The sequence below is a fragment of the Vicia villosa genome, linkage group LG2 (genome assembly GCF_029867415.1).
Source record: "Vicia villosa cultivar HV-30 ecotype Madison, WI linkage group LG2, Vvil1.0, whole genome shotgun sequence".
Lineage (NCBI taxonomy): Eukaryota > Viridiplantae > Streptophyta > Magnoliopsida > Fabales > Fabaceae > Vicia > Vicia villosa.
In genome coordinates this window covers 179926808-179985343 of record NC_081181.1, presented here as the reverse complement: position 1 = coordinate 179985343, position 58536 = coordinate 179926808, and the positions used below count along the sequence as shown (strand labels likewise).

The 58536-nt window shown below is 35.9% G+C and overlaps 2 protein-coding genes and 1 pseudogene across 2 annotated transcripts; all 3 read left to right on the top strand.

The window, feature by feature from the left end:
- The first annotated feature begins 22193 nt into the window (after nt 1-22193).
- Nucleotides 22194-27206, top strand: LOC131647574 (single-strand DNA endonuclease 1). Its single transcript, XM_058917456.1, has 14 exons — nt 22194-22377; nt 22495-22646; nt 23842-23903; nt 24044-24171; nt 24441-24492; nt 24628-24700; nt 24839-24912; nt 25060-25119; nt 25220-25313; nt 25408-25507; nt 25585-25667; nt 25820-25920; nt 26149-26279; nt 26418-27206. The coding sequence occupies exons 1-14, from the start codon at nt 22310-22312 to the stop codon at nt 27124-27126; spliced, it is 1887 nt and encodes a 628-aa protein (XP_058773439.1). The 5' UTR covers nt 22194-22309; the 3' UTR covers nt 27127-27206.
- Nucleotides 27207-36250: 9044 nt separating this feature from the next.
- LOC131650770 (uncharacterized) lies at nt 36251-39244 on the top strand. Its single transcript, XM_058920475.1, has 12 exons — nt 36251-36388; nt 36870-37137; nt 37219-37309; nt 37397-37521; nt 37624-37714; nt 37796-37955; nt 38044-38201; nt 38278-38398; nt 38490-38660; nt 38753-38791; nt 38888-38941; nt 39080-39244. The coding sequence occupies exons 1-12, from the start codon at nt 36251-36253 to the stop codon at nt 39242-39244; spliced, it is 1581 nt and encodes a 526-aa protein (XP_058776458.1).
- A 1229-nt stretch (nt 39245-40473) lies between these two features.
- On the top strand, nt 40474-52737 carry LOC131650769 (uncharacterized; annotated as a pseudogene).
- Nucleotides 52738-58536: the final 5799 nt, after the last annotated feature.

Sequence of the window (58536 nt, the reverse complement as noted above, 5' to 3'; positions counted from 1 at the left end):
ACTTTAACCATCATCAAATGACAAAGCTAAACACTTCAAGCTTTGCTAAAGCTGAAACGCAAAGTTAATTGGGCATAGGATCGAAGAACATCACGAAGATGGGGTTGGGAACAAATAAACTTTGAGCCTTTATCCTTTGTTTCTTAAACCGTGAACCAAGCCACGTTACAACCCTTGAAAGTCCTAACTGAAGCATGGTTAATTCGAAAGCATACTGTCACAACAAAGGTATCCTGACTCCTTAAGGTTCACCACAAATGCCGAGCTGATATTTCGTTTTTACAAACATCACGTTGTTACAAACATCACGTTTTTACAAATATCACACTTTTACATCTCTCGTTTTAATGTTTTTCAAAAACTCAAGACAAACGTATGCATTGCATCTCATGAAGTCATTATTAAACATATTCTGCTACATAATTTCAAAAGTTAGCATCAGAATGAATTTGCACAGGGTATGACTAATGACTCAAAGTTATCCCGACCAATAAGCAATGTCTCCTACGTATACAAGGGGCATGACACGTTTTGCCCAAATCAATCTGGAGCAATCAAGTCAAGATTCGAAGAATCTCTCAAATGCCAAAAAGGCATACATCCCAAGTGGATTTCAAACTATCTCCCAATCAATATGGGGCAATCCAGTCAAGATTCGAAGAATCTCTCAAAAAGCCAACCAGTCAGGGGCATCATCCTAAGTTTACGATTACCAGGGGCATGTCGCCGATAGTACACACTTCATAAAGTCCTCGCGAGGTGAATCTCTTCAAGTTCCTACTAGCTGGGGCAAAGTTATACAAGGCATGTTCAACGCTTCGATCAACATTCATTGGTGTTTTCCAATCAATACGAATCCAGGAATGGTAGTTACTATAATACCGAGGGCAACGTTTAGGGCATCCAGGCCTTCCTGACTTCACAAGATCATATCCCCACAGAGCAATCCTCAAGAAGATATCTCCAGATGCTCTCGTCCCGACAAAGACATGGCTCCCCAACAAAGTTTACATCTTCAACACCACTGGTTCTCCAACACTTTGCTCTTCTCCAACATGGGTTACTAATACTTTTGTCCCCAATCAGGGTCCATCAAGTTATTAATCATCCCCAAGCAAGAATCATAAATTCCCAGCCGAGCATCTTCAAACAAGATCAAACGTCAAAATCACAATGATACAGAGATTTATTTTCTCAAGATACTCGAAATAACACAAATCATGTTCATGCATCATGTATCATAGTAAATTCATACATAACATACATACGCCTCATTGCATAGGCATATTACTCTCATTCATTTCAAAATTACAATACATGCATCACGACATTGCATAAAACTAATGTTTCTTTCGCAGTATACTTCTATAATCAAATAAATATCATCTTCTAGATATAGCACAGAGATAATCAAGTCAACGATTTAATTCTGACGCTCATTCTAGATGGAGATTTAGTTCTGATACTTAATTTTGGATATCTTCCAAAGATAGCTCAGAGATAATCAACACATATTCTGATACTTAGTTCCGGATATTCTCCAGAGATAGTTCAGAAATGATCAAGACAAAGATTTAGTTCTGATACTTAATTTTGGATATCTTCCAAAGATAGCTCAGAGATAATCAACACATATTCTGATACTTAGTTCCGGATATTCTCCAGAGATAGTTCAGAAATGATCAAGACAAAGATTTAGTTCTGATACTTAATTTTGGATATCTTCCAAAGATAGCTCAGAGATAATCAACACATATTTTGATACTTAGTTCCGGATATTCTCCAGAGATAGTTCAAAAATGATCAAGACAAAGATTTAGTTCTGACACTTAATTTTGGATATCTTCCAGAGATAGTTCAGAAATGATCAAGACGAAGATTTAGTTCTGACACTTAATTTTGGATATCGTCCAGAGATAGTTCAGAAATGATCAAGACGAAGATTTAGTCCTGACACTTAATTTTGGATATCTTCCAAAGATAGGTCAGAGATAATCAAAAAGAAGATTTAATTTTGACACTTAATTTTGGATATCGTCCAAAGATAGTTCAGAGATAATCAAGACAGAGATTTAATTTTGACAATTATTTCGAAGATAGTTCAGAGATAATCAAGATGATGATTTAGTTCTGATACTTAGTTTCAAGTATCCTCCATGAATAGTTCAAAAGACTTAGATCTAATTCAGTTACTACGAACGGTGCTGACACGATCAATCTCCAAATAAACTTTCTCTCAAGGCCTGGATGGCATCTTTAAGCCCATCTCCGACAAAAGTCCCTACTTCAGCTAGGGCAAATTTCCTGGTATTCTAGTGTTCAATCATCTTCCACCTTCAGATACCGACTGGCACACAAACCACTCTACATCTTCAGGTTTAAGATAATTGAACAGGGGCAGCTGTCATACCCCAAAATTTGCCCACACTTTTCTCCTATTCAAATTCAAATCAATACACAAGGCTCCTAGACACACTCTCCTATACAAGGCTCTAAAACTAGGGTTTGGCTCATTCAAAGGAAAATCAGTGAATCAATGGCTCCAAGACATCTCATATGGCTCAATACATCTCACAAGTATCAAGGCTCATTTCAAAGAATTGGTCACTCAATTGTTCAGAAGGTCAACAGTCGACTAGGTTAACCTAAAAGTCAACTGTGGTCAAAGTAAAGTCAAAACTCCTGATTTTTTTGTCAAGATCCTCATATTAAAGCATCATTCACCATTTGATCAAGAATTGATCATGGTTCATCAAGGAAAGGTCCAAAAATCCAATTACTTCCAAATGGGCCCATATTCTTTTTATCTAATCTTCATATTGAGCCCATGCACGACCCAAAGGACATATTTCCCTATTTTATATTATTTTTGTTAATTATTCTATGATTTTTACTCATCTAAATCATAAATAAATTTCATAAAATAGTAAGATAAATAGGAAATATTATTTGCTTTGATTTTAAATCAATCAAATATATTCTTTAAATTGGCCAAGTGATGATTGGAATGAGAGAATCAATTATTGAACAAAATTAGAGAAATTTGGAATCAATTTTCAAACAAATTTCCAATCAATTTTTCTCATGGCAAATTAGAGATTCACTCAAGATTTTCTCTATTTTTATCAACCCTAAAGCACTCTCCTATAAGAGGACAAACACTGCAGATACAAGGGGGGAATTTTTCGCAAGGTTTTGCAGCCAAAAGCATCAAGAATAAAGCTTGTTGTTCTTCATAAAAACTCACTTCGGTTTCAAAGATTAGGGTGGATTCAACGAGTTTCAAGCATTGATATGTGTTCCTGAGGCGATTCAGAAGCTTCCCCAATCCTTCTCAGAAGCCACACGCATCCAGAACCATCACTATCGCACTCACGGTTTGCAATTTCTTGATTAACTCGATTCCATCCATTCAAGCGTTTTAAACATGATTTGATTATGCAATTTCTCTTGTATTGGTGTTTAGAACATTCATGTATGATTTAATTTGAGTTTCGCTGCGAATTGAGGATGTTTCCATGGCTAGGGTTCCGAATACGTGATTTGGGGCTATGCAATTAGGGACGAAATTGACCGAAATTAGTGGTGCTATTGTGTTCAGGGAATAGCGTTTAGTGGTTCTGGGTAAGTTATCGGAAATTATTTGGGTCGTACAAAGAATTTGACTATTGCAGGGATGTAGTGACGCTCAAGAAACCGTGGCCATAAGTTATACCCACAGTGCAATCCGTAGGTAAAACTCTGGTAAAAAATAAGTCAAAGGTTGAAGACAAGGTCTGGGCGCGTTCTAGTTTTTTAAAAAATTCATTAACGTCATTTGTTGGTTTATTCTAATCAAGGTTAAGTTTAGTATCAGCAAATGCCATGTGCTTCAATGGTAAAAGGCGTGCATGGTGCCCAATCGTAGGGTCCCGAGATCGATCCTCGATGGGGCAAGTTTTTTGCTTTATTTTCTATGTTAAGTCTCACTTACAGATCATGTGCACCTATTCCCACGCGTCTCTATGGTGCACCTTCAAGTCATCACCATCAGATCTTCACGCAGTAAGATCAAACGCCCAAGGAATGATGGCACACCATAGGCACTCATCAGTGTGCCACACATGATCATTCAGCTAAGTTCTAATTTTTCTCTCCTTTTAATAATTAATTACTTTGTATATGTTTGTTTTTTTAAAACTATTTTCTAAACATTTTTAATTTCTATTTGATTTCCTTTTATTTCTTTCTTTTCAAAAGTATATATATAATCAAAAATACTTTTATTATTAATATTGTTATTTGATTTCAATTAATTTAAAATATTTAATTAATTACAAATACTTTTATTAATTGGTTAATTACATATTAGGCTAGGTTATTTAATCAGAACTTTATTGTTCACTGATTTAATTAATTAGGTAGAATACCCATAATTAATCAAATTAGTTGTTTATCCCGTTAATTTTATTGTGTTCGTACCCTAAGTCAGGGTTCACGAAGAATTAGCCGTACACTGAAAAAATATTTCTTTGTGTATTCTTTTCAGGGCTGACTCTTCAAGTACCTTCCGACTACGCGCCACGCCCATTACGAAGCTAAGTCCTGGTTTTACACTTATTTAAATATTTGTTATTTTACCCATTTTTTAGGGTTTACCTTTAAATATAATGGACTCCGCATACACTCAATTCTTTTCCTGTTTGCCTTTGCCCTGCAAATTTTTTCAGGTTTACTCCCGAATTCCCGACCGCCAACCACGTCAGATCAAATGCAAAGCTAAGTGCCCTTTTATCTATCCGTTTTTTTAATTTCTTTATCTTCCTATTTCAGGGTTAATTTCGTTTGCCTCCGAACCGATAATGCACTCACCTTTCTTTGTTTATTCTTTCTTTTCCAGTCTTCAGGGTTTGTCAATTGCCAAAGCTACGAGTATCGGTAACCCTAAACCCTAACTCTAATATTTTCTGTTTTAATTTTTAATTATATCCCGCTGGTTTCAATTCCCCTCTCCTCAGCTGGTTGCAATTTCCCTTCCCCATATTGCTTTAATTATACTGTTTATATTACTGCGTGGTTAGTAATCCTAGGGAGTGCGAATCTTGAACTGAATTAGAATGACTTAAATACAAGATAAAATTTCTGAATTAATCACGTGATTATTGCACCCACGCACACTTTTTGGGTAACCTCTCTGTTGCCTTGTTGCCTGTTGCCTTGTTGCCTTGTTGCCTTGTTGCCTTGTGTTTTTTGCAGAATAGCCATGTCCCTCGAATACGAGGATACCTCAGCCATGTTGCCTCTATAAATAAAGGTCATATGACCCTAATGATGCTGCCTTCGATACGCTAATATGACCTCGACCCTCGGAAGTTGCCTACGAAAGGCTGAGGTATCTTCTGGTTGCCTACGAAAAAGGCTATTCTGATCCTTCCCTTTAGACTACCTGCCTCTCTATGGCATGGGACAGTTTTAAGGCAAACGATAACTCGACGACCCTTCAACCTCCAAATGAAAGGCTTCCTGCCCTCTTATGGCAATGACAGACCCTTTCACCCTGAAAGGCTAAAAGAACATTTTTCATCTAACCAGGTAATTTGCCCTTAATTGCATGCTCTGGTTTAAAATCTTTTTCTACCCTTTTCTCAAAAACTTTCAAAAGGCTACGCTTATTTACAAGCTAAAGTCCTATTTCATTTCTACGCTTTTCTTCTTCTTCTACATTTCTTTAAAAACGAGCAAAGCAATTAAGAGCCCATGGATAACCATGGATGCAAAGGGTGCCTTACACCTTCCCTTTGTATAACTTACCCCCCGAACTCAAAATCTTTTCCAAAGGTATTTTTCTGTTCTTTTAGCCTTTCCTAAAAATTGGATAAAATAAAAGTCGGTGGCGACTCATGCTATCCGCAACATTTCGAATAAAAAAGTCAGTTCACCGTATTACAGTACTGGCGACTCTGCTGGGGATAAAATTTGATAAAAGAGGGGTTACCTTAAAAGTTTAGGAATCACTTAATTGTTTTCCATTGTTTGCTTGGCTTGTTTTATTTTTCAGGGCTGTTTTGGGAAAATTGAAGGACGAATCCTATTCCCGGATTCAAGAACACTTAAGATTAGGAGCGGCATAGTCATGGAGACCCCCTTGTGCATGCTTGGGGTTGGTCAAAATGAAGTTCGCGCTTGAGTTAGGCCTCCACTGGTTATTGTGTACCTCTTTTGCATGAGAGAGGTTTACGCATGTATCTTTGGGTGCGTCGGAGCTCAAGGACCTTTAGTTACCTTTAACCCATCCTGACTTTTAGGAACGTAGTGGGAGGGCTATTCTTGGTGCATGCCAAGTTATGGTCGCTACCCGATACTACAGCTCAGATAGGTTTCTTCCTAAAGTATCATTGCGTGGTATGCATGTACCATGTTCGAGGGTGCTTTAGAGGGGGCTGACAATTTTGAGTCACTTGGTAGAACCCGTTGCTGAAATCTCCTTATCCATAGAAATACCCTTGGCAAGGACACCTGATCAGACTCCATGCAAGCCTTAAGCCAAAAATTGTGTGACTTGTGTGACTTGTTTGTGTTTGCTACTAACCTTCGTTTCCTTGCAGGTTTTGTTAAAAGGACTTGTTCGTCCTTACTATCTCACGCTGTGCCTAATGAACTGCATTCGCATAACATTCATGACATCATGACATCATAAGCATGACATGATCTAACTAACCCTTTCAAGGATCTTAGGGATTTAGGGCGCACAATTTCAGGTACTCTTATCAAGGACCGAATCCCTAACCAAGGGGCAAGAGGATTTATTTTCCTCTGGCCATGTACCTTCCAATTCAGAGACTCAGTACCTGATCAAGAGGCAAGAGGATTTATTTTCCTCTGGCCACGTACCTTCCAGTTCAGAAATATCCCGAATCAGAGGCGATGACCCACTCGATATGGTGAGCTTGGTTCTCAAAGAAAGACGTTCAAAGACAAAATTCAGAATTCTTCAAACGAAGATGCGACCAAATCATTTCTAATGTTGCTAACTAAATTCCCAAAGATCCTTGAAAACATTGCATTTGCATTCATAACATCGCATAACTGGTTTCTTACAATGAGTCTCTCATCAGTCCTCGCTGTTTATTTCAGCATCATGAATCTCGAACAATCAGTTAAGGATCTCCAAGCTCAAAATGCTGAATTCCAAGCCTTGATTCTGAATTTGTCCAAGGGGCAAGATGAGCTGAAATCCCTCCTGACTAAGAAGGAAAAGAAGACCAAGAAACCTAAAGGTGTTCTTAATCTGGGAAGAAGGTTCAAAGGCCCTCTCAAAAAGGTTGAAGAAGCTGAAACTCCCAAAGAGGGTAAGAAGACTGTGGTGAAAAAGCTTAGACCGATCTTGCAACTCAGGGATGCCGAAGCCTCTGAAGACAGTGATGAGGATGAGCAAGATGATGATGCTAGTATCAAAACTGATGCGAAAAGTAACCATGATTCTGCCGAACAGTCTGAAGAAGAAGAGGACTATTACCATGAGAACGAACATCCCGATGACAAATACAAGATGTTAGAAGAGCGACTGGGGAGCGTGGAAATTCAGAAGGTACCTGGGCTGGATTTTGAAGAGCTTGGACTCGTTCCTGGGGTCGTTATTCCTCCAAAATTCAAAACTCCCGCCTTTGCTAAGTATGATGGAGTCTCTTGTCCTAAACTGCACTTGAGGTCTTATGTAAGGAAGATTCAACCTCATACTGCTAATAAGAAGCTCTGGATCCATTTCTTTCAAGAAAGCCTATCTGGAACTCAACTCGAATGGTACTATCAACTGGAGGGTACTAGCATCCGTACTTGGGAAGATTTGGTTGTTGCTTTCTACAAGCAATACCAATATAATTCCGATCTCGCACCAACTCGCATGCAACTACAAAGCATGTCTATGGGCTCTAATGAAAGTTTCAAGGAGTATGCTCAGAAATGGAGAGATCTAGCTGGAAGAGTCAAACCCTCCCTAGCTGACAGAGAATTGGTCGATATATTTATGAGTACACTGACTGGTCCTTTCTATAGTCATTTGCTGGGAAGTTCATCATCTGGATTTACTGAACTCATACTGATTGGGGAACGTGTTGAGAGTGGCATTCGAAGTGGTAAGATTCAAGTGGCTACATCCTCAGGTACTACAAAGAAGCATTTCAATGGGAGGTCAGATTCCAATGTTGTGTATGGGCAGAAAAGGATAAGCCATGATCCATCTATTGGGGCAGTTCTGAGCTCCACACCGGCGCCTCAACAAGGTCGTCAAAACAAACAAGATACACCCAGACGTCAATTCACAAAGATCAATATGTCGCTAGCTCAAGCTTTACAACACCTGCTAAAGGCAAATTTGATCACTCTGAGGGATCCTCCTAAGAACCCTAACACCTCTGCTCCCAGTTACAAGCCTAATGCGAGGTGCGCATATCATTCTAACAGTCCTGGACATGACACAGAAAATTGTTGGCCATTGAAGAATAAGATCCAAGATATGATCGATGCTGGTGAAATTGAGTTCGACCTTCCTGCAACTCCTAATGTGATCACTGCTCCCATGCCTAATCACAACAAGATTGCTAATGCTGTGGATGGCTAGAAAGATAGACTTTTAGATCTTAGATTTACTTTCATTTGCAATTTCTTTCCTGTTTGTTTAAACATTTGACTTATGATAGACATTATTTGCTTTAATAATCATCATCAATGCATTGCATATGTTCGTCTTGAATAAATTATTTCGCTATCACTTATTTTAAATTACGTCTTTACTTTGCATATGTTTTGTGAGATTCAACTCCTGCTAAGCTGTAAGCCTTTTAAGGGAGGATGACGAAAACGATACCGCAACCTCATACAGTATGCTTTTGAACGGACTATGTTGATGATGTACAAGCATTGTTTCAATTCCTAAATAGTGGATATATAAGGATGTTAATCCCTCGTCAACCCCGTTTGAGCCGAAGAAGTAGAAGTTTCTTTCTCACACAAATTAAACCCTTAATCATAACCTGGGGCAGGGTAGTTACTCAGTTAACTCGATTGTACTAGCTGTTGTTTACACAAATAATGATGGGTTCCCGCAACCATTAAGTCAGACAGTCAATGTCCAAAAAAAAAGGAAAGAAAAGAAAAGAGGTTAAGTGAAAACCTATGAAGGAGACTTATCAAAAATAAAAAACATCCCGCTGACTGTAATCTCAAAATAAACAGTTCAGGCAAAAGTTAGGGATAACAAAGTCAAAAAGGAGGTTGCTAAAAACCCTCGACAAAAGAAAACATTTCAAAAGAGGTCACTACAAATCCTCGACAAAAAAGAAAGTATTACAACAAAGGATGACTGCCTGTCCAAATAAACTTCCAGTACTTTAACCATCATCAAATGACAAAGCTAAACACTTCAAGCTTTGCTAAAGCTGAAACGCAAAGTTAATTGGGCATAGGATCGAAGAACATCACGAAGATGGGGTTGGGAACAAATAAACTTTGAGCCTTTATCCTTTGTTTCTTAAACCGTGAACCAAGCCACGTTACAACCCTTGAAAGTCCTAACTGAAGCATGGTTAATTCGAAAGCATACTGTCACAACAAAGGTATCCTGACTCCTTAAGGTTCACCACAAATGCCGAGCTGATATTTCGTTTTTACAAACATCACGTTGTTACAAACATCACGTTTTTACAAATATCACACTTTTACATCTCTCGTTTTAATGTTTTTCAAAAACTCAAGACAAACGTATGCATTGCATCTCATGAAGTCATTATTAAACATATTCTGCTACATAATTTCAAAAGTTAGCATCAGAATGAATTTGCACAGGGTATGACTAATGACTCAAAGTTATCCCGACCAATAAGCAATGTCTCCTACGTATACAAGGGGCATGACACGTTTTGCCCAAATCAATCTGGAGCAATCAAGTCAAGATTCGAAGAATCTCTCAAATGCCAAAAAGGCATACATCCCAAGTGGATTTCAAACTATCTCCCAATCAATATGGGGCAATCCAGTCAAGATTCGAAGAATCTCTCAAAAAGCCAACCAGTCAGGGGCATCATCCTAAGTTTACGATTACCAGGGGCATGTCGCCGATAGTACACACTTCATAAAGTCCTCGCGAGGTGAATCTCTTCAAGTTCCTACTAGCTGGGGCAAAGTTATACAAGGCATGTTCAACGCTTCGATCAACATTCATTGGTGTTTTCCAATCAATACGAATCCAGGAATGGTAGTTACTATAATACCGAGGGCAACGTTTAGGGCATCCAGGCCTTCCTGACTTCACAAGATCATATCCCCACAGAGCAATCCTCAAGAAGATATCTCCAGATGCTCTCGTCCCGACAAAGACATGGCTCCCCAACAAAGTTTACATCTTCAACACCACTGGTTCTCCAACACTTTGCTCTTCTCCAACATGGGTTACTAATACTTTTGTCCCCAATCAGGGTCCATCAAGTTATTAATCATCCCCAAGCAAGAATCATAAATTCCCAGCCGAGCATCTTCAAACAAGATCAAACGTCAAAATCACAATGATACAGAGATTTATTTTCTCAAGATACTCGAAATAACACAAATCATGTTCATGCATCATGTATCATAGTAAATTCATACATAACATACATACGCCTCATTGCATAGGCATATTACTCTCATTCATTTCAAAATTACAATACATGCATCACGACATTGCATAAAACTAATGTTTCTTTCGCAGTATACTTCTATAATCAAATAAATATCATCTTCTAGATATAGCACAGAGATAATCAAGTCAACGATTTAATTCTGACGCTCATTCTAGATGGAGATTTAGTTCTGATACTTAATTTTGGATATCTTCCAAAGATAGCTCAGAGATAATCAACACATATTCTGATACTTAGTTCCGGATATTCTCCAGAGATAGTTCAGAAATGATCAAGACAAAGATTTAGTTCTGATACTTAATTTTGGATATCTTCCAAAGATAGCTCAGAGATAATCAACACATATTCTGATACTTAGTTCCGGATATTCTCCAGAGATAGTTCAGAAATGATCAAGACAAAGATTTAGTTCTGATACTTAATTTTGGATATCTTCCAAAGATAGCTCAGAGATAATCAACACATATTTTGATACTTAGTTCCGGATATTCTCCAGAGATAGTTCAAAAATGATCAAGACAAAGATTTAGTTCTGACACTTAATTTTGGATATCTTCCAGAGATAGTTCAGAAATGATCAAGACGAAGATTTAGTTCTGACACTTAATTTTGGATATCGTCCAGAGATAGTTCAGAAATGATCAAGACGAAGATTTAGTCCTGACACTTAATTTTGGATATCTTCCAAAGATAGGTCAGAGATAATCAAAAAGAAGATTTAATTTTGACACTTAATTTTGGATATCGTCCAAAGATAGTTCAGAGATAATCAAGACAGAGATTTAATTTTGACAATTATTTCGAAGATAGTTCAGAGATAATCAAGATGATGATTTAGTTCTGATACTTAGTTTCAAGTATCCTCCATGAATAGTTCAAAAGACTTAGATCTAATTCAGTTACTACGAACGGTGCTGACACGATCAATCTCCAAATAAACTTTCTCTCAAGGCCTGGATGGCATCTTTAAGCCCATCTCCGACAAAAGTCCCTACTTCAGCTAGGGCAAATTTCCTGGTATTCTAGTGTTCAATCATCTTCCACCTTCAGATACCGACTGGCACACAAACCACTCTACATCTTCAGGTTTAAGATAATTGAACAGGGGCAGCTGTCATACCCCAAAATTTGCCCACACTTTTCTCCTATTCAAATTCAAATCAATACACAAGGCTCCTAGACACACTCTCCTATACAAGGCTCTAAAACTAGGGTTTGGCTCATTCAAAGGAAAATCAGTGAATCAATGGCTCCAAGACATCTCATATGGCTCAATACATCTCACAAGTATCAAGGCTCATTTCAAAGAATTGGTCACTCAATTGTTCAGAAGGTCAACAGTCGACTAGGTTAACCTAAAAGTCAACTGTGGTCAAAGTAAAGTCAAAACTCCTGATTTTTTGTCAAGATCCTCATATTAAAGCATCATTCACCATTTGATCAAGAATTGATCATGGTTCATCAAGGAAAGGTCCAAAAATCCAATTACTTCCAAATGGGCCCATATTCTTTTTATCTAATCTTCATATTGAGCCCATGCACGACCCAAAGGACATATTTCCCTATTTTATATTATTTTTGTTAATTATTCTATGATTTTTACTCATCTAAATCATAAATAAATTTCATAAAATAGTAAGATAAATAGGAAATATTATTTGCTTTGATTTTAAATCAATCAAATATATTCTTTAAATTGGCCAAGTGATGATTGGAATGAGAGAATCAATTATTGAACAAAATTAGAGAAATTTGGAATCAATTTTCAAACAAATTTCCAATCAATTTTTCTCATGGCAAATTAGAGATTCACTCAAGATTTTCTCTATTTTTATCAACCCTAAAGCACTCTCCTATAAGAGGACAAACACTGCAGATACAAGGGGGGAATTTTTCGCAAGGTTTTGCAGCCAAAAGCATCAAGAATAAAGCTTGTTGTTCTTCATAAAAACTCACTTCGGTTTCAAAGATTAGGGTGGATTCAACGAGTTTCAAGCATTGATATGTGTTCCTGAGGCGATTCAGAAGCTTCCCCAATCCTTCTCAGAAGCCACACGCATCCAGAACCATCACTATCGCACTCACGGTTTGCAATTTCTTGATTAACTCGATTCCATCCATTCAAGCGTTTTAAACATGATTTGATTATGCAATTTCTCTTGTATTGGTGTTTAGAACATTCATGTATGATTTAATTTGAGTTTCGCTGCGAATTGAGGATGTTTCCATGGCTAGGGTTCCGAATACGTGATTTGGGGCTATGCAATTAGGGACGAAATTGACCGAAATTAGTGGTGCTATTGTGTTCAGGGAATAGCGTTTAGTGGTTCTGGGTAAGTTATCGGAAATTATTTGGGTCGTACAAAGAATTTGACTATTGCAGGGATGTAGTGACGCTCAAGAAACCGTGGCCATAAGTTATACCCACAGTGCAATCCGTAGGTAAAACTCTAGTAAAAAATAAGTCAAAGGTTGAAGACAAGGTCTGGGCGCGTTCTAGTTTTTTAAAAAATTCATTAACGTCATTTGTTGGTTTATTCTAATCAAGGTTAAGTTTAGTATCAGCAAATGCCATGTGCTTCAATGGTAAAAGGCGTGCATGGTGCCCAATCGTAGGGTCCCGAGATCGATCCTCGATGGGGCAAGTTTTTTGCTTTATTTTCTATATTAAGTCTCACTTACAGATCATGTGCACCTATTCCCACGCGTCTCTATGGTGCACCTTCAAGTCATCACCATCAGATCTTCACGCAGTAAGATCAAACGCCCAAGGAATGATGGCACACCATAGGCACTCATCAGTGTGCCACACATGATCATTCAGCTAAGTTCTAATTTTTCTCTCCTTTTAATAATTAATTACTTTGTATATGTTTGTTTTTTTTAAAACTATTTTCTAAACATTTTTAATTTCTATTTGATTTCCTTTTATTTCTTTCTTTTCAAAAGTATATATATAATCAAAAATACTTTTATTATTAATATTGTTATTTGATTTCAATTAATTTAAAATATTTAATTAATTACAAATACTTTTATTAATTGGTTAATTACATATTAGGCTAGGTTATTTAATCAGAACTTTATTGTTCACTGATTTAATTAATTAGGTAGAATACCCATAATTAATCAAATTAGTTGTTTATCCCGTTAATTTTATTGTGTTCGTACCCTAAGTCAGGGTTCACGAAGAATTAGCCGTACACTGAAAAAATATTTCTTTGTGTATTCTTTTCAGGGCTGACTCTTCAAGTACCTTCCGACTACGCGCCACGCCCATTACGAAGCTAAGTCCTGGTTTTACACTTATTTAAATATTTGTTATTTTACCCATTTTTTAGGGTTTACCTTTAAATATAATGGACTCCGCATACACTCAATTCTTTTCCTGTTTGCCTTTGCCCTGCAAATTTTTTCAGGTTTACTCCCGAATTCCCGACCGCCAACCACGTCAGATCAAATGCAAAGCTAAGTGCCCTTTTATCTATCCGTTTTTTTAATTTCTTTATCTTCCTATTTCAGGGTTAATTTCGTTTGCCTCCGAACCGATAATGCACTCACCTTTCTTTGTTTATTCTTTCTTTTCCAGTCTTCAGGGTTTGTCAATTGCCAAAGCTACGAGTATCGGTAACCCTAAACCCTAACTCTAATATTTTCTGTTTTAATTTTTAATTATATCCCGCTGGTTTCAATTCCCCTCTCCTCAGCTGGTTGCAATTTCCCTTCCCCATATTGCTTTAATTATACTGTTTATATTACTGCGTGGTTAGTAATCCTAGGGAGTGCGAATCTTGAACTGAATTAGAATGACTTAAATACAAGATAAAATTTCTGAATTAATCACGTGATTATTGCACCCACGCACACTTTTTGGGTAACCTCTCTGTTGCCTTGTTGCCTGTTGCCTTGTTGCCTTGTTGCCTTGTTGCCTTGTGTTTTTTGCAGAATAGCCATGTCCCTCGAATACGAGGATACCTCAGCCATGTTGCCTCTATAAATAAAGGTCATATGACCCTAATGATGCTGCCTTCGATACGCTAATATGACCTCGACCCTCGGAAGTTGCCTACGAAAGGCTGAGGTATCTTCTGGTTGCCTACGAAAAAGGCTATTCTGATCCTTCCCTTTAGACTACCTGCCTCTCTATGGCATGGGACAGTTTTAAGGCAAACGATAACTCGACGACCCTTCAACCTCCAAATGAAAGGCTTCCTGCCCTCTTATGGCAATGACAGACCCTTTCACCCTGAAAGGCTAAAAGAACATTTTTCATCTAACCAGGTAATTTGCCCTTAATTGCATGCTCTGGTTTAAAATCTTTTTCTACCCTTTTCTCAAAAACTTTCAAAAGGCTACGCTTATTTACAAGCTAAAGTCCTATTTCATTTCTACGCTTTTCTTCTTCTTCTACATTTCTTTAAAAACGAGCAAAGCAATTAAGAGCCCATGGATAACCATGGATGCAAAGGGTGCCTTACACCTTCCCTTTGTATAACTTACCCCCCGAACTCAAAATCTTTTCCAAAGGTATTTTTCTGTTCTTTTAGCCTTTCCTAAAAATTGGATAAAATAAAAGTCGGTGGCGACTCATGCTATCCGCAACATTTCGAATAAAAAAGTCAGTTCACCGTATTACAGTACTGGCGACTCTGCTGGGGATAAAATTTGATAAAAGAGGGGTTACCTTAAAAGTTTAGGAATCACTTAATTGTTTTCCATTGTTTGCTTTGCTTGTTTTATTTTTCAGGGCTGTTTTGGGAAAATTGAAGGACGAATCCTATTCCCGGATTCAAGAACACTTAAGATTAGGAGCGACATAGTCATGGAGACCCCCTTGTGCATGCTTGGGGTTGGTCAAAATGAAGTTCGCGCTTGAGTTAGGCCTCCACTGGTTATTGTGTACCTCTTTTGCATGAGAGAGGTTTACGCATGTATCTTTGGGTGCGTCGGAGCTCAAGGACCTTTAGTTACCTTTAACCCATCCTGACTTTTAGGAACGTAGTGGGAGGGCTATTCTTGGTGCATGCCAAGTTATGGTCGCTACCCGATACTACAGCTCAGATAGGTTTCTTCCTAAAGTATCATTGCGTGGTATGCATGTACCATGTTCGAGGGTGCTTTAGAGGGGGCTGACAATTTTGAGTCACTTGGTAGAACCCGTTGCTGAAATCTCCTTATCCATAGAAATACCCTTGGCAAGGACACCTGATCAGACTCCATGCAAGCCTTAAGCCAAAAATTGTGTGACTTGTGTGACTTGTTTGTGTTTGCTACTAACCTTCGTTTCCTTGCAGGTTTTGTTAAAAGGACTTGTTCGTCCTTACTATCTCACGCTGTGCCTAATGAACTGCATTCGCATAACATTCATGACATCATGACATCATAAGCATGACATGATCTAACTAACCCTTTCAAGGATCTTAGGGATTTAGGGCGCACAATTTCAGGTACTCTTATCAAGGACCGAATCCCTAACCAAGGGGCAAGAGGATTTATTTTCCTCTGGCCATGTACCTTCCAATTCAGAGACTCAGTACCTGATCAAGAGGCAAGAGGATTTATTTTCCTCTGGCCACGTACCTTCCAGTTCAGAAATATCCCGAATCAGAGGCGATGACCCACTCGATATGGTGAGCTTGGTTCTCAAAGAAAGACGTTCAAAGACAAAATTCAGAATTCTTCAAACGAAGATGCGACCAAATCATTTCTAATGTTGCTAACTAAATTCCCAAAGATCCTTGAAAACATTGCATTTGCATTCATAACATCGCATAACTGGTTTCTTACAATGAGTCTCTCATCAGTCCTCGCTGTTTATTTCAGCATCATGAATCTCGAACAATCAGTTAAGGATCTCCAAGCTCAAAATGCTGAATTCCAAGCCTTGATTCTGAATTTGTCCAAGGGGCAAGATGAGCTGAAATCCCTCCTGACTAAGAAGGAAAAGAAGACCAAGAAACCTAAAGGTGTTCTTAATCTGGGAAGAAGGTTCAAAGGCCCTCTCAAAAAGGTTGAAGAAGCTGAAACTCCCAAAGAGGGTAAGAAGACTGTGGTGAAAAAGCTTAGACCGATCTTGCAACTCAGGGATGCCGAAGCCTCTGAAGACAGTGATGAGGATGAGCAAGATGATGATGCTAGTATCAAAACTGATGCGAAAAGTAACCATGATTCTGCCGAACAGTCTGAAGAAGAAGAGGACTATTACCATGAGAACGAACATCCCGATGACAAATACAAGATGTTAGAAGAGCGACTGGGGAGCGTGGAAATTCAGAAGGTACCTGGGCTGGATTTTGAAGAGCTTGGACTCGTTCCTGGGGTCGTTATTCCTCCAAAATTCAAAACTCCCGCCTTTGCTAAGTATGATGGAGTCTCTTGTCCTAAACTGCACTTGAGGTCTTATGTAAGGAAGATTCAACCTCATACTGCTAATAAGAAGCTCTGGATCCATTTCTTTCAAGAAAGCCTATCTGGAACTCAACTCGAATGGTACTATCAACTGGAGGGTACTAGCATCCGTACTTGGGAAGATTTGGTTGTTGCTTTCTACAAGCAATACCAATATAATTCCGATCTCGCACCAACTCGCATGCAACTACAAAGCATGTCTATGGGCTCTAATGAAAGTTTCAAGGAGTATGCTCAGAAATGGAGAGATCTAGCTGGAAGAGTCAAACCCTCCCTAGCTGACAGAGAATTGGTCGATATATTTATGAGTACACTGACTGGTCCTTTCTATAGTCATTTGCTGGGAAGTTCATCATCTGGATTTACTGAACTCATACTGATTGGGGAACGTGTTGAGAGTGGCATTCGAAGTGGTAAGATTCAAGTGGCTACATCCTCAGGTACTACAAAGAAGCATTTCAATGGGAGGTCAGATTCCAATGTTGTGTATGGGCAGAAAAGGATAAGCCATGATCCATCTATTAGGGCAGTTCTGAGCTCCACACCGGCGCCTCAACAAGGTCGTCAAAACAAACAAGATACACCCAGACGTCAATTCACAAAGATCAATATGTCGCTAGCTCAAGCTTTACAACACCTGCTAAAGGCAAATTTGATCACTCTGAGGGATCCTCCTAAGAACCCTAACACCTCTGCTCCCAGTTACAAGCCTAATGCGAGGTGCGCATATCATTCTAACAGTCCTGGACATGACACAGAAAATTGTTGGCCATTGAAGAATAAGATCCAAGATATGATCGATGCTGGTGAAATTGAGTTCGACCTTCCTGCAACTCCTAATGTGATCACTGCTCCCATGCCTAATCACAACAAGATTGCTAATGCTGTGGATGGCTAGAAAGATAGACTTTTAGATCTTAGATTTACTTTCATTTGCAATTTCTTTCCTGTTTGTTTAAACATTTGACTTATGATAGACATTATTTGCTTTAATAATCAAAACTGATGCGAAAAGTAACCATGATTCTGCCGAACACTCTGAAGAAGAAGAGGACTATTACCATGAGAACGAACATCCCGATGACAAATACAAGATGTTAGAAGAGCGACTAGGGAGCGTGGAAATTCAGAAGGTACCTGGGCTGGATTTTGAAGAGCTTGGACTCGTTCCTGGGGTCGGCTAGTAGCTCAAGTGGTAGCAGGAATTGCTATGAATATGTACTTAACCCCTAGGTACATGGTTCGATTCCCGCGGGAGGCAAAAAAAATATTTCCTGGGCAGCCGATAAGCGGACCTAGGGGGATTATTGATTAAGCCGGTAACATGCTCGGTTGGCCGACACGGTTGATGCGTGCAGCGGATATTGGGGTGTTACACTTCAGAGATGCATCTCCGAATTACTTTTTTCCAGATTATTTTAGAATTCAGAGTTGCATCTCCGAAAACATCAATTTAGGGGTGTTTCCGGAGATGCATCTCCGAAAATACCATTTTCACACTTTTTGGTGTTTCGTAGATGCATCTCCAAAATATGCAGCAAACTATTTTTTTGTTTTCTAAACAATGGTTAGTCTTGTAATTTAAATTAAACGACAATGCTTCCAGTAAACAGTGCTTGATATAAACTAAATATAACACGCAAATTGGAATAAAATACTAACATTATATATACAACTAATATTGTATGTAAATGTCAAAAAAATACAAATCGAATACAATAAAGTCAACAATGAAAAATAAACCGGAACCAACTACTAAGTATGCCTAACCCAAACTTCCTAGGACCTCCTCTGCCTGGTATATGCCGCCGCACCGGCCGCGTCACCGACCATCCTCTCCATGATGGCAACTGCCTCTGGACCGCCGTGCGCAATGATACCTCGGTCCAATGCGTCCCGCCCAAGCATCTCTATCCGCTGGCATATTGGCAGGAGATCAGTGGCATGGTCATCCTCGACCTGCTGGTTCTCCAAGATCTCCTCGGGTGCTAGCCTAGGTGGATCTCCGGGAGCTTCGGGTATCATCAGAGGATGTGACACCCGATAGAACCATGTCACGTACCCCTCTACACAATTCCACTCTTGGGTGGCCTGCATATGTCGATACTCCTCCAGGACCAAATGATGCGCCCAGTCCTCAAATATAGTAGTGAGCTCCACTCGGGTAACTGTGTCGGGAACAGCCTCAAACGGTGACCTCGGTATCATCTGCACACGTGCAAACTGCCTCATACATCGCTCTGGCAGATTCCTCACCATGGTGTTGGCCCCGCATGCCAACCATCCAGAGTATAACGCGATGCGATCGAATCAGACAACAACACGGTAGTCGGTGAACAACGTCCAACAGATGTCATCGTGAGTTGTGCGGTCGAGGTACACACGATATGGTGGCACTGCGTTGTTCCCCGTTTGGAGAATGTATCGGGCGACCCTGGGCAAGGCGTCAGTGTACGCAGGATCAATGGCGAAGCCGTGGATGCGGGGGAAGTACGAGATGATCCAGCCCTGAAACACAAATACGATAATATGTTAAAAATAAATATGAACCATAAATAAATGTGAAATAATTAAAAAGAAACGTACCGTCAGGAGTGTGGATGATCCAGTCAACTGCCTGGTCCTCTAGTTGGAGACTTCATTCAGCTTCTGGTATAGGTATACCAGAATAGCTGACCCCTAGTTCCACTGGTCAATGGAAGTCAGGTCCATAAAGTAGCGAAGATATGTCATGTTGACGTAGGTTGCACTCTTGTCCCCAAAGAGTACAGTGCCTACCAAGAACATGAACCAGCACCGCAGAGCGCAGGCACGGTGATACTCTGTAAAAAGCCCGTCACCTTCCTGCTCGGACTCCGCCGCCATCACCAAGTGGTTCTCATACAACTCTCTCAAGCCGGAGAACCGGATATGGACCCCACTTGTCGCCCGACACTCATAATCAGCCATTTTTGGATCCATACCCAAATAGTCGACCATCCACTCAGTCGCCTCGACCCTCTGTATCCAAGAATGGTGCAGCAGCCTCCCTCTGATCAGTAGGTGGAGCAGACACTGAACATCGTGCAAGGTGATCGTCAACTCCCCAACAGGAAAGTGGAAAGAAGATGTCTCCTTGTGCCACCGCTCCATGAAAGCCCCCTGCATGCCGTGGCTGATAGTGGTACACCCGATCATGTACAACCCGCCGAGCCCGGAACCAGCTACCACATCATTAAACCACTGGGCCTCTGGTTTAAATAGATCAAAAATCTCCTACGTGTGGTTCACAGATTTTATCGTCGGCCTTTCCTGTTACAACAAAAACAAAAACAAAAAAGATTGTTAGTTAGACCGTTAGGACAAAGTGGAATAAAAAAATAAATAAAAAGCGGTTAAATTATAAAGTCGGTTAAATTAAAAGAATACCTCTCCCTCCCAGACACGTCGAGCAACGTAGCCGTGGTAGTAAATCAGCAATGAAGTGTCCCTAGGCCCTCCCGGGTATCCCTCCTCCTCCTCCCCCTCCTCCTCTTTCTCCCCGTGCGGAGGGTCAGCATCAGGTATCTCTTTCTCCTCGTATTTCACCTCCTCATCATCCTTTCGTACCTCCTCATGACGGGAAGAAGACACCTGAGCCAGCCGACTCCTCGATCCAAATGAGGAACCAGCCTCATCCATCTGGACAGGTACTCGTACTCTACCCATCCTTGTGTCGATGTCAACTGTGAAGCCCACTTGCGTCGAGCGGACGCTGTCTAAATCTCTCTGCCCTATCTAAGTCGTGCGAGGTTGCATGCCATTTTCTTGAAAAAATTGAAATCCGTAAGAAGGTGAAACAATCAAGAAAAAAAACAATTATGGGTTCATTTCGGAAGTGCATTTTCAAAACTGGTCATGGAGTTGTTTTCGGAAATGCACTTCCGAAACCCCCATGCAAACTCCATTTTTGCAGAACCTCCACATCTTGCCCTAAGTGCTTCAAAATCAAAATTTTCCAATCTAAACATACACAGTGACATATAATAACTTAAACATACTACATTATACTAATTTCTAACCCCCTAATATCAATTTCAATCCTAGGTTTAAAGTTGTGAGAACTTACAGATTTGAAGTGAAGTTGATGGTGCTTTAGAAGTACTCTTTGAAGGTTTGAGAGCAATTTGGTGTTGTTTTAAAGTAGCCTTTGGAGTGTGTAGGCGCAAATGGTTGAGAAATTTTGAAGTTTTGGTGTTTAGGATAAACTGAAAATGGGGGGAGGCTGTTTTGTTTAAACAGCAAAACGCGTGTTTTTTTGGAAATGCATCTCCGAAATGTTGTTTTCGAAGATGCTTCTCTGAAATTATTTTTTTAAAGTAAAAAAAAAGTGTTTTCGGAGAGGCATCTCCGAAATCACCTTTTTTTTACTTCAGAGACGCACTTCAGAATTATAGGGGCATTTTGGAAATTTCGCTGCAGATATCAAAAAAGTTGGGGCTCTATAAAGAAATTGTCTTTTCGATATCATCATGACTATTTTGGGCTAGGAACCAATCATTCTAACTATAAAACGATTGAAGGCCTAATCGCTTGCCTCTAATTTCTCATTATTCAAAATTCAATTGTTCTTATTATTCCAAACACCCACAACATTGTTGCCACTCTACCTACAATCATCCTATCCTTCTTACTAACATATATTGTAAATATTATAAAAAATATTCTAAAAATTTAATATTTTTTCCTTCCAAAATCTATTAGAAAAACCCAAATTAACTAAGAGATATAAGATTAACTATGAGAACACTTCCAAATGAAAAACTTATTCTAAAAAATAAGAGAAAAGATACGTTTATACCCTCTTTTAACACCTACATCATATTATTATAAAGTTTTGTTTTTCTAAAGTATTTAATCATTATTTTTTTATTTGTTATGATGCAAAGAAACACATAGGCATTTGTATTTGATTGGGGATACATAAATGGTGTAAGGTTTATGGTGTAAGCATAGCCTCCCTTCAAAATAAAATTGAAAAAATCTATCCAAAAAATTGGCGATACTTAACCGACCGTAATTTTGGTCAATAAATATATGTAAAAAAATTATAAATAAAATAACATTGACAAAATTAATTCAAAATTTGAAATCATTTAAAAAAAGACAAAAAAAAAAAAACGATGGCGCATTTCAAAATTACAGAACTTTGAATCAGCTTTTGAATTTTCAAAACTCTGAAACCATCCCTCTCACAGTCATTGTAGAAGAATCTCTCATTCTTCATTCTCATGGGGGTTAGGAATCTATGGGACATTCTCGAATCTTGCAAGAAAACGGTTCCTCTTCACAGTCTCCAGTTAGTTAACACTCGCTCACAATTTTTCATTTTGTTTCAAAAATGCGTTCTTTTCGGTTGATTCGTGTACCCTTTTGGATGAATTAACATGGGTGTGTGTTGGATTTTGAATTGCAGGAACAAAAGGGTGTGTGTTGATCTATCGTGCTGGGTGGTTCAGCTTCATAAAGTGTCGCATGCTTGTTTGAAAGAGAGGGTTTTTCTTAGAGGACTCTTTCATCGTCTTAGAGCTCTTATTTCCCTCAATTGCACCGTCGTTTTCGTTTCAGGTTTGTTACATTCGTGTCCAGTGTCCGTGTCTATGTCCGTGCTTCATAGAAGAGTAATTGATATTGGCAAACATGTGGACACCAGTAATAATATGAGAAAATATAATGATTGAATCTATCCACTTGTTTTGATTTCGGACAGAGACACTCCTTTAATTTGAAGTGTGATTGCTACACAAGTCTCTGTCTTTTGAGAGGGGTGATTTTTCTGTGAGCACCTATTTGGTCTTTACCATTTTAGCTTTAAGTGCAGTGAGGAGTGAGGACATGGTAGTTCAATGGTGTGAAATATGGACAGAGTAAATGACTTCAATTTGTGGCTAAGGTTAAAACCGACCATTTTTTTATGATAGTAGGTATGTTGTGTATAAAATATAGCATACATACGAACAAGAGATGGGTTGTTAGAGTGAATATGCATTCTCATCCCTAGGAAACTCGAGTTCGATTCTGATAGGTCTGTTATTATTGTTAGTTAAAAAGTTAGTTAATGGATCGAGAGAGTCAAATTGTAATTTGAGTGGAATAGGGCCTTTTGATTTTGGGATTTGGGAGGCAAATAGACACTCCAAGGGCCGTCATTGTTTGTAATACAAGGGGATTCTTCCCCCATTTTCTGTAATAATATACTAGTTGGTTCTATTAGATTGGTAAGGTCCTGGTTAGGAGATCTCAAAATATTGAAGATCAATTCTCGTGCGTCTACTCAGTTGAATTGACGGCTCCGGTTCAAAGGTCCAAAGCAATGCCTCAATAGACCTATTGCAAAGTCAAATGCCTCAATTACAGTAGGTTTCCAAAAAGTGATACCTTTCACATCACATTATTCACCAAGCTAGAGGAAAAACTTGGTGAACGGCATGGCCTTATCTGCCCCCTGCTATCTTATTAATTGAACATTATGGTATATGTTATTAACCTGAGACATTTTATTTATAGGCAGTGTTGTTAAATAGAAACTATAGCGGCGCTATAGGGCAAATAGTGTAGCAGAATTTGAACAAATTGCTATTGTTTCATTATACACTATTTAGTAAAAAAATTATGTCAAATATCACTGTTGTTATACTTAGTTCATTCTTGTTTATGGTGTTTTTAACTTTTTATAACCATTCATTCGGCTTATTTATCTTTTGAATGTGCTAGCATTTACTTCATTCATTTTCCTAATGAAGTATTCTTTCATTCCTTGTAGATGGGTCAATACCTGCCATCAAAATATCAACTTATAGGCGCCGCTTAAACAATGGAAAGGAGGTTAGCAGACCTTTCATATTTCTTTATCTTTTGCCATTTCCTGTATATACTTTATTCAAATTCTGTGTTTTGACATATTCTATTGACTTTTTCTTACTTTCTTTTGTACTAACTTTCGTCGGTCAATAATCATCCTGCAGGTTGCTCAAAACGAAACTAACTCACAGAATGCGATATCTTTACGAAGAAATTTGGGGTCTGAATTTTCATGCATGGTTAAAGAGGCTAAAGCCTTGGGGATGGCTCTTGGCGTCTCTTGTTTGAATGGGTAATATTTAATAGAAGTTACGGTTTGATGGTGTTTTGCTTTAAAGAATGCTATCATATTTTGCCTGGGAATTGTTGATGTTAAAATTTATTTATGGACTAATAAAAAATAAAAAATTGTTTGTGAGGGCACTAAACATCTATTTAGAAATGATATTATCGAATTTTTATTCCTTTTGATAGTTGATTGAATAAGTTGCATTGCTGGATGCTAAAGAAGATACCGCACTAATTTGAACTGATAGCATCGTGCTCTTTTCGAAAATGCAGGATTGAAGAGGCTGAAGCTCAGTGTGCTTTGTTGAACTCTGAATCATTATGTGTAAGCACTTATCTACTTAGCTGTCTTCAAACTCTACTTTTTCGTACTTTGTAATTCTCCGTTGTTTTTGGGATACTTATGCTATTTCTATTTGCTAAGATCATGGCTGTTGTCATTCATTGATAAAAATTATAGGATGGATGTTTCAGTTCAGATTCAGATATATTTCTCTTTGGTGCAAGGACAGTGTACAGGGAAATTTGCCTTGGTGAGTATATCATTTGGTTTCTTTTTTAAATACTAGTGCCAAATTATTTTTGTAGTAATTGTATTTTCGTATACGTTCTAAGGAATTTTTTGTACTTTCATTTGACTTACAAGGATTTTTTATTTATTAATGAGTTAGGAGATGGTGGGTATGTTGTATGTTATGAGATGGCAGACATTGAAAGTAAACTTGGACTTGGACGCGATTCATTGGTAAATTTCTGACTGATGTTTTAACATACTTAAGAGTCGCAATGCTTTCTTAGACGATCTTTCGTTGTTTGGTGTCAATTCAAAATTCAAGGGTATTGAGTTCTTGTTCTGGTGAATATCAGTAACCAAGTAACCTGTGATCTTCAGATTGCTCTCTCCTTGCTTCTCGGCAGTGACTATCATCAAGGAGTTCATGGTTTAGGTCCGGTAAGTTCTTAAACGCATCCTTCATGATCATATTGCTTTTTGCCTTTTCTACCCTTGTTGCTTGTGCTTTTGCATGATTGTTTCCATGGCTGTATTGTAGGAGTTAGCTTGCCAGATAGTAAAGTCAATTGGGGACAAAGATGTTCTAAAAAAATTTGCTTCTGAAGGACTTGGATGGGTGAAAAAAAGAAAAGGTATACACTTATTATGCTCATTTTCTCTTGAATGTATTGACTGCATCATTCTTTGAACTTTTTTATCGTTGTTTCTATCTTTTTGTTTATGCAGGAGCTAAAAATAATATAGGAAAGGATGATACCATTTTACAAGTGATTGATGCTTATTTGAAGCCAAAATGCCACTCAGCAGATTCCGATTTTGTGCTCAAGTATGTTATTTAATTACATTGTTTCCAGTTCCCATACTATACTCAATATTGATTGGAATTTGCAAAAACTTCTGTAGGGCTCATTCTCAGTTTCCATTTCAACGTACTAAGCTCCATCATATATGTGCTGTATACTTCGAATGGCCTTCAGAGAGAACAGGTACTCTATCTAATTTCAAATGCTTATTCTCATAAGTCAAGAGTTTGTGCTATGAGTCATGTCATTAGTCTTAGTCAAGAATTGGTATATGCTACATCTTGGATGAAAATTTGGAAGTTGTTTGAAACGCTGATTGTTGGTTCATGAAATAGATGGATATATCCTTCCATGTATAGCAGAAAGAGATTTACGACGATTTGCCAATTTGCGATCAACTTCATCTGAACTTGGGTTGAACCTTCCTTTACATGAGGTACTGCTAACTCTATTCACTAAACCTGATTACTATTTTGAAAGTTATCCCTTCAAAATTTCTATCACAAATGTATAACAATGGATCTAGAATTTCAATACCGAGCTAAATCTGTTATTTGTAAAGTTTCTGTAATACCTTAATTTCTAGCGTACTCATGAATATGAATTGTATTTATATCTACAAGTTCTTTCTAATATAACGCATAGTATATATATTGGACCGCAGATCCCTGTGAAATGTCCTGTGTCAGAAATCATTAAGTGTCGAAAAGTGCAAGGGAGAGAGTGCTTTGAGGTTTCTTGGAAAGACATGGATGGACTCGAGACATCAATAGTACCTGCAGATCTTATACAAAGGTAATGTAACTTATCTGATTACTATCAATGTGTATTATACTTCTTTTCAAACACGCACTCATTAAATGGAACACTACATGAATTTTGTCATCTCTGACATTAATATATCATCATTGTTTCACTCTTAATCATCAACAGTGCATGTCCCGAGAAGATTTTGGAATTTGAGGAGAAAAAATTGCTGCGGAAGAAACAAAACGTTCAAAAAAGAAGACCTAAGAAAAAGGAAACTGTGCCTTCTCTGGCCGAGCTTGATCTAAAACTGCAGGGCATGTTGTTAGATGATAATTTGGAGGACAATACCGACAATACCGATCACGATGCCACTGATTCTATCGAGAGGATATTAGAAGAAACAACTTCTTTGGTTGATGCTGTTCTAAACACAGAAAAATCGACGCTGTCACATGACGATTACGATGACATAGAAAACATTGGATGGACTCAGAATATCAGCAATATATCAAGCATGACAAGCAATGATTCTATCGGGAGGATATTAGAAGAAACAACTTCTATGGTTGATGCCGTTCTAAACACGGAAAAATCGATCCTGTCACACGATGACAATGACGTAGAAAACATTGGATGGACTCAAAATATCAGCAACATATCAAGCATGAAAAGCAATGAGTCTGTTTCTAGTACAGACAAAAGTGTGGTCATAGATCTTTTGAGCCCTTCTCCATTTAAGCCATCAAATACTTCAAAATTTCATCCATCAAGTGACCAAAATATTGAAGTGATTAATTTGAGTGATTCAGAAAATGAGGTGTCACCTGAACACAAGCAGAAAGCTAAAGAGTTGAGATTGTTTTTAGCAAGTATTAGAAATGAAATCCATTGAGCTAAAGTGCTTGGATGTGTAATATAGTGTGTACTAAAAAATAACATTTCTTAATGAGAAAAAAAATTAAGAAATATTGCATTTAATTTGATTCATTATCAATGTAATTTTTAAATTTCAAAGCTTTTAAATGATGATTGGAAGTTTTCTATTAATGTCAAGCCATTTCAATATTCACACACTCACAAAAGAGATCATATAAAATCTCATACAAGAGACATTGCAAGAGATGTATCTAATAATAATCTCATACCAGTAAAAAAACAAACACTTACGTCATGATTGAGAGTTTGAAAGGGAAGAGAGAAGAGGACTTTAAAAAATAAGAAGAATTTGGGGAAAGAATAAAAAGATTTTTGTTTAGAGGGTTTTGGAGGGTTTGGTTTTCCTCGTAACATCAAAAACCTCCTAATTTTAGAAACTCAAAATTTGTATTAAAGAAGAGTTTTTGAAGATTTTGGAGGATTTAGACAAAATATTCAAAATTAATTTTTGTTGTAATAGTATTTCAAAAAGTAAAAATATATTGATGATAAACATTATTTTATCATTCTAAACAATATTTTTTTTTTAAAAAATGATAAAAAAATTCTATATTTTATAAAAAAGTTTAATTTTTAAAGCTCTCCCTTCCCCACCCCTCCATACTCCCAAACATAATAGCATTTTTGTGTTGATTATCGTACTTTGTATGCAATCACAACTAAAATTAAGATTCATATTCCAAGTATAAATCATTATAATGTTTTAGCTATAATTTGATTCATTATAGCTAATATAGCGTGTACTAAAAAATAACATTTCTTATAAATCAATTTTAGCTATAATGTTTTATCAAGAATCGTGAGTTCTGCAACATTTTTTATTAAATTCGATCGACAGAAAAACATTTTTACACTTTTGATTGGTATTATGAATTTTTTTTGGTTATGTCTGTAACATTTAAAATTTATTTCAAAATTATTTGATTTAAACCGATTTATAGCTAAGTTATTTAAGTATGTTTATTTTTTTGGAATTTCTTTACATACCCTTATGTTTTTTTAGAGGTTCTTGGTAAAAATTCAAAAATACCCCTAGCATTCATATATGCATATCTGAACTCACCACATTACATATTTAGAGGAGGGGGTATTCAGATTAGGGATGCCAACGGGGCAGGGAATGCTCGGAGGATACTTCCTCGCTCCCCACCCACCCTCCAATTTATTCTCTATCCCTTCCCAAATCTCCGCCACAGGGGAATATTCTCTCCTATCCTCATCCCCACAGATCCCCCCAGATCCCCACGGAGATAAAATCTTAAGAAAATTTCTATATCTTTTGATCAAAATTATGACACTAGTATTTCGTTATTACCATATATTTAAATAGTATTTACCATAAGCACAATGAACAAAGATATTTGTTGTTGTGGTGATGATGAAGAGAACGAAGAAGATGATGAATGGAGGAGACAAAGATAATTGAGAAAAGAAAATGAGGAGACGATGTGTATATTTTATGTATTGGGTGCACTTTCTAGAGTTAGGAACTTGGATAGTGAAACGATACATTATACAATAACTGTAATACAGTGGGAGAACTGACTTTTTGTTTTGTTTTTCGCAAAACATGTTGCGGTTAGCAAGAGTCGCCACCGACTTTTATTTTATCCAATTTTATTAGGAAATGCTTAAAAGAACATGAAAGACCTTTAAAAGATTTTGAGTTCGGGGGGTAGGTTATACAAAGGGAAGGTGTTAGCACCATTTGTATCCATGGTTATCCATGTGCTCTTAATTGCTTAGCTCACTTTATTTTGACTTGTGTGTGTGTGTTTGAAAATATTTTGTAAAAGAGTTAACTTTGTAATGATTACTGATATATCAGCAGATCTAGTTGATTGAGAAGGAGGCTTTGGACTTAGGGATCATTGATAGGCGGTGGCCATGATAGAGAGGATGGTTAGGGAGGCATCGAGTGCGGTGGGATACAGGAGACATAAGAGGTGTCAGGGGCTTAAGATTAGGCATACGCAGTAGGTTATGCCTTTTTTATTTACCGATGTAATCATTTTATATTCCGTAATTTCTAAACAATTTATGTATTATTTTTCGGTATTTCTGAACAATTCATTGTTATGTTCCTTTCATTTTCTGTTTGCATGTTTATAAATGTTTTAAGCAAATTACATATCAAATCTTTGTGTTTATTACGTTCAGACATTGATGTTTTTTTATAAAAAAATGCCACACACAAATCTGTGTTTTTGGCAACCATTATGCCTAGTGTTTTAAATATACATATATAAAACACCTATTCTCGTGTCTTTAGGGTGCTTTCGGAGATGCATCACTGAAGCAATTTTTTTAAACCACTTTATGATGCATTCGAATATGCTTCTCCAAAAGGAAAATTGGGATTTTCAGAGGATTGGTTCAATCATATAAGGATGTATTAAGAAATCCTCTTTTTTTTTTTGTTGATATTGTTAACCATTTGGGTCATGTGATACCAACTAGGCATTGAACCTGATTCTAAAAAAGTTCAAGTCATTTTAGATTGGAAGGTGCCACATATACTTTGAGGATTTTTAGGAATATTTTAAAAGGTAATAGTGATAAATGCAACAAATAAAATTACAATTTTTATTTGTGATGGATCCTTAGATATATTGGTCATGCGTAAGATATTAATTGATTACTTTTTGAAGTGCATAATCTTTTATCTTTGAAACAAATCGATCACAAATGTAACACGAACAACACCGCTTATGCTCAGTCCATACTAGTAGAATCGACAACGAGGGATTCTTCCGCCTACAATGCTAGTTGTGAACAAACATAAGTATTAGATAGAAAATGAATTTAGAATCCTAGAGCATCTAGGGTTTTGAAAATGCATGAATGTGAAACTATCAATTTAGTATACAGTGTCTATTTATAAAATCACTTATTACGCATTACAACTTACAATGTACTGTGTTTCTCTAATTAGCATCACAATACCACCAAATCATAAATGAATCTTATTTATTTATTTAATTTCTCGTCTATCATTCCTTATATATGACCCCATAAATTCTCGTAACGTTGACAATAATATTAAATCACTTATTAAATATTATAAATAAAGAGTAGTGTCGAACAACACGCTACTATTTTGAAACAAACATAATAAGAAATATCCATTTATTATAAATAATTAACATGATACAATTTAAGTTCAACCATTAAATCATTGACTTCTAGAGCTTACACCAACAATCTCCCGTTAGCACTAGAGTCAATCAAGTATATACCTAATATCTATAGGTCTAGTATGACCATCATGAAGGTAGAGAAAAACACAAGAAGGGGGGGGGGGGGGGGGGGGGGGGGGGGGGGCGTTTCAAATTGGATTTTTTAAAAATATTTTTCTTTTAGAAAAACTATTCACAAATGTTAATGAGACGTTAAAAGGGTGAAGTAAAAGAACACGTTTGGTTATACAAGTTTACCTCAGAAAAGGCTAATCTTGTCCACCCGCAAATGTGAGTTTGCCTTAGAAAAGAACTTAATCTACTAATCTTGAAAGATTACAAACAACCTCTAAGAGTCTAGAAAGACATCTTAGCCCTCTCAAGTATACAGACTAATAACCTAGTCACTTGAGGAATACAAATCTCAACAGATTTACAAATGGTAATGTTTACAAGATATTGCTTCTTAATAAGCAGATTGAAACATAAACTATTAAGAACAAATGTTAACACAGTCTAACGAGCAACAACTCTTGTGTTCAAGAGATTCTTAGAAACTAGATTTCTCACAATGGAGTGTCTAGTACAGTTTCTCTAAGATATTTATTTCTTTTTTTCTCTTTGAAGTTAATTTGCTGAGTTTTGAAATATTACTTTTAGCAGCGTTGTTGTTCTCTGTGTGATTAGCTACTTCTTCAAAGGATAGTGTCACATATATATAGTAAAAAAAAGACCGTTTAGAAGGATAAGTTGAAACTTTCCTTGCAACTTGATGTAACGGCTCTAAAAGATCGTGGGGGACAAAGAGCACACCAAAGATAGAATCATACAATACGTCCTGCAATAGTGGAAAAGGTGATGTACTGTTGTACCATATTGCTTATGTTGCAGGTTATCTGATCATTCTTCTTTTGAGATGTACTTCTTATTTGAAGTAGAGAAAATATGGAAGAGATCATGTAACGTAGACGTTCCAAGAGAAAATATTCTTCAGAGCCAGAAAGACGTCTTCAGAGTTGAAAGCAACATCTTATATGAACGACACATTATGTTTTTCTGAGTTGGAAGCAAAAGTTTATCAGAGCTTGAAATCTTGATTTGTTATCTTGAAGAGTAGCTTAGCTTCAGACTCATTTGTAAATCCTTTTTTCTGATGATTCATTCAACATTCTTCAGAACTGCTGATGTCACTTCAAAATTGAGATGAATAGTTCCTATAATGTGTGATGACGCTGATTCTGATGATTTTCTGGACAACAATTGTTAATCAACCAAAATAGTAAATCTGCACACTTAAGAAACTATTAGAGTATAAAATTGTTACATAACAAATATATATATTGTTATCATCAAAACTTAAAGATTGAATGCATAACCAAATTTTGTTCTAACACATCATGCTTATATTGATTAAAAAAGATGTTTTGTGAGTGGGTGCATAACATTATCAAGTGTTAGTACTCTGCATATCAGCACATATCCTCTTTTGATTATCTCTCGAATGAGGTGATAATGCATAAGTGTATGCATATATCACTGGTGAAATTTTTGTTTCTTAACTTGTGCAATGACACAATTTTCATCATAATAAAGGTTGTTGCATCTTAAAAATACGGGGGTTGCTAAAAAACAATAAAGTCACAATCAAAGTTTATTAAAATCTGGAAAATATTGATAAAACCTTTATAAAATAAAAAGGGTTAAGTATTTTTTTGGTCCCTATAAATATCTCAAGTTTTATTTTTAGTCTCTATTAAAAAAATGACATATTTTAGTCTCTATAAAAATTATATGCATGTATTTTTAGTCTTTGCTATTTTTTTAAATTTTAAAAACTGATTACCCTTAAACTTTTACATTTTTAAATAATATTTTTTATACGTGTTTAGAATACTATAAAGTATTTCTTTACCAAATTATAGATTTTTTAAAACGAGAAGATTAAATATGATTTTTTTAAATTTTAAAAGATAATGATAAAAGTAATACAAATTTCGACTTAGAAATCACATTTTGAGTTGTTTTTTTTTTTCGTGAAACTTTTTATAACGTTCTAAACATGTCTGTAAAATAATCATTCAAAAATATACTTCGATTTAACAGTAGAGACTAAAACTACGTGCATAATAATTTTATGGGAACCAAAATATTTCATTTTTTAAAGGGTTATTACCATTTTTGTCCTCTGCCATATAAGCGACTTTTGGTTTACCCCCTGTAATTTTTTTTTTGTAAAACTAACCTTGCCAAATGAAGATTCTGTCGTTTTAGACCTCGCCAGCAAATGGCACATGCCATTTGCTTATGTGGCATGCTGATTGTGTAATTCTTTTATTTTTTTAATTTTTTAAAATTCAAATATGCTGACGTGTAATTATATTTTTTATATTTTATTATTTTTAATTCCACGTAATATTTATTTATTTATTTAACGTAATATTTTTTTTATTTTAACGTAATATATATATATATATATATATATATATATATATATATATATATATATATATATATATATATATTTTAATATTATTAAAATTCAAAACACATAAAATTTTAAAATTTTTGCTTCACATGGGACTTGTACCCACTCTCCTCCACTCAAATTCTAGAGCCTTGACCACTACACTACGACAATTGCCTTGTTAATATTATACATGATACTTATATGTAGTAAACATGTCAATACATTGAATTTATTTGCCTTGTAGTCTAAATACATTTGGATAATTAATATTTTAATTATTTTAATATTAAGAATTATTAAATTTATTTTAATTAATTTCCGGTTTTAAGTGTTTTTTTTATTATAATATATACTATTAAAATGTGTTTTGATGTACAATTATTTTTAAAATAATATGTAAGAATAAATTAAGATAAATTTAGAAATAAATTGAAATAATAAACTATAGTATATATTTTGAAATAATATGAAAAATTAATTCCAGTTTATTTATCCAAATTATACTATATATTATAAATTAATTTCAGTTTATTATTATATGCTATATATTATAAAAAGCACTTAAAACAAAACATTAAAACCGAAAATTAATTAAAATAAATCTAATAGTTGTTAATAATAAAATAATTAAAATATTAATTTTTCAAATGTATTTAAAACATTAATTTCTAAATATTTTTAAAGAGAACATGTGAAATACTATGTATTGACAATGTTTACTACATATAAATATCATGTGAAATTTTAACAAAACAATTGTTATAGTGTAGTGGTAAAGGCTCAAGCATTTGAGTGGAGGGGAGTGCTTAATAATAGTTTCAGTTTATTTATTAGAATAAAATTATATATTTAAGAGAATAATTTATAATTTAAGTTTATATTAGTTTCTATTTATATATATATAATTTAATTATTTAAATTAATATATTTAAATCATTTCAATTAGTTTCAGTTTATTTTATATATATATTATTTCTCTTTAATTATTTTATATATAAATAATTTCAGTTTATTATATTATTAAAGTAAAATTAATAATTAAGTGATAACTAAGTGATAATAATATGTGCATTGTGTGTAAACTTTACAAGTAAATTCATATGGCCTAGTGGTAAGTGCATTGGTGGTAAGGAGTTAAAGGGCATGAGTTTAAGTGTTACTTGTGACAAAGTTTTTTAGACTTTTTTAAAATTTTGAATTTTAACAATAAATTAATAAAAAAAAAAAAAAATTACGGAATTAAAAATAATAAAAAATAAAAATATAATTACACATCAGCATATTTGAATTTTAAAAAATTAAAAAAATAAAAGAATTACACAATCAGCATGCCACATAAGCAAATGGCATGTGTCATTTGCTGGCGAGGTCTAAAACGACAGAATCTTCATTTGGCAAGGTTAGTTTTACAAAAAAAAAAATTATAGGGGGTAAACCAAAAGTCGCCTATATGGCAGGGGCAAAAATGGTAATAACCCTTTTTTAAATAATGACCAAAAATAAAATTTGGTAATTTTATAAGGACCAAAAACTTACTTAACCCAAATAAAAAATATCTTTGAAACTAGAAACCAAATTTTAAGTTTGAGAGTAGATTATGCCTAGAAAATATATTAGCACCTTACGACATCCATTTAAAAAATGGTTACCTATAATGAATTGTGCGAAAATATTATTAACTTTTAATATATTTATTTTCTCCTTACTATTAAATACAAATTAAAATTTAATATAAAACATATCCATATTTACAAAAAAAAATGGAGATTTTTTTATTATTATTGTGCTTGACAAGAGTTGAATCTTGCTTCAAAATATTTTTTGATGCGATGTAGAATCAAAATTACGTAATTTTAAAGTATAAAATATTTGTGCTAGCTTGAAAATATTGATTTCATTGATGTGGATAAAGTGTTGTTCTTGATACGAAAATATCAATTAATTTACTATAACGACTTTTAATGACCTTTACCGATTTGTTATAATTATTTTATAAAGAAAACAAGTTTTAGAACAAGCAAATTTGAGGATAAGAACATCAATTGGACTTCCTTTCTTAACTCGGTCAAGGTAGATGTTGCTTATGCCAGAAATGCTACCCCGAAAGCCGGTTCAAATTCAGTCCTGGACTTACGATTTCTCAAGAGCTTCAATATAAAAGTTAATCCTCCAAAAGCTTGTATAGTTAAGGAGTTCTTGTGGCATCCTCCTATTCTTCATTGGATAAAATGCAATACGGATGGCGCGTCTTCAGGAATGCCCCAACGTGCGGCTTGCGGTGGTATCTACAGAGATCACACGGGAAAGCATCTGGGTAGTTTCTCCAAATCTCATGGCTCAGGTAATGCTTTCATGGCTGAGATATATTGTGCTATTATTGCTATTGAAATTGCAAGGTAGAAAAATTGGGTTAATTTATGGCTTGAAACGGACTCAAAGCTTGTGGTTCTTGCTTTCTCCAAGCCTCACGTTGTCCCTTGGGCTCTATGAAACAGATGGGAAAATGTTATTCATCATACTAAATCTATTAATTTTTTAGTCACTCATATCTTTAGGGAAGGGAATTATTGTGCGGATAGGCTCGCTAACTTAGAATTATATGTACATGATTTTACTTGGTGGGATGTTGTTCACAGAGAGATTCTAATAGAGTTTGCTAAAATTTCTATTGGTCTTCCTTATTATAGAGTAACTCACTAAGAGATTTTGGTATGGTCTCCCCTTTTCTTTCTTTCTCTGTAACATCTTTTTTTCTTATATATTTTGTGGTGGACTCAGTCCACCTTCAGCTTAAAAAAAAATTGTTCAGACTTGTGTCAGAACACTACAACATTTTTATCTTACGATAACACATCATTTTTATAGGTAAAAAGTTATTCTCATAAAGAGTAGTAGACAAAAAACTTTATATTTCTTTATATTACGGTATATATTTTTTTGCAAATTTTATCCAACATTTTCAAAATGGTTATCTATAATATAAGAAGGGAATATGTGCTGGTTAAGACATATTAACCCTGGCTTAATTATGTGACAAATCTCATTTATGGGAGTATTTGTGGTCCAAAGTAACGATTTGTCAGCCCATTAGCCCATTTAGTTTCCATGTTTATGGTCTGTTTCATTAATCCTTGCCTGCAGCTGTATTAAAATATTATTCTTTTTGGATATTGGTTGCATTTGAACCGGATAATGAAGAAAAGGTGAGTCTGGAAAACAGTTGCTCAGTCATGTTGTTCCCAATGACTACACTGTTTGCAGGTTGTAATGTCACTTACCTCTTCTCTTTCTTTCTTTCCTCTTCTCTTTCTTCACTTTTCACAAATAGATTTTGTTTCCGGAACAACCCTAACTACCACCAAACTCTTTCTTCAGTTTTCACAATTACATTTTCTTCACTATACAACCGTTTTTTCTGGTTTTCCGGATTCTAAATGGCTAGACCCTTTGAGTTGGTGAAGAACATTAACGATACGAAGGAGCTTTGGAAAGTTGCTGTTCTTATACATCACAAATGGACCGTTCTCAATAAGAACAAGGAACATTTTGAGTTGGTTGTCGTTGATAAAGATGTAAGCTCTTCTATCTGCCATTTTTTGTTACTACTTATGTTTGGCGTTTTTGTCATGAATCCTTCATTTTTTTATTCTTAATGGTTTTCTAAATCTAAAGCTTTGGCTTAATGAAACTGACGGTTTAATGAAACTTTGCTTTCAATAAAACATAACAAAACATGAAGATCTACGCGCTTCAACCTGGTTGTCAAATTATCTTCTTTTCTTTATCTTGTTACTTTTTTCCTGCATTTTGTGTGAAATCTGGTTTAAAATACAAATGTAGTGGTTGTTTTACCTTTTCTTAAAATTAACTTCTGTTTTAATGGAAACCTGATTTTACCACCACTGATTAGATACTATAAACTTGGTTAATGTGGTTGATCTTTTAAACTTTTACAACTAACATGTTTCCTCTATTAATAGTTTGTTCATATGTTGTTACCTTTTCCATATTCCCTTTCCTCTCTGAAACTCTGCTTTTTCGTCTATTATACAGGGTTGTGACATCCATGTCAACGTTCCACATCCTTTTAAACAGGCTTATGATTCACTTTTAACCGTTGGCAACACTTATACAATCTCAAACTTCCAAGTCTCTCTTAATGATATGCTTTTCAAGCCTTCAGATCACAAATTTATGTTGACATTTACTGGTGGTACATCTGTTACCGACAAGAATAAACATCAAATTCCTGCAAAGCCACTTAAATTCACTTCTTTCACTGATATTATGTCTGGGAATTGGAAAAAGGATGTTCTAATAGGTATGAAAATATTAACTGAGCCTTATTTTATGTGCACAACATGTTTCTCTATTCTATTATGTTTTGTTTCTTTTTTCTCAGATGTCATTGGAATGGTCACAGAAATTGGCTACACCCAACTACAACAGGGGGGCAAGAAACAACAGATCAATCTATCTTTGAAGGATTTGTCGTATGTCTTTAATTATGCAACTCTTTTTTAACAGTTTTTGTTGTTATTTGTCATACTAAGATTCTTCTGTTATTGAATTTTCTTTAGGGGCAATGTTTTGAATTGCACTTTGTGGGAAGGATATGCAGTGCAGTTCCATGAATTCAGTAAAAATAGAAAGGACACAACTCCCCTCATTATTGTTTTGCAATATGCAAAAGTCAAGGAAGAAGGTATCTGATTAATATAGATGCATAACATATTGAACTTATTGTTTATTTAAAGGTTTGCCATACAATAATAATAATAACTCTCATCTGCCTTTTCATTTTTAGGAAAGTATCCATTATGTGTTTCTAACACCTTCAATGTTACAAAGTTGATTCTCAATGATGACTTTCCTCAGATTAAAGAATTTATTGAAAGGTATCAGTTTTTCCACCAGATATCCTCTATGATTGACTTTAATTCTACTGTGTTGTTCATTTGTTTTAATTTTATTTATAGCCTACCAAAAATCAGTGAGGCTGAATCTTCAAGTCAGGCTTTGAGCCTGCAGTCCCAGACACTGTCTCAATACTCAACTTCTTCTCAACACACTCTTTATGATAAACTAATGTATAAAGCAACCGTACGGCCTTTGGTTGAAATTGTAAAACTCAAGGAGGTATTAACTTCTTTTCATCTCAATATTATTCCTTTTACAACTATTATTTCTCTACCCTAATGAAAGAAGGCTATTGTTTCATTGTCAGGAAGCTCAATGTGTTACCGTTGCGACAATAACCAAACTCAAGGCTGCTCAAGGTGGATGGTATTACCAAGCATGTCATCAGTGTCCTAGGGTTGCTAAAGGGAATGAACCACCCTATGAATGTACTCTTCGCCACAAAACAGAAACAGCCATTTATAGGTAACATATCAACCTATTCCATGACATTTCTATGTGCACAACATAATTGCATCCTCATCACCTCAATGTATTACAGGTATAAAATTTTAATTGAAGTTTTTAATGCTGGAACAAAAGCATCATTTGTAATATGGGACCGTGAAGCTTTTCAACTTTTGAAGGTCACTGCTGCTCAGATGCGCACTAATTTACTTGAGGTCTCATCCTGCTACTTTATCTTGAGCTTTAACGTCATGGTCTTCGATTATCTGTAAACCCATTGACTCACATCTTTCATTCTTATAAAAGGCTGGTATTACCGACCCTCTTGAGTTCCCAGTAGCGCTTGATGCTTTAGTTGGAATGACCATGGTTTTCAAGGTCAAATGGCAACCTGATTGGGAAAATGCGTCTGTTATGTCTATATTTGAAGATGACATTGTAAAAAAGGATATACTGCGTTCATTTGGACAGGAATTGGTACGTGTTTTTTGGTGGACTACATTATTATACATATAGTCATATATATACGTTTTAAATTCAGGCATTAACGTTTCTACCTTTTTTATTAGCCTAATTCCCAGAACATGCTAACTCCTAATGTAACACAGGTATGTTCAACCACTTATTTTTATTATTCCCATTTCTGTTTATGGTTTATCCTTCTTTCCTTAATAAATCACTGTTTTTCTTTTATATTGGCTAAGAACAATGAGAGTGTTGCTGAGGTTTCACATTTGGATGATTGGGACATCATTCCGGTAATACCCATTTCCAATTTCGTATTATCTACCTAATACCAGTGACTTCCACTCCTGCTATACCGCTGATATTTTTGTATTATACCAATCAGTTCTACTCCTGCTATATGTTAATGGTTCAGTTGTTCTTCTTATCAGGAACCCGATATTACATCTGATGCATTGCCGGACCCTGTTACACCAACTTCAGGTGCTAAATGGATTGCTCCACATGAATCACATGACATTACTCCTTTATCTCAGATGTCTGAATTACAACAGTCTTCCACAAAGATGAAAAAGCATATCAAACTGGAGAATTAGCATGCTTTCCATTAATATCAAGTGAAAACTATCTTTTTGTAATCTGCCTAAGTCAACAGTTATTAGAATTTTACTCTCCACCTAAAACATCACTACTTTTCAAGGGCAGCAATGGTTGTATAATATTATAATTAATGCTTATTTTGGTTTAAGTAATTCCTCTTCTTTATAACTAATTCTTCATGCTCTTTATATTTTCCAGCTTATTTAATCAAGAAATTATAATTATTTTCCCAATCCATATTACCATCTATGTTTCTTATTAGATCAATTTTTTTTTACAAATTCTATGACTTTAAATGGCTGATGTATAAAATAAGCTATATTGCCAACGACCCCACTCAGTTTGTCAACGACCCAAATTTTAGTAAAGCACAAGATCAGCTTTCAGTTAATTTGGTGATTCAAAACTTTGGTGACTTTATTAACTTTTCTGATTATTAAATAATCATATATATTCTATTAATATTTAATGATACTTTGATATACAAACTTTTCAAAGGGTCCCTACAGTAACGTCAATGATGCCTGATCCCTAAAGCATTAAATGATCCATTTACTTCTCTCACTCTTCACGTCAATTGATGGAAATCTACAGGCTGGTTTTTTCGGACCCCACTCCCGAAATTGTCCTTTTGAGCAAAATCTATTTTCTCTTTACCAAAGCACATCATGGGATCTGCTTAATGTACTCTTTCTATTCCCAATGCAGCAAACTTGAGTATCTAGCAACACACAAAAAGTATAACATGGCCCCACTTTATTCGAATTTTCCAAATTTCAAAGTATCAGACTTTTTGTTTAACAAATATGCTTTTTAAATCAAAACTTTTCACATACATTTTCAATTCCCGCCTCTGTGCCCCACTAAACAATTTACTATGCTTTCAAAAGTTTAAATTTCATATTCTATTTTTGCAAACAACCGCCAACACTGTTACCTTCTTCATGTTGTTCATTCCAACATCACCACCACTATGTATGCATACACTATTTCACACCAGAATAACACAAACAACTTCTGCATTTTTTCCCTTCACAATGACACAAAATATTTGAATAGCTTGCATTGTCACCATTGCCTCCTTTTGATATATTAACATGGATTTAACCGTGTATCATTACAAGGCATTTCTTTCAACCTTATTTTTCATCATCATCTTTTTTTTCCATCTTCTAACAACCTCTTTTCCACATTTTACCATCAACCACTAAGAATCTTGGCATAAATGGAACCTCCACATTTTTCCAAGGAACAAAGCCCGGCTTTCCTGGCTAGAAAGAGAAGAAGACTCAGCTTGATCACAAAGAAAAACAACTCCACCAATGTTAATTCCTCTCAATCCCCTCATCAGCATCTCACACCCATTCCAACTTCTGTGACATTTGAAAATACTGTCAATACACCTCCTACATCAACCCAACACCAATGTCCTATTTCAACTAACCATCGAATGACAAACATCCTTCCTATTCACCTTGCCAATAAGGAAAATGTTTACCCTTATTTCAGCAAAAACCCAACAACTACTCCCATTCCAACTACGCCTTCCATGGAATATACACCTTTTCCCACAACTACATCAAAATCGTCTCACCCAGCTTCTTCAAGTCGTCCTCTGAAAAGAAATAACACTCTTAAGACACCCTGCTTTACTCTTCCACTTAGACAAAATCTTATTAACAGCTTCAATCAAACCATTCTTCCTCATAAACCAATTGTTAATGCACCTTCCAACCTTCATACAACACCCCAAACTATTTTGTCCCAGAGCCCACATTCTGCTTTTTATACAAATTTGGGTTCTGCTGATTACTCAAATGATGATACCTGCAGCCAAACTGATTCGGACAACGCTATGGAGCCCAATTCGGATTCAGATGAAGATCAAACTGAATTTCTTATACTGAATTCCCATGATGAAGGTCAATTTTTTTTAACAGCCACATATCTTTATATTCTTCATGTTACTTTTTTTGTGGATTGCTATTTTTAACAATTTTTCCTTTTCCCCAAATATAGTATACTCTGATATTGGAGATCCTGTATGGGAGTGCACACACTGTGGTGCCTATATGTGGTATCAGGAGCGTAAAGGGAAGTCAATACATACAACTATACCAAAGTTCAGTTTATGTTGTAAGGGAGGAAAAATTGTTGCACCATTATTGGTAACACCACCACCACTTCTCAACACTCTTCTGTTCGATCCCAATTTGAAAGATGCAAATAATTTCCAAAACAACATACGAACCTACAATGCAATGTTTTCGTTTACATCCCCTGGAATGAAGTTTGACACTTCCATCAACGAAGGCGGAGGTCCTCCAACATTACGACTGCACGGACAAACATGCCACAGAATCGGAAGTTTACTTCCTGAACAAGGACAAATACCAAAATATGCTCAACTATATATTTTTGATACGGACAATGAAGTTAACAACAGAATCAAATGTTTCAAGTTTTGTTTTCACCTAACTCATTATTTTTCTTTACATTGCACACTTTTTTTATAGATTAACATGGCATATTTATCATGACAGGGACATCAAAAATGTCGACAGGTCTATTGTAACTAAGTTAAAGTTGATGTTAGATGAATATAATCCTCATGCCAAAGCTTTTAGAATGGCAAGGGACATGATGAAACAAACAGGTTTTCAAGATCTTAAACTGAAACTTATTTCGGAAAGATCTTCCGACGGTCGTGTCTATAACCATCCAACTGTGTCGGAAGTTGCTGCTCTTATCGTTGGTGACGTGGACACTGCATCTAAGAGAGACATCATTGTTCAACATCGTGATGGTCATCTCCAACGGATAGATGAGTTTCATTCAGCTTATCTATCGTATCAATATCCGATGATATTTCCATACGGAGAAGATGGATACAGAGATGATATACTACATAAGTTTAAACATGAAAAGCAGGTTACCAAGCAAAATCGTCAAACTATCAAAGATTGGCTATGTTTCCGATTGCAAGAACGCAAAAATGAGGCGAGGACACTTCTGCACTCAAGGAGACTATTTCAACAGTTTTTAGTGGATGGATATACAATGATGGAATCAGAACGACTTAACTGGTTGAGAAAAAATCAATCCAAGCTAAGAGTTGGGAAATATACAAGAATTAATGAACAATGTGAAAGCAGTCAGCAGCAGGCGCATTCTAAAAGTGGCAGAAGAGTTGTCTTACCATCCTCATTTGTAGGTAGCAAGAGATATATGGATCAATTGTATTTTGATGGAATGGCTATTTCCAGTGCAATTGGTTTCCCTGATTTATTTATAACATTTACCTGCAATCCTAAATGGCCTGAGATTACACGTCACCTATCCAAAAGGAATTTAAACCCAGCAGATCGTCCGGACATAGTTTCAAAGGTCTTCAAAATGAAGTTTGACGAACTGATGGTTGACATAACCAAGCGACATGTTCTTGGAAAAGTGCTGGCATGTAAGATTTGCAGTTATTATATTTGTTTTAAATCCATTTCATAACTATTATTTATGGACTCATATTAAATTATTACCTTTGTTTGCAGACATCTACACTATAGAATTCCAAAAAAGAGGATTGCCACATGCTCATATTCTCATTTTTTTACATCCACAAAGCAAGTACCCTACCCCACCTGATATTTGTTAGACGCTGGCCTTAGGATCTAGAGGGGGGGGGGTGAATAGATCGTTCACAGTTTTACGGATTTAAACGACTTTTCAGCGGAAGTGATTCTGAATCGACTCGCGTCTATTCCGAACCGCTATCGAAACGATTATATATGTGTTTAAAAAACCAGTCAAGGACTTGAATTGAATGATAAGAGTATATGTTGCAGAATCAAAGCGTTTCTCTTATTGAAAATCAGATTAACTTTTTGTATGATGGACAATGTTTGCAATGCAGTAAGAGTGATAGAAACAAATATACAAACACTTGGTGATAATGATCAAATTGAAGGTAATTCAATGTGTGATGGATTGTGATGTTTATGAACGTTCTTAGCTCACAATCTTAACACTCGAATCGTTGATCAATTTGCTATTATAACCAAATATGAACAGAATGTAAATGAAAAAGTAAAAGCGACAAGAACACGATATTTGTTTAGGCAGTTCGTCGATCGTCCTCGCTACGACTACGTCTGCCCCCAATTCCAAATTGAAATTGGGTAATCTTTCATTAATGTTGAAAGTAGTATATACAAAGAAGATAACAAAGCGATAAACGATAAACCAATTATGTCGATCCTTTGAATCTTCTTCCCCCTTAATCTTGAGCAAGATCAAGGTTATCCAAGAGCTTCACTTCGATTCCCTTCTGCAGTGTCTTGATTCCTTGAACTCCCCGTTCCTCAATCGTTACACTCAGCCGAATCCTCAATGAACGCCTCTTGATAAAAACCCCCAAGAACCACCCGTCGTGGAGGACAAAACCCGCAGATTTTATTCACCAACAAACCCCACAAACCTTCACCCACTAGGAATCTTCAATTCCGTTCCATGGACGTTATCGAACTCATCACTAACCCGCAACGCAAGAATGATTATGTGTAATTGTGTTGGAGATGATGAAGAACGAAGATGAGAAGCGTTTGTGTATCTTTCAGTCGTTGGTGTTGCATTGAATAATTAAGCCTTGCACAATATATATGATTGCATAACAGTTGGAGATGAGAGAAACAGAATTTTTGGCATTCTTGATCAGTTAGGTCGACCTCTTGTAGTGCTTAGGTCGACCTAGCAGAGCTTGCAGAATTTTGCTCCCAGTTAGGTCGACCTGTTGAAGGGGTAGGTCGACCAGAATCCTCTTCTGATGCGTTCTGGGGACATTTTCACAGATTAGGTCGACCTAGTTGTTATGTAGGTCGACCTAGCAGACTGATATGCAGATTTCTTCATTTTACGTCGACCTAAATGGTCTGTGAGTCGACCTAGCAGCAGTATATGGCTTTTTCTTCATTTTAGGTCGACCTGGGTTGACAGTAGGTCGACCTAACTGCTGATTTTCTGCATTTTTCTTGTTTAGCTTGTGTTGAGTCGACCTTTATGCATAGTAGATCATCCTGTGCTTTCATGAGTGATTAAATGCTTTGCTTTTCCGATTCCTCCTTGTTGTTTGGATGCTCATTTGAGTTTGCCATAAATCAAAAACATCTTAGAGTTGTAATCTTGTATTCACATACTCCCCCTTTTTGATGATGGCAAACCAATAGTCAAAAGCTTTGGTAGTAAGTGACACAGACTCAACAAGGCTCCCCCGTACATCCAGCATCTATTTCTCAACCAAGCAATCTCTCCACAAAGCTCCCCCGTACACTCAGCACTCAGCATCTTTCTCCCCCTTTGTCAACATCAAAAAGAGAAAACAAGAGAATAGGAGAGTAACAGGAGAACCATAGATAAAATGCTAGCATTCATAAAAGGTAGTCAGTTATAGCATGAGAGTCAAATGAGCAAGAGCGATATATGTATGAAGTCACTATAAGCATGTTGATTGATAGCATATTATAGTATCAATAATATTTTTGGAAGTGAACAACAATAACGTTACCGCTTTCTCAACTTTAATGGCAGCCTTTAATCACTGTGGAATGACGCCTGGCTAGATGATGAACTACCTTTACGCTAAGAAAAATGTTAGCAAGAGAGAACATATATATATATATATAAAGTAAAGGAATAATATTAAGAGAGAACAAACGTAATTAGCCCAAATTAGAGATATCGAGTATCCCTAATTCCCTATGAATGTTGAAGTATTGCTCCGTTGCTAGAGGTTTGGTGAAGATGTCAGCTAGTTGCTTCTTGCTTTCTACATGTTCAAAAGTAACGTCTCCTTTCTCTACATGATCTCGTAGAAAGTGATGTCTTATTTCAATATGTTTGGTACGAGAGTGTAAGACAGGATTTTTACTCAAGTTTATGGCGCTTGTGTTGTCGCACATGATAGGTATGCGATCAAGCTTAATACCAAAGTCAAGAAGTTGTTGCTTGAGCCATAATATTTGTGCACAGCAGCTTCCAGCAGCTACATATTCTGCCTCAGCAGTAGATAATGCAACCGATACTTGTTTCTTGCTATGCCAACTTATCAATGAATTTGAGAATAGATGACACGTTCCACTTGTGCTTTTTCTATCGGATTTGCAGCCAGCAAAATCTGAATCAGAGAATCCTACCAAATGACACTCATTTCCCTTTGGATACCATAGGCCATATGTAGTAGTTCCACGTAAGTATCGCAGAATTCTTTTGACGGCTTTCAAGTGAGATTCTTTTGGACAAGATTGATATCTTGCACACATACACACACTAAACATGATGTCTGGTCTTGAGGCAGTAAGATACAATAGTGAACCTATCATACCTCGGTATAATTTTACGTCAACCTCTTTACCTTTCTCATCTTTGTCTAGATTAGTATTTGTTGCCATAGGTGTGTCAATTTCTTTTGCTTCACTCATTCCAAATCTTTTGAGCAGCTCTGTACAGTATTTAGTTTGATTCACAAACGTTCCATGACTGAGTTGCTTGATTTGTAGGCCAAGGAAGAAATTTAGCTCACCCATGAGACTCATCTCAAATTCACTCTGCATAAGCTTAGAAAAATCTTTGACAAGTTTTGCATTAGTCGACCCAAATATAATGTCATCTACATAAATTTGGACTAAGAGAATATCTTTATCTTTTCTTTTAATAAAGAGAGTAGTATCAACTTTACCTCTAGAGTACCCTTGACTAAGGAGAAATTTGCTCAAACGTTCGTACCAAGCCCGAGGGGCTTGTTTAAGACCGTATAGAGCACGTTTCAGCTTATAGACATGAGTTGGATACATGTAATTCTCAAAGCCGGGTGGCTGAGCAACATAGACTTCTTCATTTATATAGCCATTTAGAAAGGCACTCTTAACATCCATTTGGAATAGTTTGAAGTCTTTAGAACAAGCATAAGCAAGTAAGAGGCGAATAGCTTCGAGACGTGCTACAGGAGCGTATGTCTCTTCATAATCAATACCTTCCTCTTGATTATAACCTTGGGCAACTAATCTAGCTTTGTTTCTAGTAATAACACCGTTTTCATCAAGTTTGTTACGAAAAACCCATCTAGTGCCTATTACTTGATGATCTCCCGGATGAGGGACTAAGTCCCAAACATCAGTCCGTTTAAATTGGTTTAATTCTTCTTGCATGGCCATTAGCCAATGCTCATCAAGTAATGCATCCTTAGCGTTTTTCGGCTCAACTTGTGAAACAAAAGCAAAATGATGACAGAAGTTACTTATCTTTGAGCGTGTTGTAACGCCCCTTGAGATGTCTCCTATTATATTGTCAATTGGATGGTCTTTCACGTTTGTCCAGGCCTTGGGAAGTTCTTCATTGTTTGAGATGCTTTCTTTCTCATTTTCATTGTGAGACTCATCTTTCTCTCTCTCAGCATCTTTCTTTACAATACTTTCATCCTCATCTTCTTTATCCTTGACAATGTCTTCAGTGGATGGACCTGCACCATTAAATGAAGGACCTACACTTCCTTTACCAAGTATGGCTCCCCGATTGTTATCTCCATAGGTGACATACCCCTTTTTCTTTGCTTGAAAATCAACGAAAAGAGATAGGTCTCCAGTCATGTGTCTTGAACATCCGCTATCAAGGAACCACAACCTTTCGGCAACGTCAAGACACTTTTCAGCTTTCTTTTTCTTGTTTTGATGAGCCATGAAACACAGGTTTGCTGATTCTTCTTCATCGCTTGATGAGCTTTCACTAGATGAATCACTTTCCCATGCTATGTAAGCTCTTTTAGATTTGTTATGACCTTTGCTTTGGTTCTTCTCCTTTTCTTTCTTAAGGTATGGACAATCCGGTTTGTAGTGACCGGCTTTCCCACAATTGAAGCAAAGACCTTTGATCTTTCCTTTGTTGTCGTCATCTTGTTTGAACATGTTTGATTGCTTTCTATAGTTGATCAAGCCTTTGTCGGAATGTTTTGCTCCATTTTTCTTTAGATATTTGTTGTATCTTCGCACAAACAGTCCCATTTCCTCATCATCGGAGTCTTCGTCATCACTTGTGTCACTATCCTTTGGCTCTCGTTTTGAGGTCTTGGAGCTCGAAGCTTTTAGAGCTATTGACTTCTTCTCTACCTCTTTCTCCATGTTCTTTTCTTTCTTTGTCCTCTTCTCATGCATGTCAAGGCATTTAAGATGCTGTTCATGTTCCTCTAGTTTACCAAAAAGAGTGGTAATGTCTAAAGTGTTGAGATCATTTGCTTCCTTAATTGCTGTAACTTTGGGTTGCCATTCCCTGTTCAAACACCTTAAGATTTTGTTAGTAGCAACTGCATTGGAAACAGGTCTATCAAGAGAATTTAATCGATTTTTCAGGTGAACGAATCTTTTCTGCATGCTTTCGATGGTTTCACCATCTTCCATGTGGAAAAGTTCGAACTCTTGAGTTAGCGTATTGATCCTAGCTAGTTTGACATCATCCGTTCCCTCGTGGGCAACTTGCAATGTGTCCCACATAGCTTTAGCTGATCTACAATGGGAAACGCGATAGTATTCATCAACTCCTAGAGCTGAGATTAGAATGTTTCTCGCTTTCCAATCGTATGCATATCTCTTTTCATCTTCAGCATTCCAAGTATCTTCTGGTTTTGGAACAACTGCACCAGCTGCATTTGTCATAGTGATCTGAAATGGACCATTGACAATAGCTGTCCAGATGTTCCTATCAATTGCATTGATATGGACACACATACAATCCTTCCAATAGCCGTAGTTTTCGCCGTTGAAAACTGGAGCTCTATTATGAGCCCCTTTAGGTCCGGAAGCCATCTTTCCAATAAGTGTTTCACGTAGCACGGAATAAACCAGAGCTCTTGATGCCACTTGTTAGACGCTGGCCTTAGGATCTAGAGGGGGGGGTGAATAGATCGTTCACAGTTTTACGGATTTAAACGACTTTTCAGCGGAAGTGATTCTGAATCGACTCGCGTCTATTCCGAACCGCTATCGAAACGATTATATATGTGTTTAAAAAACCAGTCAAGGACTTGAATTGAATGATAAGAGTATATGTTGCAGAATCAAAGCGTTTCTCTTATTGAAAATCAGATTAACTTTTTGTATGATGGACAATGTTTGCAATGCAGTAAGAGTGATAGAAACAAATATACAAACACTTGGTGATAATGATCAAATTGAAGGTAATTCAATGTGTGATGGATTGTGATGTTTATGAACGTTCTTAGCTCACAATCTTAACACTCGAATCGTTGATCAATTTGCTATTATAACCAAATATGAACAGAATGTAAATGAAAAAGTAAAAGCGACAAGAACACGATATTTGTTTAGGCAGTTCGTCGATCGTCCTCGCTACGACTACGTCTGCCCCCAATTCCAAATTGAAATTGGGTAATCTTTCATTAATGTTGAAAGTAGTATATACAAAGAAGATAACAAAGCGATAAACGATAAACCAATTATGTCGATCCTTTGAATCTTCTTCCCCCTTAATCTTGAGCAAGATCAAGGTTATCCAAGAGCTTCACTTCGATTCCCTTCTGCAGTGTCTTGATTCCTTGAACTCCCCGTTCCTCAATCGTTACACTCAGCCGAATCCTCAATGAACGCCTCTTGATAAAAACCCCCAAGAACCACCCGTCGTGGAGGACAAAACCCGCAGATTTTATTCACCAACAAACCCCACAAACCTTCACCCACTAGGAATCTTCAATTCCGTTCCATGGACGTTATCGAACTCATCACTAACCCGCAACGCAAGAATGATTATGTGTAATTGTGTTGGAGATGATGAAGAACGAAGATGAGAAGCGTTTGTGTATCTTTCAGTCGTTGGTGTTGCATTGAATAATTAAGCCTTGCACAATATATATGATTGCATAACAGTTGGAGATGAGAGAAACAGAATTTTTGGCATTCTTGATCAGTTAGGTCGACCTCTTGTAGTGCTTAGGTCGACCTAGCAGAGCTTGCAGAATTTTGCTCCCAGTTAGGTCGACCTGTTGAAGGGGTAGGTCGACCAGAATCCTCTTCTGATGCGTTCTGGGGACATTTTCACAGATTAGGTCGACCTAGTTGTTATGTAGGTCGACCTAGCAGACTGATATGCAGATTTCTTCATTTTACGTCGACCTAAATGGTCTGTGAGTCGACCTAGCAGCAGTATATGGCTTTTTCTTCATTTTAGGTCGACCTGGGTTGACAGTAGGTCGACCTAACTGCTGATTTTCTGCATTTTTCTTGTTTAGCTTGTGTTGAGTCGACCTTTATGCATAGTAGATCATCCTGTGCTTTCATGAGTGATTAAATGCTTTGCTTTTCCGATTCCTCCTTGTTGTTTGGATGCTCATTTGAGTTTGCCATAAATCAAAAACATCTTAGAGTTGTAATCTTGTACTTAGAGTTGTAATCTTGTATTCACAATATTGACAAAATAATTTCAGCTGAGATACCGGATCCCCAACTGCATCCTAGGCTGTATCAGTTAGTTAAGACACAGATGATGCATGGTCCATGTGGTCTTGCTCGACCGAAATGTCCCTGCATGAAAAATGGTAGATGTTCAAAGTTTTTCCCTAAAAAGTTCAATGAAACTACCATTGTTGATCATGATGGTTACCCGGTTTACAAGAGAAGTTCACAAACTTTTACTGTTACTAAAAACGGTATTACCTTGGACAACAGATCTGTGGTTCCCTATAATACCAGGTTACTTCTTAAATATGATGCTCACATCAACATGGATTGGTGTAACCAAAGCACCTCAATCAAATACCTCTTCAAATACATTCACAAGGGTTACGACCGAATCACTGCATCTGTTTCGCGATCAAGAGCATCATGCAGTAATGCTGATAAGGTAATTGATGAGATTAAAGAATACCTTGATTGTAGATACGTATCACCAGCTGAAGCATGTTGGCGGCTATTTTCTTACAAGATTCATGGAAGGAAACCGGCTGTTGAACGTATGTTCTATCATCTTATCGGTGAGAAGCCATTGTACTATACTGATTTTGAAAGGATGGAAAATGTTTTAGAAAAAGCAAGTATAACTGAATCTATGTTTACTTCGTGGTTACTCGCAAATGATCGGTATGAGGAAGCACAACAATTGACATATGGGCAGTTTGTTTCTAAGTTTGTATATGTCAAGAAAACGCGCTCATGGAAACCAAGGAAAAAAGGTTTTACAATTGGAAGGCTCATTTGGGTTCCACCAACAACTGGGGAACTCTATTATCTAAGGATGATGCTAACAGTGGTGAAAGGACCAAAAACTTATAAAGATATTCGTAAGGTCGGAGACAGACAATACGACTCATTTAGGGACGCATGCTTCGCAATGGGTTTCCTGGAAGATGATAGAGAATATATAGGTGCTATTAAAGAGGCCAGCCACTGGGGATCCGGAAATTTCTTGCGCAAATTATTTGTTGTTATGCTACTTTCTGGGACTGTCAACAGACCAGCAAATGTATGGAAGAAAACATGGATTCTGCTTTCAGATGGTATCTTGCACTCCCAAAGGACTTTGGCAAATAACAAAGGTAGATCAAAATTTATATATTCCTACTATTTTCAATACAATTTGAATGCAGAAAGTTAATCAATTTTTATCGTATACAGCTTTGGTGCTGACTGAGGAACAAACAAAGATGTTGACGTTAATTGAAATCGAAATCTTGCTGCAAGCAAATCGCAGGAGTCTTAAAGATTTCAAGTCTATACCATATCCAGATGATTATGTGCTGCAACAACTGGGAAACCGATTGATCTATGAAGAGAGAAATTATGACATCGATCTTATGAGATCACAATACCATGATCTTTTCACTACTCTGACAGGTAACGTACTTTATCAGTCAATAATAAATTATATAGTGAAATAACGATACACCAATTGCGTCCTAATTCAATTTCATATTCTTCAAGATGAACAAAGGGCAATATTTGACAAGATAATGTTGGCTGTTAAAAATCAAAAAGGGGGGGTATTTTTCTTACATGGATACGGAGGCACTGGAAAAACTTACATGTGGAAGACACTCGCAACTGCTCTGCGGTGTAAACATCGAATTGTTTTAACAGTAGCTTCGAGTGGAATAGCATCATTATTATTACCTGGAGGCAGAACTGCTCATTCTAAATTCAAATTGCCTGTGCCCACATTGGAAAACTCTACCTGCAATATTGAATATAATGATGAATACGGACAGTTACTTCGAGAAACTAATTTGATCATTTGGGATGAGGCCCCTATGGCAAGCAAATACTGTTTGAAGCACTTGACAAGACATTAAAGGATGTTATGAGTACTGATAGCAACTCTGAGGTTATTTTTGGTGGAAAGGTAGTAGTATTTGGTGGAGATTTTAGACAAATCTTGCCTGTTATTCCTAGGGGTAGTAGATCCGATATTGTTCACGCTACTATAAATGCGTCTTATATATGGCACTCATGTCAGGTTTCGACTTTAACCAAAAATATGCGTTTGAAGGGTGGTCGGACTGATGAGGAAACAAAAGAAATTGATCAGTTTTCAAAATGGCTATTGAAATTGGGTGAAGGGCGACTTTGTGAGCCTAACGATGGTCATGCTGAAATTGACATTCCACGTGATATGTTAATAGAACAGTTTGATGATCCTATTGTTGCAATTGTTGACAGTACCTACCCTGCTTTTTTGGATAACTTTAGATCTTTCGATTACTTGAAAAGTCGGGCTATATTAGCATCAACAATTGAAGTTGTTGAACAAATTAATAATCATGTTCTAAACATGATGCCAGGTATTATTTTAACCCTTAAATACTTCATTTTTACTTTTCAAGTGACTGTAATAATATATATATATATGTTCTAATTTATCTATAGGGGAATCCAAAGATTATTACAGTTCTAATTCTGTTGATCGTTCAGAAATTCATGATAACAACATTATGGGAGTTCTGACACCTGAGTTTTTGAGTTCCCTACGAACATCGGGATTGCCCAGTCATATCATAACATTAAAGGTTGGAACCCCGATAATGCTTATGAGAAATATTGATCAATCAGAGGGTTTGTGTAATGGGACTAGATTGATAGTGACGAAAATGGCAAACCATGTTTTAGAAGCAGAAATTATGAGTGGTAAAGGCCATGGAAAACTTACTTATATACCAAGGATGGATATGTCTCCATCGCAGTCACCTTGGCCTTTCAAATTGAATAGAAGACAATTCCCAATCATTGTTTCCTATGCAATGACCATCAACAAATCACAAGGTCAATCTCTAGATTGGGTGGGACTTTATATACCAAAAGATATTTTTAGTCATGGCCAACTTTATGTGGCCATTTCCAGGGTAACAACCAAAAAAGGGATCAAAATTTTGGTACATGATCATGATAAGAAACCAAAGTCTACAACAACAAATGTTGTCTACAAAGAAGTCTTTCCAAACATTTAATTGGTAAATACATCTATTAGCTCTCTGATGTTCTCTGCACTATTTAATTCAATATAATTGGTTGCTTCATATCTAAAATTTATAATTCTTCTTCTGCATTCTGTTTCAGGCTTTGAATGTTGCAGAATATTGATCTATCATCTTACCTGCAATTCAACTTCAAATTCAGTACTGCAATGTTGTAATTAAATTCTAACCGCTGTTATGAGAGTTTTAGAAGTATCTTTAATTTGATATATGTTTTCATGTTTGATATATCTTTTCATCTTTAATATAAGTTTTCATAACAAAATTTTTGGAGTTAATTACACAGATTAGCTATGGCTATTATGCCAATTAAACAGTTTGTCAATACAAAGATTACTATATAACACTGATGAGATACCTTTCAATAAGATTAATAACAACCTTTTTTTAATATAGATTGCTGCATCAATACAAATTACCAGACTTTTACATAATTTCCCTTGCCATCCAAACAACTTAATATAACACTAACAATAACTACCATTGTTCCAAAATATAACAGTGATCACTATTACAAAAACACTGCATAAACATTTTTAACCGCCACAAAATATGTGTTCATACTAAATATCTTACACCCTAATCAACACACTTCTAACTTCTTAATATCTTCAGCCTGGATTTAGCGATTCAACAAGGTCACAACCAATCTTGTAGCTGGAGGATCGCGCAGCTTAAAGGACAACCTATCACCCCTTTTCAGTTGTTTGTCCCGGGCAAACTCATACCAACCATGTCCTATATACTTTTCAACACAGTATTTTCTCTCAGCAACATGGATCTCACACTCATAGCTCTCTCCTGTTTTTGCATCGACCAACTTAATGGGCCTTTCAATCAATTTGCAACTACGTACAACCATCTGAGGAAGTTGCTGCACATAAAATAATTATTAAAACATAGGTAGATATAACAAATTAATACTTCCACATTTCTTTTACTTACAAGAAGATTCTTTCTAACACTCCTTCCAGATTTAATTTTCTTCTTCCATACAAAAGACCTTGCCCTCGTACAAATTTCTTCTTCAATTGAATCATCATCTGAACTGAAATTCCACTTTAACACATCAGACACATTCTCAACCATTAATTTTATAAAATCCAAAAAATATCAGCTTGGAAATCTTTTAAACACAACATAACACAGTACCTTTCACTATCTGAAGAAACGTGGATCTGAGATTCCCCATCCTTCACTGACAATTTGCCTTTGTTAACATTAGTTGCATGCAGCTTCCCCTTCTCAACATCTTGCACCCGCTCATCACATGTTTCACCCAAACCAATGTTTTTTCCCTTAACATCACCAAGCCGTTCATCTTTCCCAGCTTCTTCTGAATGACGACCATTTTGTTGCATGTTAACACCATCATCTTTCCCAACATTCATGCCAGCTTCCTCCGTTACCGTTGTTCCCTTGGCCTCCATAGCTAGGTGAAGTTCTTCCATGTCCTCGCGAATTGCCTTCTCTATCTTCATACGTGTCCATGATGTTTCCGCTTGCAAAGAGGCCAAACATCTGAAAAACATTTAACAAACCATTTTATATATTTCTTAGTCAGATAAAATATTACAATATAATTTATGAAATAATTTATGAAAAGGAAAAACTAATACTTTCCTTTCGACTGGAAACACAAAAGAATTGAATGGACCCTTGCTTTCCATTTCTGCAAACTACACAGTAGGAAGTGACTTGATGTTGTGTAAAGAGCGTGCCGAATCTGTGGAAAATCTAAATGCAACTACACCTAATTTATAGACACAGAAATCCTACTTTTTCCCTCAACTTTTAGTACATTTTTTTGTTGGGCCTATGGGCCATGCATTCGACATTACACTTTTATGTTGCTTGGTTTATAACTTTATTATTTAAGAGAAAGAAGTGTGTTTTATTTTAAGAATGACAAAAACACCCTTTATCTACAAATTTACCAATTTTTTATATCCTTATGTATATTATTCAACATATATATTATTATCATTCATATCCACAATTATCATCATATTATCAAAAATACATACATACATACATACATATATATATATATATATATATATATATATATATATATATATATATATATATATATATATTCCCCATTCTCCTATTAACCTAACATTTAACTTTAAATTATTAAAATCTTAAACATAACCAAATTATAATAACATCAGTACATATCACTGAATGTAAACTATGATCATCCATTTGATTTTCACACATTGGTGCAAAGCATACCAGTATTATATTGCAATTATAAAGTAGCTATGTAAATATTAACTGTTATAATCCATAGACAAACTGCAAGTAAGAAACAAAAAAGTCTGAAACATTACATGAAACCACATACAACTAAACCAAAAAAAACCAGCAACTTCATTGAACACAAACTACTGTTCTTCCAAAACTTTCCACTCCTTCATCCATTATAGCCATCTACACCTAAACAATACATGTTCACTTAAACCTGCAATACACAAGAATCATAATTTCAATTAATTTCCAGAAACATACAGAATAACAAACAACATATATAAGTTTTAACTTTAATGTGTAAAAGGTATTACTAACCATTGTTTCTAGCTTCTTCACCAACTCTGTCCATATCATCCATTCCCTGTCATCCAAACAACAAACATAAACTTAATGCGTGAATCTGAAGGAAAATATTATAACCTAATGTCATGTATTTCCAAAAATCTTTGAATAGGATTCTTATACCTTTCAGTTTCAAAGACAAACTTCCCAAAATACACTGAATTGGATATTTCAACCATTCTGGGGTTTATCTGCAGTCCGACGCTTCCCAGAACATCTGCTATAAAATCGACGTCTTCAACTATCGCAAACTTCATACCAGCCCTCAGTTCCTGATGCTTCCCTGACCACCTGATTCCAAGCATCTCATTCTGCCACACCCATGATATGTTCTGAATCTTACTTTCCCTTTCCCAGGCGCATGCAATACCGTCCACTGCATACAAAGCCCACTCAGTGCACAACTTGGTAAAACGTTGTTTCTTCATCTTCAACCTCATTCGCAGCAGCTTCGACCTTTGCTTCATCCTCCGTTTCATCACGAATCGCTGATGACGGTCTTGAACCACAAGAAATTTCATAGATCTACATAATCAGAAACAATCATTAAGGAAAGTAAAATTTCAGATAACACAAACAATTATACAAAGATTGGATTGCAGAAAAAAATAATCAACAACCTGCAAGCTTTCACAACTTGGGAGAAGCTACCCATTTTCTTCCAACGTACGGATTCGGCTTCTTGCTTTGGTACTTTAAGCGTGGCAAAGCAATGTCTCATCACTCCTTTATATACTCAAAGGCCCATTACCTGTTACACTTCCTTTTAGTTGGTAAACGTGCACTAATTTTTGTATACTGTTGAAACGCCTTTTTCTGTGCATGCAGAACTAAATATGATCAACTCTTTTAAAGAGTAATAATTAATTTCACACCATAATATATAACTCTATCTGTTAATTGGGTGGGAAAATAATATATTGATTTATATTTATTACAAATTAAGTTTATTGATTAATGCGTGGTAATATAAATTTTTAAATATTTTTTTTGATAGATTATTAAACATGTTAGTTTATTTAACATTACTTTGTATTTATAGCAAAAACAATTAAAGATTACAAATTAAATTTATATTGATTTTATAATCACCATTGAACAAATTGTTTCTATTAGTTAATATATATATTTAGCTTATATATTTCTATAGAACAAACATTTATTTTAATTTTAGCTTTATCATTATTAAACTAAAATATAGTTAATCAATCAAATTTTCTTTAGTTTGTTATATTAAAACAGAAAATTAAAAATTAATTATTATATTTTAAATTAAATAATTTTTTATGTTTTATAATGCATTGAGTTAGTATTAATATATTCATGTCAATATAATAGCATAGATGTAAATTAATATAATTATTTAATTTGTTTTATATTATTCTTCTTTCTACTATTTGCTTTTATACTGTTTCTATTCAAAATATTTTCATTAATATTTTAGAAGAATAAATAATGTTAAATTATATTTTAGAGGAAATTCTTTTAACTTTATACTTATACCAAAAATATAATATCCACCTTAATATCACAAACACCCATTTAATTATCGTTCCACTGATATATCAATAAAACAGATATCACAAACACTGATTTATATAATTTAACTACTATAATTACAAGTTCCAAAGTGCAGCTACTATCAAGTTAGCTTGTCCATACATATTTTACAACAAAATGTAATTAAACATCACCAAAAGTCACTGAATTCTAAACCACAACACAAATTACAAGCTTCAAATTCTTCATTCATTACCACGGACAACGCAAACCAAGATTTCTTCGACAGGGGGATACCTTATGGTGAAATGCAGGATATCACCTTTCTTGAAAGTCCTGCTTTTCCCAAATTCATACCACCCCCTGCAGAGAAACATTTCGTTCACCCATCTCTCTTCTTAAGGACACATTGGTAGCTCTTGCATTGGTCCGTGTCGTATAGTCCGATGGCTTTCTTGCCTTCCAGTTCACATCCAGTAATGACATCAGCAGGAATTTGCTACACATTCAATATAGATTCATAGAGTTAGCACAACGCATTACTTTCACCCACTTAGATTAAATCCTTACAAAAGGACAATCTTACTAAATAACTTACGAGAACTTGTCTGCCCAAAGCTCTTGGGTTTGAAACCACCTTGGTCCAGGTTTTTTCTTCTTCAATTACAACAACCTCATCAGCTTCCCTGTTAAAGAAATAAACATTTCAAACTATCATACTAAACCAGATTTTATGTTGGACAACTTTTTATGATTTGGCTTATAAATATGTAACATAAATTAATATATTTACCCTTCTTCTTCTTTATCCTCTACCATAACCGATTTTCCCTTCCAATCTGAACTCCTTTCCCTTCCATCCCTCTCCTCCCTGCATCCAGAAAATCAACAATAACACTTTGTAAATAGTATTTCAACAATAATGACTAAATCATTGTCATTATTTATTATATAATTGTTATGTTCTTTATCTTACATGAATCAACACTTTATCTAACTACCAAATACCAAGTCTATGTTTTACCTTCCTTTAACACCTGAACTTTGTCCTTTCTGAATCTTTCGTGGGTTCTTCCAATTATCACTTTCTTTGCCAAGCATCTCATCCCTGCATCCCGAGAAACAACATTAGAACATGTCTCAATGTTAATATAATAGTTACAACATCAGTAACAGAAGTTAAATCGACTGCTAAACATTCCTATATCTATTACCTTCAAATTTACAACTATATCTTACATGCATCAAAACATGTCCAGCCTAAAAATTCCTAATAACAGACAAGCCAAGCAATGAATATGTAAGTAACACAAATCATTTCTACATTTTACCTCTCTGAATCTGAAGATAAAACAATAACAGTATGTCTTGCTTTTATTCTGGACATACTTCGCCTTTCACCGACCCCTACGGTATTTCCAGATCGATTTCCGCCCACCCCAGATTTTAATGCTTGCCAAGATGCCTTCCATTTCACTGATGTTCGTCTTTTCTCAAGAGCACCCATAACCACCCTAAAATGACTTTCACGTTTCCATAAGCATCCCCTCCACTTCATGCGGTTGGGTCTTTCCCAACCTCTCCTCCAAACCGCTGCTACATCAAACAACTCCATCACTCGCCGAATCTCGGCCTCCCTCTTGAGTCTTTCCCAGTTATTTTCAGTTGCAA

What these genes read in the sequence shown, in the direction of transcription:
- LOC131647574 (XM_058917456.1), top strand. Translation starts at nt 22,310, where the DNA reads ATGGGGGTTAGGAATCTATGGGACATTCTCGAATCTTGCAAGAAAACG. An exon ending in TGAACTCTGAATCATTATGT is followed by an intron (nt 24,493 to 24,627) that starts GTAAGCACTTAT and finishes TAAAAATTATAG; the next exon opens with GATGGATGTTTCAGTTCAGA. An exon ending in CCTGCAGATCTTATACAAAG is followed by an intron (nt 26,280 to 26,417) that starts GTAATGTAACTT and finishes AATCATCAACAG; the next exon opens with TGCATGTCCCGAGAAGATTT.
- LOC131650770 (XM_058920475.1), top strand. Translation starts at nt 36,251, where the DNA reads ATGGCTAGACCCTTTGAGTTGGTGAAGAACATTAACGATACGAAGGAG. An exon ending in ATTAAAGAATTTATTGAAAG is followed by an intron (nt 37,715 to 37,795) that starts GTATCAGTTTTT and finishes TTTTATTTATAG; the next exon opens with CCTACCAAAAATCAGTGAGG. An exon ending in GTTCATTTGGACAGGAATTG is followed by an intron (nt 38,661 to 38,752) that starts GTACGTGTTTTT and finishes CTTTTTTATTAG; the next exon opens with CCTAATTCCCAGAACATGCT.